Below are 72,089 nucleotides of genomic sequence, written 5' to 3'. Positions count from 1 at the left end.
CAAAGCGGCAGAGATTTGATCAGGGCTGTAGAAAATTACTTATTTCAATAAGTGCCGCTGTAAAAAAGACCATCCTAAAAGACTGAATACAATTAAAACCTATCAATTTCCAATTACATAAGGAGAAACTCAACTTTTTTTTCCCATATGGATTGGATTGAGACTATGGCCCTTATTCTGATTCACCAGCAAAGGCAAATTCCTTCTCAAATGGACAAAACCATGCGTACTGGAGGGGGGTAGATGTAACATGTGCAGATAGAATTAGATTTGGGTGGGGTTTTACTTCAAAGTGAGATCTATATTACAGTGTAAAAATAAAAGCGGCATAAATAAAAAATAAAAGTGTCATAATTATTATTGTACAGGGGGAGCAGCCTGTGGTGTCATGGCATTATGCCATGACACCACAGGCTGCTCCCTCTGTATAATAATAATGCCATGACACCACAGGCTGCTCCCTCTGTATAATAATAATGCCATGACACCACAGGCTGCTCCCTCTGTATAATAATAATGCCATGACACCACAGGCTGCTCCCTCTGTATAATAATAAAGCAATGACACCACAGGCTGCTCCCCCTGTATAATAATAATGCAATGACACAACAGGCTGCTCCCCCTGTATAATAATAATGCCATGACACCACAGGCTGCTCCCTCTGTATAATAATTTGTGTCATGGCATTACTATTATTATATTATACAGGGGAGCAGCCTGTGGTGTCATGGCATTATTATTATTATACAGAGGGAGCAGCCTGTGGTGTTATGGCATTACTTTTATATTATACAGGGGGAGCAGTCTGTGGTGTTATGGTCAGTGGCGTAATTTGGGCTCCGCAGCCCCGGCGGTGGCGGGGGGGAGCAGGCACCACCGGGGCGCAGGTTCAGGGTTCTAATGAAGCCCAAGAGCAGAGGGCATGGTGGAAGGGGGAGCGCTCTCTGGCTGTCTGTGCGTGGACGCAGTGACAGGGTCACGGAGCGTCCTCACACAGACAGCCAGAGAGCGCTGCCCTTCCGGCTTGCACACTGCTGTGTGATTCCGGGCTCCCTATAGCCAGGCGGAGAATGGGGGATGGCAGTTAACGGGACAGCTGAGACAGTTTTTCTGCCTGCCTCGCCGCTCCTGGCCACAGTGATCAGATAGGCTGTCTGATCACTGTGGCCAGGACCAGTGCGGCTGGTGGAAAACGGCGGCAGGAGCTGTCAGGATGCGGAAAGCAGGGGAGGGGGGGGAGAGTGGAGGAGAGAGACTGCCAAGCCGCAGCGCTCACCTCCGCCAGCTATTATCCCCCGCCAGCTACCGTGTGTGTGTGTCACACGTGTCAGCATCCAGCCTACCCCACTCGATCCCCAGTGCCTGCTGTCATTTAGGAGGGGAGGGGGCGCCAATTTTTTTTTGGGCAGAGGGGAGCAAAATTGCTAGTTACGCCACTGGTCATGGCATTATTATTATACAGGGGGAGCAGCCTGTGGTGTCATGGCATAATGCCATGACACCACAGGCTGCTACCTCTGTATAATAATAATAATAATAATAATAATAATAATAATAATGCCATGACACCACAGGCTGCTACCTCTGTATAATAATAATAATAATGCCATGACACCACAGGCTGCTCCCCCTGTATAAAAATAATGTAATGACACCACAGGCTGCTCCCTCTGTATAATAATAATGCCATGATGCCACAGGCTGCTCACCCTGTATAATAATTTGTGTCATGGCATTATTATTATATTATACAGGGGGAGCAGCCTGTGGTGTCAGGGCATTACTTTTATATTATACAGGGGGAGCAGCCTATGGTGTCATGGCATTATTATTATTATACAGGGGGAGCAGCCTGTGGTGTCATGGCAGAATGCCATGACACCACAGGCTGCTCCCCCTGTATAATAATAATAATGCCATGACACCACAGGCTGCTCCCCCTGTATAAATAATTAGTGTCATGGCATTATTATATAATACAGAGGGAGCAGCCTGTGGTGTCATTGCATTACTTTTATATTATACAGGGGAGCAGCCTGTGGTGTCATGGCATTATTATTATACAGGGGGAGCCATGACACCATGACATGACAGGCTGCTCTAGGGTTACCACCTTTTTGTTGAGAGATTCCCGGACAGTGGCCCGCCCCTTGACACACCCCCAGCCCACCCACTGCCCCGCCCCTGTCCCACCCCCAGCTCCGCCCTTTGACCCGCCTTATGTTGATTTTTTTTTAACCTTTGCTTCAATTTCATTCTTGATTTTGCATACCATAATGCTAGTTACGTTACATCATACACAGTAATGCCCATTAAATGTTATGGCACACACCGTGATGCCCATTACATGTTACGCCATACACCGCAATGCACATGACACGATATGCCAGGACTGAAAAAGTTACACGTCACACACCCATTACATAGTATACAAAATGCCATAGTATACCACATGCCATAATGCCCATTACATGTTATGCCACACACCATGATGCCCATTACACATTATGCTTATTACTTGTTATGCCAGGACTCAATTTTCTAAGATAGGGACAACAAGGACACCGTAATGCCAATTACACATCACACACCCATTACCACATGCCATAATGCCCATTACATGTTATGCCACACACCATGATGCCCATTAAACATATGCCACACACCGTTATGCCCATTAAACATATGCCACACACCGTGATGCCCATTAAACATATACCTCATACAGAGTTGCTCATAATACAAATGCCACACGCAGATGCACATTAGATATGCCACAAACCATTATACATATGCCACAGATGACCATGAGACCATTACAGACATGCCACAACCCATGATGCCCATTATACATATGCCACACATTGCGATTTTATATTGCAAAAACAAAATGGAAAGTGTGCAGGATTATCAGCAGAGCCAGTACCTTGAACTTCAAGCAGCACCTCTTCCCCAGCTCGGCCTCTGTTTATCACACTTTCAACTTCATCTAGCAGCACTGCACTGAATGTACCTGTGACTCGGAGTGCAGAGGTCAGACAGTGCCAGTGTAATTATTCTGACAGGTCAGTCACAGCAGGCAGCCAGATTTAGAACCAGGCACTCACCACGGTGTGCCGGCTGAGACTCACGCAGTGCTGAGCGCGTGCAACCCACCGGAGGAGGAGCCTGGAGGAGCTCGGGAGGAGGTGGAGTCAATGACACACACACTGTCTGTGTGTGTCCGTCCCGCCTCCCTCCTCCAAGCGAGCGCCGCGGCGGAGTGACTGACAGTGTCACTCATGACACTGCGCTGCCCCCCCGCTGCCTCCTTTGTCACGATCATGGCCGCCCGGCGCCGCTGCACACCATCATAACAAGTGGAGGGACGAAAAGTGGTGCGTGCGTGACAGGCCGGCTGGACAGGGGGATCATTCCTGGACTATGTATAGTCCGGGGAAGCCACCCGTCCGGACTCTGGTCTAAATTACCGGATTGTCCGGAGTAATCCCGGACGGGTAGTAACCCTAGGCTGCTCCCCCTGTATAATATAAAAGTAATGCCATGAGACCACAGGCTGCTCCCCCTGTATTATATAATAATAGTAATGCCATGACAAAAATTATTATACAGGGGGAGCAGCCTTTGGTGTCATTGCATTATCATTATACAGGAAACAGGAAACAGCAGAAATATTGTTTTTTATTTGTGAGTTTCATTTACTTACTGTATTTTTCTCCCTCCTGTCCTGCTGCGGCTCCCAGAATTTCACTTTCACTTTCTGCGGCCTGTCCTGCTGCAGCTGCGGCCCCCCGACTCGTCCAGACTCCAGCCTGCCTTCCCCAGTCCTCTGCAGACGCGTGGGTGGGAGGCGTCATCGTCATGATGTCCACACCCAGCGTCTGCCACTGCCGCCCGGGGATTAGAGGTAACAGGCGGCCAGGCCCTCCTCCACGTAGCCGTGGAGGCCGGCGGCCATGTTCCTGTGGCCGCAAACAGTCTACAGGAACATGGCCGCCGGCAGTGCAAAAAACCCCCCCGGTAAGGCGACCCGCAGCACACTTGCCAGAGCTGCCTGGGGGGCAGATGGCACCCTGCCCCCCGGCCCAGCCCGCCCCTGTGTGCACATGGTTTTGTCCAGCCTTTGCGTGTGAACCAGAATAAGAGCCTATGTTCGTTAAGGAAAATATACTTTCTTCCTTTTTTGATATGTGGAAAAGCTTTTTTACAACATAATGGCTGCAGTAGAAGCGCTGCTTCCACGCATAATGCCCCCAGTAGTGCCACACACTTAATGCTCCCCCCCATAGTGCCACACACATAATGCTCCCTGTAGTGCCACACACATAACACCCTCTGTAGTGCCAAATCCATAATGCCCTACGGTAGTGCCATATCCAAAAGGTTCCACTGCTACAGCCTAAAACTTATAGGGTGACATTCTATGGACTGCGATTTGCCTTTTTTTGCGTTAATTAGACAGCAAAATGGCGATATCGCATTTTTCCTTAAAATCGCAAATTTAATGGGATGCGCTAAGGGACTGAAATCGCATATTATGTGCGTTAAGGTATGCGGACTAAAAGTGCGAGATTAATTCGCATTTTTAGCGCATCCAGATGTTTTCGTACAGAAAAGTATACAAATCGCTTATTTAATGCAATGCGCATTTGCACATCGCACTTTTTAGGTGTCTAATTATCGCACTTATTTCAGACCAGGTTCTGTTTGGCGAATTAGCCAGAACCCTGCACAGATCGCAATGTTCTGTGCAGGGTTCTGGTGTCAAAAATAAAACAAAGGGTTAAAATAAAAATAAAAACGAGCGCGGGGTCCCCCGCCCGAGCATAACCAGCCCCGGGCTCACTGAGCCGGTGCTGGTGACATAAAATCAGGGTCCCCGACAAATAGGGGTCCCCTTGATTTCATGAAACCAGCACCAGGCTCAAGGTCCGGCGCTGGTTCCCAAAATACGGGGGACAAAATGATTAGGGGTCCCCCGTATTTTAAGAACCAGCACCGGACACAACCAGCCAGCAGGGTAATGCCACAGCCGGGGGAAACTTATTATATAAGCTCCCGCGGCCAAAGCATTAACCCCCTGGCTGGTCAGCATGGGCAGGGGTCCTGGGGAAGTGGGGGCCCCCCCCCCAAATGAAGGGGTCCCCCCCCTCCAGGACTTACCAGCCCATGCTGATAGTCCGGGGCTGTCCCCGATGCCCCTGGGCGGTGGGCATCGGGCTGATGGCTTGTGTAAAAAAAAGAATAAAAACTATTGTTTTGTACTGGCGAACTATGAGTCCCAGCAAGCCTACCCCGCATGCTGGGACTTGGAGAACCACAAGTCCCAGCATGCGGGGCATTAAAGGGCCCGCTGGCACTTGTAGTTCTGCAGTACAAAAAATAGTTAACAAAAACACACTGACACACTGTAAAATAAAAGTTTAATACACACAAAACACACACACACACTGATACTTACCTACCTTGAGCCCATAGGTCGGTCCCTGGATCCTGGGTCCGGGGCTCCAGGGCAGAAGAGTCCGGTTCCGGGGCCTTGGTCCTGGTTCCGGGGCTGGTCCTGGGGTTCCGGGGCTCCTGGGCTGCAGAATCCGGGGTCCGGGATCCGAGGTCGTCCCCAGGGGTACCTAAGGAAGGAAATCCAACTCACCTGGTCCCCGGCGACGACCTCGCCATCCTCTCCGGTGACAGCGCTGCTCCCATCTGGTACCCGGCTCGCAGGACTTTGACAGGCGCAGAGATGTTTCCTCCTCGGCGTCTCGACACAGAATGATTTCTGGCCAATCAGGAGCCGAGAAAGTCGGCTCCTGATTGGCCAGAAATCATTCTGAATACAGACGCCGAGGAAGTAACATCTCTGCTCTAGATGCGCAGAGATGTTTCTTCCTCGGCGTCTGTATTCAGAATGATTTCTGGCCAATCAGGAGCCGACTTTCTCGGCTCCTGATTGGCCAGAAATCATTCTGTGTCGAGACGCCGAGGAGGAAACATCTCTGCGCCTGTCAAAGTCCTGCGAGCCGGGTACCAGATGGGAGCAGCGCTGTCACCGGAGAGGATGGCGAGGTCGTCGCCGGGGACCAGGTGAGTTGGATTTCCTTCCTTAGGTACCCCTGGGGACTACCTCGGATCCCGGACCCCGGATTCTGCAGCCCAGGAGCCCCGGAACCCCAGGACCAGCCCCGGAACCAGGACCAAGGCCCCGGAACCGGACTCTTCTGCCCTGGAGCCCGGATCCAGGGACCGACCTACGGGCTCAAGGTAGGTAAGTATCAGTGTGTGTGTGTTTTGTGTGTATTAAACTTTTATTTTACAGTGTGTCAGTGTGTTTTTGTTAACTATTTTTTGTACTGCAGAACTACAAGTGCCAGCGGGCCCTTTAATGCCCCGCATGCTGGGACTTGTGGTTCTACAAGTCCCAGCATGCAGGGTAGGCTTGCTGGGACTCATAGTTCGCCAGTACAAAAAGATAGTTTTTCTTTTTTTTACACAAGCCATCAGCCCGATGCCCACCGCCCAGGGGCATCGGAGACAGCCCCGGACTATCAGCATGGGCTGGTAAGTTCTGGAGGGGGGGACCCCTTCATTTGGGGGGGGGGTCCCCACTTCCCCAGGACCCCTGCCCATGCTGACCAGCCAGGGGGTTAATGCTTTGGCCGCGGGAGCTTATATAATAAGTTTCCCCCGGCTGTGGCATTACCCTGCTGGCTGGTTGTGTCCGGTGCTGGTTCTTAAAATACGGGGGACCCCTAGTCATTTTGTCCCCCGTATTTTGGGAACCAGCGCCGGACCTTGAGCCTGGTGCTGGTTTCATGAAATCAAGGGGACCCCTATTTGTCGGGGACCCTGATTTTATGTCACTAGCACCGGCTCAGTGAGCTCGGGGCTGGTTATGCTCAGGCGGGGGACCCCGCGCTAGTTTTTTTTTTTTTTAGTTTGCGCTGTCCTGCAAACGTGCGATTTTCAGACATGAAAATCGCATTTTCAGGACTAAAGACAGCGCACCACTTCGCCGCAAATCGCCCCTCTTCGCACTTTTCAGCCTCCAATGCGCATCACATTAAATATGCAAATTTTTACTGAAAAGTGCGATTTGAAAAAGGGCGATTTGCGGCGATGTGGTGCGCGAAAAAAACATGCGCATTTAGCGCATCCCATAGAATGTCACCCATAGTTTCAAGTCACAAACCAAATGATTTAATTCTTCTAGTTTACAGACTGCTGTAAATTCTGCATCTGCCGACTTCACTGGCACAGACAGCCTTTGTCAGTAACAAACAATTCAGATGATTCATTATTGATAGGTCTACTGCTCTCTGCCTCCTAAGAGGAGGGTTCTGTTCCTGGACCAGCACATGAAGGAGAAAAGGATGACGGGGATTCTGATGACAGAGCAGACGAGGAGCGGTCTGGGCTTGATTGGTTCGCTGGAATGCAGGCTGAAAGGGTTAAAACATCCCCCCTCCCCACCCCCTAAAAAACAACAACAAAAAAAATACAACCTGGGCTATAACAATTTTTGGATTGTATATTTAAATTCTATACATAAAATGACACAGAATTTGATTATCATGTCTGCTGCAAATGGTCTGTTGAGTAGCGTAATCAGGATTATTTCTCAGAATCTGCCTTTTGGTTAGGTTTTGTTATACTGTGGTATTTGTCACACACAACGGGGGAATATACTAAGGAGAAATCACTAGGAATACGCCTGTTCATAGCCATTTTCTGGACATATACGGACATAAATTTGTATTTTCAGGATTTACTATGGCCATTCATATTAATTTGACAGACGTATTTGTATTGTAATTTGTATGTCATATGCAGTCATTGGAAACTGGCATTTCTGTGTAGCTATTTAGTGCAGGACCATTGGAACATGACAAATTAACTAATCATTGGGCGGTATTCAATGAGCCTGATTCGCCATGTTTTTATGGTGAATTTGTGCTGTTTGGCGAATTTCTGACTAAAACGGTGAATCACCCTATTCAATGACAACATGGCGAATACATTTCAAGGTTTTTTTCACCATGATTCACCGAGTAGCAATCGCTATCTTTTTATGGTGAAGTGGAATGTGAACTTTTAAAATAAAGTGTTTTGTTTTTTACATTTGGCGTCAAAAAATCAGGAATTTTATTCTGAGGAGGGGCATGCTATTTTTATTCATGTGCTGTAAGCACATAAATATATATTTAATTTAAAAAAATATATATATATTTTTTTTTACACAGCAGCCAGCAGGGGGCGCCGGAGCCGAGCCGCTCATTACATATTCATATATTCACTGCACCCGATCGTTACGATCGGGTATAGTGAATATACGGTCCCCTGCTGGCACCCCCGGGGGGCAGCCTGTGCTGCCTGGCACCCGGGGAGCCCACCTACCCCCCACAAAGTTCTGGGGCAGGCAGAGAGACTTCCATCTCTCTGCCTGCCACCGTCCTCAGGCTCCCTGCAGCAATCGCCGCAGGAGCTCATATTCGCCAGTCAGGGGCAGCGAGCCCCTGACACGTTGAATACCGGAGCCCGCCGGCTCCGGAACGTGGCGAATGTGCAGCGAATCCTAAAAAGGATTCGCTGCACCTCGCAGGTATTCTCATTGAATACCGCCCATTGTGTAAATAAGACAAAGGGGCAGATTTATTAAGCTTGGAGAAGAGATAAACTGGAGATAAAGCGGAGAAAAGGTAAAAGGAGATAAAGCACCAGCCAATCAACTCCCAACTGTCTTTTTTAAACACAGCTGATTGGCTGGTGCTTTATCTCCTTTTACCTTTTCTCCGCTTTATCTCCAGTTTATCTCTTCTCCAAGCTTAATAAATCTGCCCCTCAGATCTGATTAACACCATCAGTATTTCACTATTTATATCGTCAGAACCTTTTCATCTTCTAATATTATAGATGGCTGTAAAGGGGCGTACAAACATTGAGACCTTGGCTGTAGAAGACTTTCACTATGCTTTCTATCTATGACGCCATTTTTTACTATGTGCAATTTTGCCTATGGCCAAATACTTGTCTGGCATCATCATCTGAAGCAAGTCATCTAAAGCAAGCAATGAGTTAGAACTGGAATGAAGTTTTCAAACCATCTCTCATCTCCTCTGTACAGGTACATGAATGCCATTTTCCAAAACCTGATGCTTTTCATTTAAAAGAACAGTCTGCAATGGAAATGTGTTTTGCTACTGGGAGCCTACAACATCCCCCCACCTTTAATCAGATAAGCTGAATGTGTGCAAACACCAACCCCTCCCCCTGTACCAGCTGACCTAACTTTCCTTTAAAATGGGAAATTTGGAGAAGCCTTGCCAAGGCTTGTCTGGCATCATCATCTAAAGCAAGTCATCTAAAGCAAGCAATGAGTTATGCGGGGTACACACCAGGACGACCCGCTCACGATGCACATCAAGAGCGGGTCGTCAGTGTCTCGTCCGACCCGCTCACGGTGACGCGGGGGGGCACGACCCGCTCACGATGTGCACCGTGAGCGGGTCCGATCCGATGGCGACCCGCACCCGGCTGTATGGTCGTCATTGAGATCCTACCTGCAGCAGGTAGGATCTCAATAACGACCGACCGACCCGCGGGACCGCGCATCGGATCGGTATCGGTCCACACCAGGTCAGAAAAGGGCCCAATCAGCACACAATCTACATCCAATTGATCGGAATTGAATCTAGATTGTAGGGGTCGTCCTGGTGTGTACCCAGCATTAGAACTGGAGTTTGGACTGGATTTGGACATAAACCGAAACACTGCCACATTTTATTTTGCTTTTCCCAAATTACTATCTGTCTCCGCCTCTGAGCTGAGGAAAGCTATGTATTACTCTTTGTTTTACTGTTTCTTTACCATGATCTTCATCACATACCTCTGCCCCCACTGTATGCAAAGCCTGTATGCTGTACATTCGCTGGTTACACACCCTGCCAGCAACAAGCTGGCAGGGTGTGTCAGCTTTGGAAGAAAAGTGGTTCATAAATACAAATATTATTATTACTGCTGCCTTCGAGCAGCATGATCAAGATGGCGCAGCTGATGGCTGCCTAGGAGCTGTGCAGCTCAGCCAAATATGTTCCCTGTGTGATAACTGTACTGTCTCTGCTTGTATTGTTACCTACCTGGCTGTTCAGCGACCAGTGGCGCCGCTGATGGCTGCCTAGGCACTGTTCAGCTTGGTGGGTATGTGTTCCCTGTGTGATAACTGTACTGTCTCTGCTTATATTGTTACCTACCTGGCTGTTTCAGCGACCAGTGGCGCCGCTGATGGTTGCCTAGGCACTGTTCAGCTTGGTGGGTATGTGTTCCCTGTGTGATAACTGTACTGTCTCTGCTTATATTGTTACCTACCTGGCTGTTTCAGCGACCAGTGGCGCCGCTGATGGTTGCCTAGGCACTGTTCAGCTCGGTGGGTATGTGTTCCCTGTGTGATAACTGTACTGTCTCTGCTTAATGTTACCTACCTGGCTGTAGCAGTGACCAGTGGCGCCGCTGATGGCTGCCTAGGCGCTGTGCAACTCGGTGGGCATGTGTTCCCCACATGTAATGTCTTAATGAAATGTATGTAATGCCCCCCCCCCCCTTCATCCCTGCTTGATGCTGCACTGTAAATCCACAAAAAATTCCTAGTGTGCGCAAGCATACATGGCCAATAAAGTTGATTCGATTCTATTCTATTCGCTGTATGGGACATAGACTGTGCACGAAAGGCAATTTTGACTATTTATACTTAAGGTACCAACCTCACAGAGACACACATTGGTATCGCAAGCAGGGAAACACAATTTTGGATATCACACGGAATATGCAGCACAAGATTTGCCCCAGACCGGAATAGGGTTTCCCCTCTGCCGGAGGGAGGTCACCTCGATGCATACAGCATTTGGGAATATATTCAGAGGAAGGGCACAAGACACATCATAGACATAAATAAGCATGGATGTAATGCGTATATAAATATACAGGTCTCATTAGATGTATAGCAATCCACCTAATTGTAATGTTACTAATACTAGATCCTAATATACTTACATAGATTTACAAATAACATGAAATAACACAAACTGGTGAATTTCTGCTATTGCTGGATTATACCGCCATCTACTGGGTGCAACTTGTTATTCCTTCACTATTATTATCAAGCTGCATATGAGAAAACCAGTTACACCTTACAAATCAGACTAAACATACATATTGTAGGTGTAACCATTTCCCCTACCAAACTGGTATAATAGCATTAGTAACAAGCCTCCTTCCCTACACAGTGATTATTCCTCCTCCAATATGAGACTGTAAGCCTGCGAGCAGGGCCCTCTTACCTCCATGTTGGTTTGTTTCTACCCAGTTTGTTTATTCAACGTGGTTTCCAATTGTAAAGCGCAACGGAAAATGCTGCGCTATATAAGAAACTGGAGATAAATAAATATGAAGCCCTATACTTTGGGGGAATTAGGGACAGAGCTTTAAAAAAGTATAAACCCCTTCACTGGTTTAATTTTATTTTTTAGGGAGCACTCCCCACAGAGCAGGTTTTTTTTGGACAGTGCTCCCCTGGGGACTGGGCAGCACTGATGTGCACTAAATTAGCCGCTGCCCGGTCCTGCCCCCGGCTGTGTGATGTTAGCAAGTTCACACTGCACACAGCCAGGAGGAAGGAGCCGGGAAGTGGCTGAAGCTGAGCTAATCACTAGCTCAGCGGCGCTGCTCGGCGCCAAGGAGGGAGAGACATTGGCCATCCCGGAAATTTTTGGTTACTATCCCTTTTTCTCCCTGGTATCTCCATCATTGATTTTGGTTAAGATCTCCGCTTCTGAGAAATTGTTACTTTCCAATTGCACATTATATTGTTGGTTGGGCCTGCATCGCTACTTGTGTAGGGGCCATTGTGATATCAATGCGCGGCCCCACACGTTATCGCATATAGCGTTTGGCGTGTTATGAATTATTCCAAAACTGTTTTGGCCAAATAACCGGCGATACTGTGACACTTCCGGCGGAAGTGCCCGGATGCCGCATTAGTAGATCATTAAGGCAGGTACAAATACCCCTACAGGTTAGAACCTCTCTCCAACCTTGACAAAGATAGGAGTACCTATCGAAACGCGTCGGCGGAGAGGGGTGCCAACCGCTGTGGACTGTGATTTTTTTGGGTGGTGAAGTTTCTGGGCAAGTGGCCACTGCGCGTCTCCAGGCACCGCCTTACTGTTTCCAACTTCCAGTCACCACGGTTTTATGTACCATGAATAAATGTTTTTAAATTGAGAGATCCTCTCTTTTTTTTTTAAACACGTCGGAGTTCATGCTTATGAAGAAACAGCACGATGCATAGGAGCCATTTCAGTGCTCAAAAGATACCTTTATAGGAGTCATTCAAGTGTATTTTATGTGAGTGCGGTACGTTCATCTAAAACCATCCGGTGGAGGGAACTACTGCTGATATCACAGTGACTCTAGGTTAAAGATACCTTTATAGGAGTCATTCAAGTGTATTTTTATGTGAGTGCGGTACGTTCATCTAAAACCATCTGGTGGAGGGAACTACTGCTGATATCACAGTGATCCAGGTTAAAGATACCTTTATGCACAGGTCCTCACTTCTCTCTATGTGAGTGAGGGAACGCATTTTCTGTGCCCACTTTATGCCTACCAAAGTATGATCTAAAATATAGACGTACTAGATATTGTATTTTTTTCTCGCTTCCACATATACGTTTGATTGCGAGAGATAAAGAAAAATTGGTGTAGGAACAAGCATCATCGCTGTGCGCCTGATTTCTTGGGAAGCCAGTCCTTATGAGTGTTCGCACTTGATTAATGGTGTAGATATACCTATGTCTATATTTTATTTGCACACAAACATATGCGGTATGTGCCGCATCTCACTGTACAATTGTGGTACGTCTGCTGCTTATTTGATCATTGCAGCAATCAACCACAAATGAATGTGTATATTGGCTGCACAATAGTGGTCCGTTAAATATACAGTGGATTAAAGTGGATATCAATGTATGTAATTTTTTATTTTATATTTGAGATACACTCAAAGACTTTCTCAGCATGTGCCGCCTCTTACTATACAGTTAAGATTTCTGTTAGTCTTCCCTGGGTGACTGCGGCTACCAACCAACAATTAGATAAAATGTATTTTATTTGCACAATAATTGTTTTAAAAATGTGCACTAGCCAGCACCGCCTGAACTGGGCGGGTGCCTATATTACTGACAGCTGCGGCCACTGATTGACAGTTCGCTAGAATAGTGTATTCTCAGCACATTAATGATTTTCAACTGTGCAGTAGCCGCCTGCTAGATCCGGCGGGTATATTTATCACGTTCCCATGAGCATTGCATCGCACCTCCTACCGGAGAAATCTATCACCGGTAACTCTGGAGCACATTGCAGTGTGGTCATTACCCTGTGATACATTGCAGGGCTGGCTACCTCTTCCTCCTCCCACCTGACAGTAGGGGATGGAGGAACTGAAGCCTCCTCCATCCTCACCACACCAGCAGCAACAGAGGGAGGAGATTCAGCAGAAGCCTCCTCCGTCCTCACCTGGGAACACCCATAGCTCCGCCCCCATATAAGCCTCACCCCTGTCCTTCTGCCTGCAGTAAAATCCACACATGCTGCTAGAGGGACCACTGGAGTCCAGGAAGATGCAGTAAAGTTAGGTTTGTCTATAGACTTTCAGAAGACGCAGGAGTAAGTAGCTGGGGATTATGCAATTTGGGCCCACTCTTGCGAATTGGGCCGTAAAATCAGCCCAAATCGCAAGTGTATGACATCGGAAAGGATCCGATGTGCATCGGATGGAGTTGAAGGTCAGATGGGCTACATACATTAGGTCTGCATACATTAGGTATGGTGGCCTTAAATGCTGCTTTTTATTATGTAGTATTCATGTGTGCCCAATTTTAGTGTGTACAATAATATTTATTATTATTTATTAAGTATCTTATATAGCGCACACATATTCCGCAACGCTATACAGAGGACATTATCAGTTATTTATATAGCGTACACATATTCCGCATCGCTGTACAGAGACTATTATTATCAGTTATTTATATAGCGTACACATATTCCGCATCGCTGTACAGAGATTATTATTATCAGTTATTTATATAGCGTACACATATTCCGCATCGCTGTACAGAGATTATTATCATGTTATTATATAGCGCACACATATTCCGTAGCACTGTACAGATACTATTACCAGTTATTTATATAGCGCACACATATTCCGCAGCACTGTACAGAGATTACCAGTTATTATATAGCGCACACATATTCCACAGCGCTGTACAGAGATTATTATCACCAGCTATTATATAGTGCACACATATTCCGCAGCGCTGTACAGAGATTATTATTACCAGTTATTTATATAGCGCACACATATTCTGCAGCACTGTACAGAGATTACCAGTTATTATATAGCGCACACATATTCCACAGCGCTGTACAGAGATTATTATCACCAGCTATTATATAGTGCACACATATTCCGCAGCGCTGTACAGAGATTATTACCAGTTATTTATATAGCGCACACATATTCCGCAGCGCTGTACAGACTATTACCAGTTATTTATATAGCGCACACATATTCCGTAGCGCTGTACAGAGACTATTATTACCAGTTATTATATAGAGCACACATATTCCACAGCACTGTACAGAGATTACCAGTTATTTATATAGCGCACACATAATCCGCAGCGCTGTACAGAGACTATTACCAGTTATTTATATAGCGCACACATATTCCGCAGCCCTGTACAGAGATTATTACCAGTTATTATATAGCGCACACATATTCCACAGCGCTGTAGAGATTATTATCACCAGTTATTATATAGCACACACATATTCCGCAGCGCTGTACAGAGACTATTACCAGTTATTTATATAGCGCACACATATTCCGCAGCCCTGTACAGAGATTATTACCAGTTATTATATAGCGCACACATATTCCACAGCGCTGTAGAGATTATTATCACCAGTTATTATATAGCACACACATATTCCGCAGCGCTGTACAGAGACTATTACCAGTTATTTATATAGCGCACACATATTCCGCAGCACTGTACAGAGAATATTACCACCAGTTATTTATATAGCGCACACATATTCCGCAGCGCTGTAGAGATTATTATTACCAGTTATTTATATAGCGCACACATATTCCGCAGCGCTGTACAGAGACTATTACCAGTTATTTATATAGCGTACACATATTCCACAGCACTGTACAGAAATTACCAGTTATTATATAGCGCACACATATTCCACAGCGCTGTACAGATTATTATCACCAGTTATTATATAGTGCACACATATTCCGCAGCGCTGTACAGAGATTATTATTACCAGTTATTATATAGCGCACACATATTCCGCAGCGCTGTACAGAGACTATTATTACCAGTTATTATATAGTGCACACATATTCCGCAGCGCGGTACAGAGATTATTATTACCAGTTATTATATAGTAGCGCAAACATATTCCGCAGTGCTGTACAGAGCATATTACCAGTTATTTATATAGCGCACACACATTCTGCAGCACTGTACAGAGAATACGATCACGTTATTTATATAGCACACACATATGCCACAGCGCTGTACAGAGAATATTATTACCAGTTATTATATAGCGCACACATATTCCACAGCGCTGTACAGAGAATATTTGAACATTCACATCAGTCCCTGCCCCAGTGGAGCTTACAATCTACAAGGTGTGTCTATTAAATTCCAGGACTTGGGCTAATACAACGGAATGAATAATAAAAAACAAACATACGTTCAATAGTCCTCAAAATAATCACCTCCAGCACTCACACACTTTTGTGCACGGCGGAACAAATTCTGGAAACACACTTCGTAGTCCTCTGAAGATATGCTTCGAAGTTGAGCGGTTACGTTTTTCTTTATGTCCTCTAGGTCCTGAAATTGATGCCCTTTCAGAGCAGTCTTAAGTTTTGGGAACAAGTAAAAGTCAGGAGGTGACAAATCAGGAGAATACAGAGGATGATTAACCTCTACAACGTCATGTTTTGCCAAAATGATGAAAGTCACACTGCGCTGAAAAGGTCCTCCTTATAGTCACCAGAAATCAGAATCCCAATTGGAATGAATGAAGTTGACTGGATCCTCCAAACATGTAAAAGAGAAGTACACAGATAGTGCATAACGTTTTAAAAAACACACTATTTATTTCAGATGTACACTCACAATTTGGATGAAGGTAAAAACATATGAACAATCAACCGGGGGCAATAGCAGGTTAGTGCAGGTCCAATGGCAGAAGCAGTCCAGCTCCGGAACTGGGGATGCCGTCCAAGGGGGTGCAAAAATCCCTGTAGTCCAAACGAAGGTGGCAAGACACGTCACGTGAATGTTTGATAATTCACGTACTCTCATTTGCCTTTTGGAGGTGGTGTTAGAATAACACCTCTTGATCGTAACCTGCTGCTTTAAAGTATTTATTTGCACACTTTTTGCACCCAGTCACTTTATTGCTCACATGTTTTACCAAAAAGCGCTTCACATTGAGAGCACAGTGGGGCCTCGCGCTGTCGTGCAGTAGGAGCCAGCTGCCTTTATCCATATTTGGTCGCAAACAACAATTTTCAGTAACTCGTAGGTTTCACTCAGCGTTTTCACAATTTTGAAACAAAACTTGATATTCCTGCGTTTACCTTCTCCAAACCGGAAATGCTGACGCAATCAATGCGTATTTGTTCCACCTTTGCGCCTCATTGGTTACGCTATCATATCCGCATGATGACGCGTTCCTACACATTTTCATTCATTAACTACACCTACAGTCCTGGAATTTAATAGACACACCTTGTATATTCTCTACCACATGTACACAGACATTCTAGGGTTAATTTTGTTGGGATACAATTAACCTACCAGTATATATTTCGAGTGTGGGAGGAAACCCATGCAAGCATGGGGAGAATATACAAACTCTGCACAGTTAGAGCCATGGTGGGAATAGAACCCATGACCTCAGCACTGTGGGGCAGTAATGCTAACCATTACACCATCCATACTGTCCTGTATATATAACACATGGTGGGGATAGAACCCATGACCTCAGTGCTGTGAGGCAGTAATGTAACCATTACACCGTCCGTACTGCCCCGTATATATAACACAAGGTGGGGATAGAACCCATGACCTCAGTGCTGTGAGGCAGTAATAATAACCATTACACCATCTGTACTGCCCCGTATATATAACACATGGTGGGGATAGAACCCATGACTTCAGCGCTGTGAGGCAGTAATGCTAACCATTACACCGTCCGTACTGCCCCGTATATATAACACAAGGTGGGGATAGAACCCATGACCTCAGTGCTGTGAGGCAGTAATGTAACCATTACACCATCTGTACTGCCCCGTATATATAACACATGGTGGGGATAGAACCCATGACCTCAGCGCTGTGAGGTAGTAATGCTAACCATTACACCATCCGTACTGCCCCGTATATATAACACATGGTGGGGATAGAACCCATGGCCTCAGTGCTGTGAGGTAGTAATGCTAACCATTACACCATCCGTACTGCCCCGTATATATAACACATGGTGGGGATAGAACCCATGACCTCAGTGCTGTGAGGCGGTAATACTAACCATTACACCATCCGTACTTCCCCGTGTATATAACACATGGTGGGGATAGAACCCATGAGCTTAGTGCTGTGAGGCAGTAATGCTAACCATTACTCCGTCCATACTGCCCCGTATATATATATAACACATGGTGGGAATAGAACCCATGACCTCAGTGCTGTGAGGCGGTAATACTAACCATTACACCATCCGTACTTCCCCGTGTATATAACACATGGTGGGAATAGAACCCATGACCTCAGTGCTGTGAGGCAGTAATGCTATAACTACTACACCATCCGTACTGCCCCTTATATATAACACATGGTGGGAATAGAACCCATGACCTCAGTGCTGTGAGGCAGTAATGCTATAACTACTACACCATCCGTACTGCCCCATATATATAACACACTAGGTGATTCATCGCGCCCCTACGGGCGCTCTTCACACCGTCGTAAGGGGCTGCGCCCCCTTAATTTGTGAACATTTGTATATGAGAAAGATGGTTAGAATTGTATGACAGATGCCTGTATTGCAACTTGAGTTATAGGTGAAATGTGTTAAATAGAGGGCATATGATGTGGAAGGGGGTGTGTATTGTTTTGTTTAATTAAAAAGCGGTTACAGAGTAAGATGTACATTGATAGTGTGGATGGTACAGTGACATTTGTGGGTGTGGGGGGGGGGCTGTGTGTGCATGTTGTTTAGGTGTGTGTGTGTGTGTGTGTGTGTGTGTGCAATAGTATAGTAGGCTGTTTTTGAGTCAGCGGCTCCCCACTGGCGGAGGTCACAACACAGGAAAACAGGAGGCTGGGTAGTGATAGGGGTGTGTGGGCATAAGGGGGACTAAAGAGGAGGGTGGGAGATACTGTGCAGCTTCTGCCAGTGGGTGAGGGTCCAGTGTGGCAGTACAGGATGGTGGCCCTGAGTCAGTGTCTCCTCCTACTGGGTGGGAGTTAGTGTCCATGAGAGCAGGAGGCTGGGCTATGAGGCATGATAGGGGCATGTGGGCAAAACAGCGTCAGCGACTCCCCAGTGATGGAAGTTACGGTTCAGGAGAGCAGGAAGCTGGGTAGTGATAGGGGTGTGTGAGTATACGGGGGACTAAAGAGGGGCTTAGGGGTGCCGTGAATTGTGGGAGGGGCGCGGGGGGTGCCTTGAATCAAGGGAGGGAGGGGGCGCAGGTGTCCACGAATCGCGGGAGAGGGCAGGGGTCTGCAAAGCGTGGGAGGGGGCGTGAATTGTGGGAGGGGGGGGGTTGCGAATTGCGGGAAGGGGTGTGTGCGGGGGGTGACGTGAATCGTGGGAGGGGGTGTGAATCGTTGGAGCGGGTGCGCGGGGGGTCCGTGAATTGCGGGAGAGGGGGGCACGGAGCGCGATGAATCACCTAGTTGGTTATATATTCTTGTAGAAGGATGGTAGGATGTTGCTGTCATTCAGAATGCATTTACATAAACAGTAATAGTAGCAGTAAAAGATCTGACTTAAAACACCTACAGTAAAACAGAACAGGTGTTATATATTATACAAAGAATTGGTTGATGATGTGTAGGTTGTCGTGCACATAGTTGTCACTGGAAAAAAATTGCTACAAGAAAAAGTCAACACATAAAGGTCAACACATGTAAATGTTGACATAAGTGTGGCACTTCATTGGTGTCCATGTCAACACATGAGAATGAATATGAAAACATTAAAAAAAGAAAAATAAATGATCAAAAACTCATGTCAACCTTTTTCATTGTCGACCATAGCCATGTCAGTGTTTTGCATGTGCCATTTAATCCTGGGGTTGCCGTGAATCGCGAGCGGGGGTGGGGGGAGGTGGTGAGGGGTGTCCGCAAATCCCGGGAGGAGGGGTCGTGGGTGGATGCCGTGAATTGCGGGAGGGGGGGTCGCGGGGGGGGGGGGGGGGGGGTGCCGCGAATCGTGGGAGGGGGGGACGCGGGGGGTTGCAGTGAATCGTGGGAGGGTGAGTCGCGGGGGGTTTGCCGCAATGACAGGAGGGGGGGGTCGTGGGGGGTACCGCGAACCGCGGGAGGGGGGGCCCGGGGGGTTGGCGCAAATCGTGGGAGGGGGGGTCGCGGGGTGTCACCGCAAATCGCGGGAGTCGCCGCGAATTGCGGGGGGTGTGCTGCGAATCGCAGGAGGGGGGTCGCCGGGGGGTGCTGCGAATCGCCACAAGAAAAAATCAACATAGAAAGGTAAAACATGTAAATGTTGACATAAGTGTGGCACTTCATTGGTGTCCATGTCGACACATGAGAATGAATATGAAAACATTGAAAAGGTGAATAAATCTTCGTGGGGTTGGGGGGGGGGGGGGTGCATACCTCCCAACATGACCCTCTCCAGGAGGGATACATTGCTCTGTTTCTGGACTTTCTTCTTAATTTATGGATTACCATCACCTGTGCTTAAACACCTTTCTTATCAATTACCCTGTTTAAAACAGGTGATGACAATCATATATTAAGATGGAAGTCCACAAACAGAGCATTCTGTCCCTCCTGGAGAGGGTCATGTTGGGAGGTATGGGGCGCTCACCTGGTGTGTAGCGGTGTCTTTGCTGTGTAACATGGAGAGGCAGAGAGTGTCTGGAACTGTGGGCTCACTGGGCTGGTTCTCTGTCATGAGTCAGTCATGTGAGTCAGAGGCTCCACCCAGCGTTACAGCTTCAGACACACTCTGAGTGACAGATGTAGCCAAATATATAAGAGATGGTGGGAATAGAACCCATGACCTCAGTGCTGTGAGGCAGTAATGCTAACCATTACACCATCCGTGCTGTCCCAGTCATAGTGAGTGTGCATCAGTGTAACCCCCCTCCAGCGTGTCCCCAGTGAGTGGACATTAGTGTGACCGCCCCCTCCAGTGTGTGTAACACAGAGTTTCCTCTGCGCATGTGTGGCGTGTACCCCTACCCAACAGCTGAATGCTGTGTGCAGCGCTAGTAGTCAGTGAGGCGGATGGAGTCATTTCATTTCTCCATCCACGGTCTCCGCCCACAAATGACCATAGGCTGTCAGTCATCTCTGGATTTGTATGCACGGATGGCTCACGCATGCCCAGTGTACAACGCACGGATGGCTCACGCAGGCGCAGTGCACAACGCACGGATGGCTCACGCATGCCCAGTGTACAACGCACGGATGGCTCACGCAGGCGCAGTGCACAACGCACGGATGGCTCACGCAGGCGCAGTGCACAACGCACGGATGGCTCACACAGGTGCAGTGCACAACGCACGGATGGCTCACACAGGCGCAGTGCACAACGTAAGGATGGCTCACGCAGGCGCAGTGCACAACGCACGGATGGCTCACGCAGGCGCAGTGTACAACGCACGGATGGCTCACGCAGGCGCAGTCTACAACGCACGGATGGCTCACGCAGGCGCAGTCTACAACGCACGGATGGCTCACGCAGGCGCAGTCTACAACGCACGGATGGCTCACGCAGGCGCAGTGTACAACACACGGATGGCTCACGCAGGCGCAGTGCACAACGCACGGATGTTCAGTAATCAGTCGGGCTGCGAATTCAGCTCATAGGTAGGGTAGCTATTAGCTTTTATATCCCTATTTAGGCCAGCCCCCCTAGTACCCTGTAGTACAGCCATAAGATAAATTGCATGCGATTTTTCATGGGTAGATAAATTGCATGCAATATAGCTAATGTGAAATAAGCCCTCAAGTACAAAATCTGACGTGCAGGCCTCCCGGAAGCTGCCGGGGAGTTTAAAGGGAAATCTGATGCAATTTCAAGCCTCAGATAATTGCCCTAGTTGTGTATGGGCAACTTAAAACCAGTCAATTTTGCTCTGGGACCCTGGTGAAAACCCCCCTCCCCGGGACGATTTAAGCAACTGGAAGCTTAAATTGTAGCGTTTAAAGCTGGCCTCTGGGAGAACTAAATCTCTGAGCAACCCTTGGACTTCCCAGCAGCCCCCTCCTGAGTGGCAAGAGGAAGGAAAGACCACTAGAGACCCAAGGACAGGTCAGTATTGTTTACTCATGTTGTTGGATTTTCAGCTCTGAAAACCATCAACCATTTAAAGAAAAAAATAATAATAATAATAATTAAATGTAATGGGTATAAGGAGTGTAGATAACCACATATTCTTTTTACCTTGTGCTCAATTAAATTCACCCCATTATGTCCACATTTCAATAGTCACTAAATAGTTTGTTTACAGCTAAGCAATGTATTTGGTGTGAGACATAAGATGTGACAGATTGGCAAATGCAAAAACGCATTGCCAAGCAACGCACTGAAATCAAACAGTTTATTTTCAAATTATATTTCCATATATACACTTATTACAAAGAACTAGAAAAACAAAAAACGTGGCTTCCTATAATACAAATATATACACACATATTACAAAGCTGGAAGTGGAATACTTGAGTACTTTTTGTACGATTTAGTAGATCGGTGTTTTTGCTTTATGGCTATAATGGCACTGCATTCTGGGAAATTTCAGCGTTCGCAACCAAAGTAAAATAATGCATTTTGAGAGATGAGTCTGTATGACCACAGTCTAGAAAACTGGTAATGCAGATTTTAGTTGCAATCTTAAAGACACAACATATTTAAATACACTGTAAAACGAAGGTTTCTATAGCTATAAAAGTCCCGATTACAAAGCACAAGTTTCCCTTCATTACTCTTCGTCCATTTCCTTGGCAATTTTCAAAAGAAACTGGACACGCCTGCTGTCTGTGCAAGTGTCAATCCTTGGCATCTCCTACTCCATCAGCATTTATTGCAAACATGGCCTCAGCCTCAGGCAGGCAAGGCGAGTCATAGATTTTGCAGATGCGGGTTTCTCCTCTACCCTTTCTTAGATACAACCTGCAGGAAAGATTTAAATGAGAGAAAATCTTATAAAAAAAAAAAGTTTGATTCATTTTAAATCTCCATGTAGTAGTAGTTTGTTTATTTATAAGGCGCCACAAAGTGTCTGCAGCGCCGTACATAGCAAACAAAAAAACAAATTGTAACCCCTTGACCTGGCAAAACCACACCTCCCTCCCGTCTTTGAAAATTGGTAAACTGTACTAGCAGACAAAGGGTCAACTGCACCATTTACTAAATAAACGTAACTTTGCGCTTTGAAGGAAAAAGAAGCCAAGTTGGATGCATGCAGTACTGTAAGTGTATCTGCTGACACGTCAGACCTTCCATCAAAGAAACACAAATACTGTATGTATAAAGTAGACTCTCCTCCCGAATACTGCAAGCTACAAGCAGTGCAGCTCCAAGGGACAATGGGCCTAATTCAGACTTGATTGTAAAGCACATTTTTTCTATAAAATGACAAAACCATGTTGCACTGCAGGTGGGGCAGATGGCATTCAAGAACAGGTACAGAGACTTCTGGAAAGTTCCCCTGCATACCAGCAAATAAGCAATCCTATGGATATGTTGTGGTTCACTAAGTACCCTATACCTGGGTTGGGGCCAATGATTGAATGAACTGTTTGTTGTAAGTGAATGCTCACCTTGAATACTCAGTTATGTAGATATGCGAGGACACGTATAATTTTAAGGGGAAAAATTTATACCACCACATACGTTTTTTTAGAAAGTGGAACTCCAGGGGGTTAGCGTATCACCCTCTCTGCCCTTATAGCTGCACTGCATAGTATACGTGTTTAGCTTTTGTTGACCCTGCCAGCTGTCTTCGTAAACATCATGTCACCCTGTCAGGGTGAAAAACCTGTCCAGCAACAGCTGGAAGCCGGAAAATTAGCCGATTGGATACCCTAGGTTCTAGGGTAGAATCCCCTGGGATGTCTGGTTGCTGAGCCATAATACGCAATGGGGGTTTAGCTGCTCCAGAGCAGAGGAGGAGAGTAAGTGACCCTGGAGAGGATAAAAAGATTGTCTGTTGAGACTGGAAGAGAGAGTTCACTGGAGGTATCTAAAAGACCGCTGACACAGAGAAGAGGATCGTGGGCTGGGTGAGCTGCAGGACCTGCAGCTCCCCAGAGGAGCTGCCCAAGAAGTGCCTGGAGTGCAGGGGGAGAGACTGACTGGGGGAAGAAGAGTATGTCTGTAGAAGTGGAATAGCCTTGCTGGTGTCTGGTACGGTCACTCCTCGACGCACAGTGCCCCACAGAAGAGCTGCCAGCACAGCGCCTACCTCCTGGAAGGAGACTTAGGCAGATGGAGCAGACCTCTTCTCGGGGAGTGGTGGACTGCAGGGGATGGATGAGCAGCACTTGAGTCTGCCTCTGGCAGAGTACCTCGTGTAGGACCCTGAAGGCGCTGGAAGGAGAGACGCGATCCGTTGATGTCGCCCAGATGATCCGAGAGCGCCCAGCGAGACCGGAGCATGCGACCAAGAAGGATTGCGATGCAAGGAGGCCAAGAGCGGCATATGCCCAATGCGGTGCTCTGCATACCGGGTGACGCCGGGGACCCTTGGGGTTCGAAGGTGGCACAAGTGCCGCAACACGGGAGACAGCTGCAAAGCCCTTCCACTGCCAAAACTCTATTGTTATTCCCTTTGTACAGTACCCTGCTCCGTTAACCCCTTCATTGCACGCTGCATTCCATATCCTTTTCCTTTATTATTATTGGGAATAGTTCCCAATGGAGTTGTGGTCTGGGTTGAAGTTAAAATAGGGGGAGGACTCCCCATTACTCAAAGTCCGTGTCTTAGTTAAAATAGGAGAAAGTACCCCACTTGTTGGTGCGCCCCTTCATAGAAATGTATGCTCTATTCAGGTTGCTTTGGTCACTCCCGAATGGCGCCTTTGGGTGGCTGAGGCAGCGCTTAGTAAAGCAGCCGGTATTCACCCTGCACAGAAACAAACCAATTCCCCCAAATGTGACTGTACACATGTTGCGTTTGCCTCACCAGTGGGGAACATGGTTTTGTCCATTTAAGAACAAATGTGCTGTGCGATCAGCTCTGAATTAGACCCAATAGCCACTGATGGAAACATGTTTTACCTTGTAGTAGATGCATGAGCGATGATATTTCCTCCAATGGGTTTTTTAGGATCAGCTGCAAACATAGCCGCTCCATCCACTTGTGCAACCACCTGGTTGGTGATGACAACCGCCACTCCAAACTGAGAAGGAAATAAAGTCGTGGCTACTGTCATTCACGGTCAACACTAAATAGCAGCAAAACATTGACGTAGTGAATGGCAGCATAATACAACTCCACAGAATTTGAAAAAGCACGCGCACACACACACATATATTTATTTCTGGTTGTTATCTAGGACACTGGAAATAAAGCGTTTTCTAGGAAATGATATTTCCAGCATTTTGTAGTGGCGCTAGAGTCGCTTACCTAGAAGGGCTGCAAACACATAGTAAGGCTGGATGTACATGGAGACCTCTGTAATGGTTAGCGGTGGTGACAACGTGCGCAGATACAAGTTCAGCACATAAGGCTGGATGTACATGGAGACCTTGTCGGTGGTGGTGACAACGTGCGCAGATACAAGTTCAGCACATAAAGCGGGATGCAGTTACAATCCCGGCGGTCGGGATCCCGGCGTTCAGAATCCCGACGCTGGAATCCCGACCGCCGAAATGCCGACACTTTCTCCCTCCTGGGGTGTCCACGACACCCCTGGAGGGAGAATAAATTAGTGTGCCGAGCGTAGCGAGGCACCGGGCCCGCTGAGTGGCGAGCGCAGCAAACCCGCAAGGGGGGAGGGCGATCCACGTCCCCCCCCTTGTCGGCATTTCGGCTGTCGGCATTTCGGCTGTCGGGATTCTGAACGCCGGGATTCAATACTGAATCCCATAAAGCAGCATCAGATAATAACGTTCTTCCGTGGGGCCAGGAGTCATCCTCAGCGTCCCCATACAATGCATTTCGGATGCTCAAGGCCGTTGTCAAGTGCGGATGCTAATAATTTGCCTTTCCGCTCTATCTATACCCCTCCAGGATGGATGCTCATTCTCAGAAGAGGGAATGTTAGCCGCAGCTTTCCCACTACAGACCAGAAATGCATTATATGGATTCCAGAACGCCCATTTGTTCCATGGCTTTCCAGAAGACAGTCTGTCATGTGTTCAACTTACTAACATTGCTCAATAGCAATTAGATTGTTTCCAGATACATCGTTAATGCCGTCACCTCATTATTAAAGCTTGTCCCGTACTTTGTATTCCAAATCCCATGTGGAGTGTAGGGTAGACGGTTGCAGGAATACGAAGTACGAGACGACACAAAAGAAAGGAGGGGAGGCATTAACGCTGTATCCAGTAACTATCAATGGCTATTGGGCCAATAATTCAGTATACACCGAGTCCTATGGACACTAATCTACAAGTTCTGGAAGGACAGACAATAATTACAAGTACAGCACAAAGGACCTCAGCATCCAATACAGATACTAAGTCAGTCTAAGGAGAGAAGGCGTGGCTAAAGGACTATTATCAGATGTTGCTGATCCAATCATATGACCAGGACTTGTGCACCTCACTCACAGGGCGGTATTCAATGTGAATACCCTGCGAGGTGCAGCGAATCCTTTTTAGGATTCGCTGCACATTCGCCACGTTCCGGAGCCAGCGGGCTCCGGTATTCAACGTGTCAGGGGCTCGCTGCCCCTGACAGGCGAATATGAGCTCCTGCGGCGATTGCCGCAGGGAGCCTCAGGACGGTGCCAGGCAGAGAGATGGTAGTCTCTCTGCCTAGCCCAGACCTTTGTGGGGGGTTAGGTGTGCTCCCCGGGTGCCAGGCAGCACAGGCTGCCCCCCCGGGGGTGCCAGCAGGCAAGCATATATTTACTACACAGGATCGTAATGATCGTGCAGTGAATATATGAATATGTAATGAGCGGCTCCGCTCTGGCGCCACCTGCTGGCTGCTGTGTAAAAAAAAATAAAAAAAAAAATATTATTTTTAAAATTAAATATATATTCATGTGCTTACAGCACATGAATAAAAATAGCATGCCCCTCCTCAGAATAAAATTCCTGATTTTTTGACACCAAATGTAAAAAACAGAACACTTTATTTTAAAAGTTCACATTCCACTTCACCATAAAAAGATAGCGATTGCTACTCGGTGAATCATGATGAAAAAAACCTTCAAATGTATTCGCCAACTGGTCATTGAATAGGGTGATTCACCGTTTTAGTCAGAAATTCGCCAAACAGCACAAATTCACCATAAAAACCTGGCGAATCAGGCTCATTGAATACCGCCCACAATCTCAGTGTGTATCTTGTACAATTTTCCCATTGAATTCCAGGTACTAGGTTACCTTGTGGATTGCAATGTGACGTAGCAATATACCACAACATTTTATGTCTCACATATATGAACACAGCGGTACACAACCTTCTTCTGAAAGAAGCAGCCAATATCTTCTTCATCCAGTGATGCCAAATAAAGTAGTACTTTAAAAGGCCCCCATACACTATGCGATTTTGGGACGATTTCATCCGATTTCAGCACTTTGGGCCGATAACCGGGTGAAATCAGCCCAAAAATCGCAGGTGTGTGATATCTGATCCGATCCGATGCGCGGTCCCGTGCGCATCGGACCGGATCAGGGAGGTTGGACGGTCAGCATGTACGATCACGTCCGACCTCCCTGTATGCATATGCCTGCCTGCCTGGCATATGCATGCAGACTGACCGGGGGAGCAGTGGGGCGGGCAGCGGGTCCCTGAGCGCTTGGCTGGTGGCGCTGGCGAGTGCTGACCTGGCCGGCGGTGTGATGATCAGTGTCTCTCATTCAGCAGCGCTGCGGGACGGGACGCACAGTGGCGGGTATTAGATTTTTAAAATACCTGTCAAATGACTGTCCGTTCTGATTGGCTGCACCTCACCGCCCGCCCCCTACTCCCCGACATGTGATAAATCGCAAGCGATTTATCACATGTCAAATTTGGCTCATCAAGTGCCAAATTGTATGTGAGCCTCCCGGGGAGCTCCCGTGCGGCTCACAGGAGAATTGGGTCCGACTTGTCCTAAGGACAAGTCGGCCTAATGTATGGGGGCCTTAAGGAGTAATCCTGTGACATCTCCCACAACACAGTATGTACTTCTCCAGATGGATGATGCACATTTAATGATTTGGACAGAACTGATAGGACAGTACAAAGCCTCATTATAGAGCCGTACTTCTCTCCTCCTGTACTAGTCTTATGTAATTACAGTGCAGACAATTCACCTTTCTCAGGTGCCCACTGCAGCCAACCGGGTATCTGCACTCCCATACAAGCACAAAGTAATCCGTAATGACATCATCCTTATTAGCCAAGGTGGACATTTGTCATTGTAAACCATATACCCACAACCCCCGTAGCCCACATTGTATCCCAGATGTAATACGCAGTGTCCCTCAGATGGGGAAATGTGGACTCATACTTCATCTGCAAGTCTCAGCAACATCCTCAGGAAACGAGCCAAGTGCATCTGTCGCGCAGAAAGTTCTCCTCTACCAGAATAATCTGTTCTGTACAGTGCCGTGGCACTGTCCACAATCAGCAGAGCATACCTGCAGGAAGGGTTTCATTATTAATGGCGCACATTGACAATATAGGCTGGAAAAGTTTTCATATAAAGGTCACATTAAAACCGATTCTACAAACTGATGGGATGTTTCTGTACAACCTAGACTTTATTATAATTTTTTTTAAATTAAGTAATTTTTATCGATTTTCTGCACATAACAAAGAAAAACCTCAAACTACGTTACATACACTGTACATAGAAGACATGCTGCAGTACAACCGGCATGGGACATAGATTATAGGCAGGAGCTGTGTAATCTCCTTGACACGGATATATAAACCAAACCCAAATACCCGAAGGCGCCATTCGGGCGCAGTTAGTTACATATAAGTAGGAGTATGTAAATCAAAGACCGTTTGTATATCAAATGATACAAAATATAGCTTGCAGCAAATAGAGATATAACAGCAACAGATCAAGAAGAGACATCAATAGTATTAAAGGATCGATATCTAACTTTCTATATTTCTAAGAATCTAGAGCACGGCGTCTGCTAAAATGAAAAAAAAAAAAAAAAAAAAAAAATCAACATTCATCTCCATTAGGGGAACTTTGCTACCATGTAGACATTCCCAATCAGGCCAAATGGCAGAACAAACCCTTTTTCCCAGAAACATTAGCGCAGACACCTGGTAGTCACCAAAAAAATATATATATATTTATGAGCTCTGCTGACATTTATCTGGGGAAAGCTCACCCCATACTGGTTCACACAGGGCTATAATGTAGGATATGATGCGGAATGTTAAACACCAGTGAATAATTGCAATCACCTGGATTCTGCCATCATGGCTGACGCCTGGTATAAAAGCTGGGTCTGATGATCGGTGTTGAAGGCCCGAGCATAAGCCACATTGTCAAGAACGTCACTGCCGGATAGGCCATACCTGAGACATCAAAAAATAAAATAGTTATTCGTCTAAACAATATTAGCCAAACTAATCAAAGGGAATAACATTTATACGACAGACAATACCACCCCACCTCAATATCAAAGTCAGGGCTAAATAATAAAGAATAGTTACAAGCCTGATTGTTAAACATTAAAAAAAAAAAAAAAAAAAAGTATTTCTTTCTATGTTCACTTCTGTGACAATGGGACATAAATTCAAAATGAAGCACATTAAAGAAAGAAGTGACACAATTTCCAAATCTCTGCACCCGACTGGTCAAACCTTATGGAAGTCACGCTCACTGATCCACTGTCAAGGCCTTGTGGGTACGACAGCTGAAACAAACTTCAGAAAAAAGGAGGATGTGCTGTTCATATGCTTTAACCCTTTGAGCGCCAAAATCTGAGAGATGTGCAAAATATCCATTTATAATGCCAGCGTCGCTCACATTTGTTATAAAAATGTAAATGTGTTAAAATAAAAATAAAAAAAAATTGTATGTAAAAAGGTCAGGATGATGAATAAAAAGTTTTGCTTGCCAATTTTCCCACATTTTGTCAAATTCACTTGGCACGCTAAGCGTTAAATCTACAATTTGATCATCATCTTCTCTTAATGACACTATACTAATTAGATTTTAATAGGCCGAGCAGGGACGTAATCCAGTGCAGATTCATTAGACAAATACCTGGGCGCTTTCTATTACAATAGGGGTGTGTTTAACCCCGAATAAATATAGGTAAACATAGAATAGAGCGCAGCGCTGGGGCTCTGCCGAGATGTGAAGTAGATACGGCTAGAGTACAAAAATCTTTAATCAATTTACTGGGTAACAAAGTGCATGAATAACCGTTCTAAAATAAAATAAATATTCATTAGGCAATAGTTTTACGCAATTCCCTAGACCTATAGACATTTTGGATATATATTCATAGATTTCCAAGCAGACAGATCAGAAATGGCCCTGCATGTGATCACATGTAATATGCTCTGACCGAATCGCTCATATTTAGGTTCAATAAGTTAGTTAACAAGGCATCTCATTGCGTGAACGAAATCACCTTGTCCACCATAGTATGGCTTTGGTACAGATTTCTCCACAAAGGCATACTTGTCCTGCATTTGTTCCAACAGAAAACCAAGGCATCTATCTCGGGCTCAGTAGAAATTGATGTCAAGTCCGTGAAGCTAATTGCTCATGCACAATCCGAGATGTTCACTTTGTCAGCAATATTACTAACTGGAATGTGTCTATCCTCCGGAACCAGACCTTCAATACTGCACTTTGCTAAAGCTGCTGTTTGAGCAGGTGAAACGCGTCAGATGTTTGCCATTGACCTGAGGAGTATATTTGGGGACCAGCCTATGAACCAATATACACAAGGAGGACAATACTATTTTACAAGGTGGACTTTGTCTGCTAGAGCAGTGGTTCCCAACCCTGGTCCTCAAGTACCCCCAACAGTGCATGTTTTGCAGGTCTCCACACAGAATCACAGGTGACATAATTAGCTCAACCTGTGGATCTTTAAATGTGCCTGAATAATGAGTGCACCTGCCAGGTGACCTGGAAAACGTGCACTCTTGGGGGGTACTTGAGGACCAGGGTTGGGAACCACTGTGCTAGAGGAACTGCAATATACCAAACAGTCTGTTTGCTTAATCTTTCACAAGGAGCACATTGGACTGCACTTATTCAAGGATAATTCTCTATCCAACTTGTGGCGACCAGCGTGGTAACTATAACAACCTCTAGAGATACCCCTTATTCCCTCCATTCCTAAATTGGCAAATATGGCTACAACATATGTCCCCAGACCCATCACATATTGATTCGGCAACTCAATACGTCAGGCCGATCTAATCAATGGATTTGTGCTTTTTAATTTGCGTTTGATTATTTTATTTCATTGTATTTTATTAAGGTGTAATAAAATTGTTTAATTTTAAAACGGTCTAGAGCTGCTTTTATGCTCATGTGGTATTCCCCATCACATATTCTACACCTGTTTTGGTTTTTGTGAGGACTGACTATCCTCTAATACAGGGACGGGGAACCTTTTTTGTGCCAAGGGCCATTTGTATGGGGAAAAAAATTCTTCGGGGGCCATATGTAAAAAGTTCTCTTACAAATTGTCCTGCTGCAGCCGTCTCACGCTCCGGCGGCTGCCGCTGAATAGGACTGACAGTCTCCGGCGGCTGCCGCTGAATAGGACTGACAGTCTCCGGCGGCTGCCGCTGAATAGGACTGACAGTCTCCGGCGGCTGCCGCTGAATAGGACTGACAGTCTCCGGCGGCTGCCGCTGAATAGGACTGACAGTCTCCGGCTGCTGTTGATTAAGAAGAATCTCACGAGAACTACCGACCCCTCGCGAGAACTCCCCTGTACTCGACTCCCGGCAAAGCCGCCGAGCGGGTGGGAGGGCCACTCAGACCGGCTACGGGGGCCGCATACAGCCCCCGGGCCTGAGGTTCCCCACCCCTGCTCTAATATCAAGCAGATGCTATATAGAGAACACAAGCATATCAAGCGCTCAGAATCATAACCTTGGTTATTATACTGCACAAATTGTCACCTGTGGTTGATGTGCTTGGCTGCCCTGATCACCGTTCATCCTGAGCAGCTTTCCTGCTGTTACCAAAGGAAGAGCACTAAACCCAAACAAAATATATTTGGGTGCAGTATGACTGGCCGACAATCTGGATCCTGACCGTCAGTATACAGACATTGGAATCCTGACTGCAGGCTCTCCGTGCTGAGCGATCGGTCCCTTTGCTCACCACAGGTTCTATTCAATCTCTGCGGGGGTCAAGGACCCCTATAAGGGAGAAAAGCATCTGTCAGCTGGGATCTCCCGTCAGAGCACCGGCAGTCGGGATTCCGATGTCGGTATAACTGACTGTCAGGATCCCAAACCCATATATTTAATGGCCGTGAGTAAGCATTGGTTTACCTTCTTTGTCCAGGTGCCATATTACACGACACATTATGGGGGTAAAATTTACTAAAGCAATAACAAGATGTATAAAATATAAATATTAAACACCATAGCAACTACAATCTGATATTTCTCTATTGCATTTTAGAAAATGATAGCAGTGGTTGCTATGAGCAACATCTCTTAATTCTTAGAAGCTTTAGTAAATTTACCCCTAGAAGTCTTGTTACCTTACTTTTAGAACCACCTCCGTAGTTTTCATTTCTAGCTAAATACATTGAACATTTTGCAAGATTTTAGTGCAAGTCGATTTTTCTCCCCAACATTCTATAATAATATAATAAATATTTTTCTTTCAAAATATTCCAGAATACTGGATGGGTGGAGAGATACCTTTCCGCAACAGCAAGCAGCCGTTCTGGTCGAAATGTGCCCTCGGTATCTATGTACATGGCCTTCCCTTCACCACCACCTCTATCAATGGGCAGCTGAAAAAAAAGAAGAACAAGTTAAATACAGTAAAAGAAGAAGAAGGAGTTTTATGTGAATTTCAATCTTACAGTTTCAGACTCTCAGAACACAAGGTTCTCATGTGATGTGTAGTTGAGCACAGAACGGGTTACTGCGATAGCAAAGTCTTCTTTGGTTTAGTCTCACTACTAGGGGGGTGACGTCCTTCTGCCTGGGTATTCGGGTTCCGGAGTCGGAGAACCACATTTTTCAACAGACTTTTTTACTAGACTCCTTCATAAATGGCAAATGTTTATAAAATGAGTACGGTAATACATTGACAGCCTTTTTCCGGTTTTGAACAAACTCAATACCGCTTTGCTGGTCTGTTTTGTCTTTTGTAACCTGCAAAATATTATTACATAAGGTTCTGTCAGAACCTACTTGCTAGAACATGCACTCTCAACCACGGTTCTCAAGGCACCATAACGGCACAGCTTTTAGGGATATCAAAGCTTCATCACAGATGGTTAAACCAAAATAACTCCGGTACCAATTCACCTGAGCTCAAGCCTTTATATCCCTAATACCTGCACCGTAAAGGTGGGTACACACATACAGATTTATCTGCCCAATCTGTAGGGTGGGAACAAAAATCTGGTAATGTATGTACACAATCAACCATTCACTCCCAAATGATGCAAATTAGATAAAAAGTGATTGTTAGTATAAATTTGTTACATCAAACGGATTTAACCAATTTGTCTGTATGACCATTGTCGGTTTTCCAGAGTTTAAGAGCCAAATTTTTGATGGTCATTTGCTCATTTCCAGATTTTTGTTCTCAGCAGATAGATTGGACAGATAAATCTTTAGGTGTGTACCCAGCATTGGTGTGCCTTGAGGTCCGAGGTTAGGAATGACTGGGCTAGGTCAAGCAGATAACAGTACAAAGAATATTCTCTTCGCTGCCATAATTGCAATAGAAACTTCTATGAAAGGGCAGGCAAAAATATTCCTAGAAAGTTCACCAATCACTGGTTAAATGTAAGCACCTTTCCCACCACCCAAGCAGCACCAACACAACTAAGGCACTTGGCTCTTATCATTTTTAATATAAAACATTATCGAATGTCAGGCAACTGAATGGCTATATAAACCATGAGTGACATAGGTGGAATAGTTGTGGATAGTATTTTACCTCACAGTAACAAGTTTGTCCAATGAATTATAACATTTTTAGTGCATCTAGGTCACAATCGCTATAGTAACGGAATGTGAGCATTAAGGAAAAGATTTAAAGTAAATGTTTTGATAATCAAAAAACCCCAAACATTTATGGAATGTTAATTTTCATAATTACGGACAAGTGATGCTTAAAAACAAAAAATATTTACTAAAAATAAGGGTGGGAAAAAAAGTAAATAACAAAGGCAAATTATAATCACAAGATAAAAAATGAATCAGTAACCTCCTTGCCCTCACTGACCCCTTGATTCCAAACCTATTTCAAGAGCTCTCCCTCTATGGGCAACATCCAGTTAGAAGATAAATCAGAAGCCTTCAGGTCAGAAGCCTAAAGCTGCCCATACACGCTGCTAAGCGTGCTGAGCCGATGTGTGCTTTGAGGTGCGCGCTCCCGCGCACCTCATCGCGCAGTACAAAAAGTATGTGCTTGCACATACGTTTTGTACCTAGTTCTCATCAAATCGCATCGCATTGCATGCACAACGTGTGCACATGCAATGCAATGCGATTTGATCCGTGCTAGTACAGCACGGAAAGGACGCCCACAAAGCAGCGTGTATGGGCTGCTTTACCCTTCATTTCCCAAAGCCATCCTTACAGACGAAGCCACCTTTGTTCGTTCTGCTGGTGCTCTGTAGCTTTCATCGCATCGCGCCGTTTGCCGAGAAGGAGACACGCGTGTGTCAGATGCTTGCTTGTTCCAGTCTCAGCGAATGGCACACAGACTGAAAGCTATGGCGCGCCCACGGAATGAACAAAAGGTGGCTCCGTCTGCAAACCTCTTTTGGTTTTAAATTCACATTCACGTGAGGATCTGAAATCCTCAATTTCACCCGTTTAAGGGGAATTAGATGCCCCCTATTTAATCTCATTGCCGATTTTTTTGCCTCGACGAAAAAAACAGCACTTGCTAACACCGCAAGGATCAACGAATTTGCATCGAAGCCACACGTTTTTGATGAATTTGCATCAGTTTTGCCCATTACGATTTGACCCCAAAAAAGTGTGAAACATCATGGGCGAAAATGGCTGCAAAAATGCCTGTGATTGAATACTGATCGGCGAATTACTGCAGTTTCTTTTTGCCTGGCAAAAAAAAAAAAAGATTGAATACCCCCCTGTATGTCTCTAAACAGAATATTGTATTCACAGGAGCCCGCTTAGGTATATAAACCAAAAAACCTGAAAACTCCTGGATTTGGTGCTAATTTGATAGCCACAAGGAATTAATGGCTAATTAAATAACATACATCAGTCATATCTAAGTAGGCCTTTCAGGTTTTAGCCGTAAGCCAATATTAAGCCAAATTTAAAGCAATATTTACTTAACTTTCTCCAGCAATAATACAATCATTAGACAATAGTGTTCCCGCTAGGCTGTTTTAGCGGGGTGCTGCGCCCTGCCCGATTTTTAAAGGGCAGAATGCGCCCTGCCCCTCTAGTAGCACCCCGCTAAAACATCCTGCTGCCTGCCCGCCGGAGTGCATCGGTGAAGCCCAGCGCCGCCATAGATTGTGGTGCACGGCGCTTTCCCGGCAGCTCGGGGACGTAGTTACGGCCAGGCACACCCCCTTCAGTGACGCGGCGGCCCGGACACGCCCCTTCAGTGATGTTGGTGGGCCCGGTCCGCCCCCTTCAGTGCCCTGCCCCATTTGGTTCCTAGAAGGAACACTAGACAAGGCAAATAGTTACCTGACAAGTCACGGCCAGAGTGTGGCACAGCTGAGTCTTTCCAGTGCGAAACTCCCCAAACATCTCTGTGATTGACCCAGTTTCAATACCACCTGCAGAAAAGTTTAAGAAATATTAAATGGAATATAAATAGGAGTGACTGTGGAAATCCTGAATATCTTTGTAAAAAGGATATGAAATCGTATTATTTGAAGTGGGCGCACCTTGCAGTAACTTGTCCAGTTCTTTTGAGCCTGTGGAAATCTGAATGATTTCGGAGCGCCTCTGGTGGAATTCCGTTGCTGTAGTAAATCCCATGGGAACAAGCTTAGCCGCTTCTGCCTTAAAGAGGACAGAAAACAGATATATTCTTATTAACTGTATTGTTGTGCATTTCAATATATGCACAATCATTCGTAGGCTTCAGAATTACAGACGTAGCTCTCACACTGCTAATAAAAATTATCCACCTCTGCAGCTGTTGTGTCAAGGTAACCTGCACTTGGAATATTTCAACATCAAACTAAGCAGTCACAAAAGGAATTATCTGCACAGTTACTCTGCTCTTTGGTGCAGAACTTGACAAATCCTGTGTGTTACAAAGCCCTCTTATTAGTACTTCCTACCAAACAAGTAGCCTGTATGTCTGATTACATATAGAAATAGATTAGGATATTATTTTTTTTTATATTTTTCAGCTACACCGATTAAAAATGCAAATTATACTTACGATAAATTATTTTCTTCTGAACCACTCCATGGCAGCCATTACCCCTTCTCCTCCAGTGATAGACAGGTAGATTTGAAACTCCGCCCACCCCCGGGTGTATAGCACCTCCTCCCCTTTGCTCTACAGTCTTTTGAGTGTCTCCAGAACACCATCTTATAGAACCTTGGGAGGGAATGCAGGCTGCCATGGAGTGGTTCACAAGAACATAAATTTGCATTTTTCTTCCTCACACTCAATGGCAGCCATTACTCTGGGATATAACAAAGCATAATAAGGGCGAGTAAATAAATACACAGTCAAGTCATGAAAAATATATTAAGTCACAGCATAGACACATTGATGTTATAGTACGTAGAAAACATATATACAGGAGGACCATGTTGCTGCTGTACATATATCCTTTGCAGAGGGTGTGGTATAGGGGTCCGACAGTCAGGATCCCGACAGTCATTAGCTCGACTCAGACAGCATGGCAAGAGCAACAAAGCCCCTTGCGGGTTTGCTGCACTGCGGGCACGGTGGCTCGCTACCTATTCTAGTCTCCCTCTATGGCAGTGGTTCCCAACCCTGGTCCTCAAGTACCCCCAACAGTGCATGTTTTCTCCACACAGATCACAAGTGCTATAATTAGCTCCACCTGAGGATCTTTTCAAATGTGCCTGAATAATGAGTGCACCTGCCGGGTGACCTGGAAAACGTGTACTGTTGTGGGTACTTGAGGACCAGGGTTGGGAACCACTGCTCTACGGGGTCGTGGACCCCCACGAGGGAGAATAGCCAGTGGCCGTCGGGCACCCGGCTGTTGGTGTTTTGACAGTCGGGATCCTGACTGTCGGGACCGCGTCCGGCACCCCTTTGCGGAAACTTGCGCCCTTCTCGACCGAGAGGTAGACATGGCCCTGGTAGAGTGTGCCTTTAGCCGATCAGGAACCTCGAGACCCTTTTCTTTGTACGCAAACAACATTGTCTCTTTGATCCAACGTGCGATAGTAACCTTAGAGGCAGCTTCGCCTTTCCTCGGACCTGAATGGAGTGTAAACAATTGCTTAGATATTCGTATTCCTTCCACTCTTCCACTGGAGAGAACAGGAAATAGCTCTGCTCACATCTAGCATGTGTAATTTCTCCTCATCCTTAGGATTAGGGTAAAATGCTGGAAGAACGACCTCTTGATTCAGGTGGAAATCTGAAATTACTTTAAGCAGGAACATAGGGTTAGTTCTCAGTACAACTTGATGGGGAAATATATTATCAGCTTGATAAAGGAGACAGAAGGTCTTCCGAAACGCGTTGCTGCTACTGATGCCTCTGCACTACTGAACCTAGAGCACCTTGGCACTTCATCACTTTACTGGATGCACTTGGCACTTTATCCTTTGGGGGACACTTCATCACAAAGCTCACTGCGGTGGTGCCGCAGTCTTTTCTCCCTAAAAAGCATAGCCCACCGCGGTGGACTCAGATGGTGAGATAAAACGTATCTTGTTTTTCACTTGCTGAACCCCAGTCAAAGTGTACCAAGGATTGCATAGGATTCATGTAAATTCATTTGTTTAAATGTCATTTGTTTTATTGTTGTGAAACTAAAATTCTTTTAAAGTAAGAATTGTTTGCCCATAGACATCCTTTAACCCCTTCCCGACATTTGACGTACATTTACGTCATGGCCGGGATGTACTTCCCGACACATGGCATAAATGTACGTCATGGCATTTAACTGTCACCGCGTCTATAGACGCGGTGACAGTTTAAACATGTCTGCTGTCCCCCCGTCGGCGATCGCTGCGATTGGCTGTTCAGTGTGAACAGCCAATTACAGCGTTTTCTGTGTCACCGGCGAATAACGTTCGCCGGTGACACAGGGATCGGTGGTGATTGGTGCTGTAAAGTACAGCACCAATCACCACGGGGTGTAAGGGTGACACTGGTGTCACCCCACCTCACCCAACCCGCCCCCAAAGGCCGTGATTGGTTCGTCGGACCGACGGACCAATCACAGCCATGGAGGGGGATTTAAACTAACGGTGACTGCACTGCAGACGCCATTCCGGTCTGGAATTGCGTGCAGTGCGGTCACCGTGCCAATCTGCCGTTTTACTGACCTGATCCTTGCAAAATACTTACCTGATCACAGCTTGTAGCGTTCCTGGAGCTTGTGACTTCCTGTGTTGTGCTGTGTTGTGCTGCTGCAGTGTGTTCCAGTTATAGATAGAGAGAGATAGAGAGAGAGAGAGAGATAGAGAGGGCTAGTGACAGAGAGTGCTACATTTTGTGCTGCTGCAGTGTGATAGAGTTATAGATAGAGAGATAGAGAGAGATAGAGAGATAGTGACAGATTGTGCTATATATTTTTTATATATATACACAGCTGTACTGCGTGTGCAACTGACTGCTGCCCCCCCCTTTTGTGCTGATCAGTATAAATTAACTGATCAGCAACTTTTTGGGGGCACAGGGTTTTTTTTTATATATATATACCAGTGCTGCTGCAGTGTCATAGAGTGGTAGATAGTGAGAGATAGAGAGAGATAGTGATAGAAAGTGCTATATTTTGTGTCTGCTGCCCCCTTTTTGTGCACCCCCAGCAACTTTTTGGGGGTGCAGGGGTTATTTTTTATATATATAACTGTCAGTGCTGCTGCTGCAGTGTCATAGAGTGATAGTGATAGATAGTGAGAGATAGAGAGAGATAGAGAGAGATAGAGAGAGATAGAGAGAGATAGAGATAGAGAGAGATAGAGAGATAGTGACAGAGTGATAGAGAGTGCTATATTTTGTGTCTGCTGCCCCCCCCCCCTTTGTGCTGATCACTATATCTGAGGTGATCAGCAACTTTTTGGGGGTGCAGAGGTTTTTTTTTTATATATACCTGCCAGTTGCACTGTCAGTTGCACCAAAGGTTGTGCACCTGCTGCCCCTCACTGGTAATCAGTGTCGCATCACTGATCACCTTTTTTTTTTTTTTTTGAGGGTGCTGTGGGGTCTTTTTTTGATCAAATTTTTTTGATCAAATTCCTGTTGCCTTTGAGCGCTGTTCAGTGACGGACGTTACTGACCAACATCTGTGCTCAATTTTTGGCGCATGACCTTTTTTTTTTTTTTTTCTGCACTACATACACACTACACACTACATACTACATTGAAATAAAGTTTGTACCCCCCCTACACTATACACGTGTTAAAACATTTCACTACCAGAAACACAAAAATAAAAATGGCATCCCAAATGTCATCCCAGTCATCCAGAAGAATGTATTCAGCGGAGGAGGCATATGCCATGCTTGCCAGTGAGGCAAGCGGGGAATTTGAAGGATTCATCTTAAGCTCCTCTTCCTCCTTTAGTGATGAGGGACCCCCTCAAAGACGCCCCCGTAGAGCAGCTGAGACCCCCCCCCAATAATTGATCTCGTATGGACCCCACCACCAGACAATTTTGAGCCCCAGGTTCCTGAGTTTTTGGCCATCCCAGGAATCCAATTTGATTCCACAGGTCTCAGAGAAATTGACTTTTTCAAATTATTTTTCTCTGATGATTTTATAAATTTAATGGTGGACCAAACTAATTTATATGCCCAGCAGTTTATTGCTCAAAACCCCACGTCATCATTTGCTAGGTGGACCCCTGTAGATGCAGTAGAGATGATGACGTTTTGGGGTCTGGTGTTTCATATGGGCATAGTAAAAAAGCCAGAAATTAGGCAATATTGGAGTACAGATGTTCTGTACAGCACCCCACTTTACCGTATGGCCATGACCCGGAATCGTTTTGAGTTAATCCTTAAATTTTTGCATTACAACGATAATGCACAGTGCCCACCCAGAGATGATCCCACCTTTGACCGGCTATTCAAAGTCAGGCCGGTCATTGATCACTTCAGTGCCAAATTTGAAGAGATGTACATCCCAGATAAATTCATTTGCATAGACGAGTCCCTTATACATTTTAAAGGAAGGGTTAAATTCCGCCAGTACCTTCCCAGTAAGAGGGCAAGGTATGGCATAAAAATGTATAAGCTGTGTGAAAGCACCTCAGGGTACACCCACAGGTTTAGGGTATATGAAGGGAAGGATTCAAGAATTGAACCGCCAGAATGCCCCCCCTCCCTCGTAGGTGTTAGTGGAAAAATTGTCTGGGATTTAGTGCACCCCTTCCTGGATAAAGGTTATCACCTCTATGTGGATAACTTTTACACCAGCATCCCCCTGTTTAAGGCCCTTGGTTCAAGAGGTACAGCAGCTTGCGGTACTGTGCGCAAGAACCAAAGAGGCCTCCCAAAAACGCACATTGCCCAAGTAATGAGAAGGGGTGAAAGCAGGGGAATATGCACCGAAAATATGTTGTTGGTCAAATATAAGGACAAGAGGGATGTCCTTATACTGACAACAATTCACGGAGACAGTACCACCTCCGTCCCTGTACGAGGTACCAGTACCCACACCTCAAAACCTAATTGTATCCTGGATTACAATAGGTACATGGGCGGAGTGGATCTTTCAGATCAGGTACTGAAGCCGTACAGTGCCCTGCGGAAAACAAAAATCTGGTACAAGAAGCTGGCCGTGTATATCATCCAGATGGCACTGTATAACGCTTACGTGCTATTCCGTTCTACCAGCCAGAGGGGGACATTTATGCACTTTCAAGAGGAAGTCATAAAGGGCCTAATATTTGGGAACCAGCAGGCAGAGGGCCCCAGTACTTCTAGTACTGGCCCCCGTATTGTACCAGGGCAGCATTTTCCTGATGAAATCCCCTCCACTGGAAAAAAGGGCAGGACACAAAAAAGGTGCAAAGTTTGCTATAAAAAGGGAATAAGAAAGCAAACTATTTTCCAGTGTGACACTTGCCCCGACAAACCCGGCCTATGTATAAAGGAGTGTTTTAAAATATACCACACATCTATGGATTATTAGGTTCATCATTTTACCGTGCTTCGGGGGTCTTGCTAATGCCACATAGCACCCACCATTCATTCCACCAGAATCTGAGCCGCAAAATCCAAAAATCACTCCTTCCCTTCTGAGTCCTGCCATGCACCCAACTGGTATTTTTTGGTCACATGTGAGGCATTGCCGTACTCGGGAGAAATTGGGGCACAGATTTTGGGGTGCTTTTTCTCCTTCATACCTTATGAAAATGAAAAATTTTGAGCCAGAACTGCATTTTTGTGTAAAAAAATGTAACTTTTCATTTTCACTGCCCAGTTGTATCAAAATTGGTGAAACCCCTGGGGGTTTGAAATGTACACTATACCCCTAGATGAATTCCCTGAGGGTTGTAGTTTGCAAAATGGGGTCACTTGTGGGGGGGTTCCACTGTATTGGTGCTTCGGGGGTCTTGCTAATGCGACATAGCACCCACCAAAATTCCACCAGAATCTGAGCTGCAAAATCCAAATATCACTCCTTCCCTTCTGAGTCCTGCCATTTTTTGGTCACACATGAAGCATTGCCGTACTCGGGAGAAATTGGGGCACAGATTTTGGGGTGCTTTTTCTCCTTCATACCTTATGAAAAATGAAAAATTGAGCCAGAACTGCATTTTTGTGTAAAAAAAAATGTAACTTTTCATTTTCACTGCCCAGTTGTATCAAAATTGGTGAAACCCCTGGGGGTTTGAAATGTACACTATACCCCTAGATGAATTCCCTGAGGGGTGTAGTTTGCAAAATGGGGTCACTTGTGGGGGGGTTCCTAACTTTTAGCATCTTATGGTGCCTAGAAACCTACATGGTGCCTAAAAAATTATCTCATAAAAAGGAGGCTCCAAAATCAAGTAGGTGCTCCTTCTATTATGAAGCCTGTGGTTTGGTCAACGTGCACACTAGGGCCACATATAGGATATTTATGAAAACAAAAGAATTGGGGGAATCAATTTTTAGTCACATTTCTCTAGTAAAATGTACTGTGTTCCTTAGAAAAATGTATTAAAATTGCAAATCTGCAAAAAAAATGAAATTTTGAAATTTCACCTACACTTTGTTTTAATTCCTGTGAAACACCTAAAGGGTTAACAAACTTCCAAAATGCTGTTTTGAATACTGTGAGGGGTGCAGTTTTTGAAATGGCATCATTTATGGGGGTGTCTCACATACAAGTCCCTCAAAGTCACATCAGAACTGAACTGGTCCCTAAAAAAATCAGTGTTTGAAATTTTCTTGAAAATTTGCTATTCATATTGTAAGCCTCCTAGTGTCCAAAAAAATTAAAAGGAAGTTGAAATAATGATGGAAACATAAAGTAGACATATGGTCTATGTTAGTTATTAACTATTTTGAGTGGTATGATTATTTGTCTCACAAGCAGAAAATTTAACATTTTACAAATTGCTAAATTTTCCATTTTTTTCCAACATTTTGGTATTTTTCACAAAAAAACACAGACTGTATCGACGAAAATTTACCACTAACTTGAAGTACAATGTGTCACGAAAAAACAATCTCAAAATCACTGGGATAAGTAAAAGCAAAAAAAAGTTATCCCCACTTAAGTGATACATGTCAGATTTGAAAAAAAGGGCTCTGTCAGGAAGGCAAAAACATGCTGTGTCAGGAAGGGGTTAAGAGGGTTGCGCCACACCATACCATCATTTCTCTTTTGCCATATTTAAGAAGACTGCCTACTGTTCCCAGATTAAATGACCTGTCCTTTTCTGGGATTTCCCCAGCTTCCAACTCAGACCCTCAGAATCTTCACCATATAACAAGGGGATTCAGAATCATATCCAAAGTCCACACTAGTCTTAGACCTAGTTCTTTTAACCCCTTGCATGCCTTTTATTTCCTCTTTAGTCACAAATGACTTCATCTAGCCCATGAGCTGCTGGAGGTTGACTGGTTGCACCTCAGCATACATTGCAAACATTTTCCTTTCCGGCAGAAAAGATCTTATCACATGAAAGACCGTTCTTTGATATATTCCTAGTCTTGGAAGTACTCTTCTTCCCAGCAGCTTTAGACACACTAGGTAAAAGAGATAAAGACCTATCACTACACTACTCAGATAGAATAATAATAGGTGCCTCTGAGGACTAACCTCTCCACAGCACCTAATGGCTTAGGGGTAGAAGGGTTGGAATTCAGGATCCACGTTGAGCGCTTTCTATGTTAACCAACAACCAGAATACACACAGGATAAAGTTTTGACTCCATTACTGCCTTATATACATGGAAGGCTGGCTCAAACTGCGGTGCCAGATGCTACAGCGTAATTTCCGCCCATACTTATGCGTCACTTCCACCCCTCCTAAGGCTCCCGTCTTCCGGCATCTGTGGATCAGAAGAGGCGGCGGGCGCATATCGCGGTCAGCATCAAGCGTCACTTCCACCCCTTCGCCGCAATTTCCTCCAAACAGACTGGAAGACTGAGCAGAATGGCGGTATGGGGAAGCGGACCCCTCTCAAGGCAACGGCCTGACAACAGGGTGTAGAACTTATAGAGCAGGATGCCGCCTGGTATAAGCCTGGATCCGGACATTCTTCCCGGGATGCCATTCCCCCTTCCAGCAGCACCTACGCAGAGGGCTATGGCCAGGTACAATGAGGTAAGTCCTTACACAAAAATAACAAACCTACACTGAACTAATCTCACTGGAGACAGGAAAAAGACTGTAGCGCAAAGGGGAGGAGGTGCTATATACCCGAGGTGGGTGGAGTTTGAAATATACCTGTCTATCACTGGAGGAGAGGGGGATAAACCCAGAGTAATGGCTGCCATGGAGATGAGGAAGAAAAAAACGTTCTTAAAACAATTCTATAATCACGCGAGAGGTTAAAATAAAAATGCATGTTTACCTTATTATGATAATGTCACTATTACCCCACAACATAAAATGTCTATTACTTATTTAATAGCAGTGTTAAAAAAAAAAAAAAAAAAAAAAAGAAATACAGCAAGAAGCTACACATCAAAAGATCAATTACAGTATTGACAGTCATTCTATAGGCACCATGTCCGCAGTCAAAATGTCAACACAATTGTAGGCCTATAGTGTTCACTCTAGAAATTGTGCCGGGCAGGGCGCTGGGGGGCGGTCCGGGGCCGCCGGCGCCACGTAAGTGGGCGGTCCCGGGCGCCACGAGAGTGGGCGGTCCCGGGCGCCACGAGAGTGGGCGGTCCCGGGCGCCACGAGAGTGGGCGGTCCCGGGCGCCACGAGAGTGGGCGGTCCCGGGCGCCACGAGAGTGGGCGGTCCCGGGCGCCACGAGAGTGGGCGGTCCCGGGCGCCACGAGAGTGGGCGGTCCCGGGCGTCACGAAAGTGGGCGGTCCCGGGCCGCCGGCGTCACGAAAGTGGACGGTCCCGGGCCGCCGGCGTCACGAAAGTGGACGGTCCCGGGCCGCCGGCGTCACGAAAGTGGACGGTCCCGGGCCGCCGGCGTCACGAAAGTGGACGGTCCCGGGCCGCCGGCGTCACGAAAGTGGACGGTCCCGGGCCGCCGGCGTCACGAAAGTGGACGGTCCCGGGCCGCCGGCGTCACGAAAGTGGACGGTCCCGGGCCGCCGGCGTCACGAAAGTGGACGGTCCCGGGCCGCCGGCGTCACGAAAGTGGACGGTCCCGGGCCGCCGGCGTCACGAAAGTGGACGGTCCCGGGCCGCCGGCGTCACGAAAGTGGGCGGGCCCGGCCGCGCCGAAGATGCTGTCACCACAGGGGGAAGGTGCCTTGATGCCGAGGAAGCTTGACAGTTAACATGACGACTGCATCAAATAAAAAAGGAGAGGACCTTGTCAGAACAAAGGACTCTCATATGGAAACCACCATCACTTGTGATGGTTATATATACACACACATACACACAAACCACCAGCATGGTAAAGATCACATACAGTATTAATAAGAAATGCCATTGTGTGCTATACTATTGCTTTGCACTGTAATGGTAGTGGTTACTGGACTTGGACAAGCTGTGGCCATCAGAACAAAGCACCAAAAACACATTTTCAGTGACAAAAAAAAAAAAGCATCACACTAACAAATAATTAAATATAGCTAAGCATGGCACAGGGTAGACCCTATTCTATGCGTATTTGTATACACGACAGAACAGGGTAATAAAGGTCGGAGTGGCGGAGCTCTCTTTCCTTCATTACACACGCTGCATTCGCTAGGGTTATTGCCTGGATGGCTGGGCAGTAACACTAAATGGGCGACCTTGGTAGAGACTCTGGGCATCATTAAATTAGGCACACACTAAGCAATATACCCGATATCATCTCAGTGTGTACCCATCTTAAAACACATATATCAACACTTCTAGAATAAAAGCAACTTTTTGATTTACCAGGATTTTGTCGGCTTTGGCTTCACTAATCCCTTTTATATTAAGGAGTTCCTTCTTCGGGGCATAAGCAACTGCCTCTACTGTATGGAACCCAGCCTCCTCCAGCTTCTTTACATCATTTGCATTAATCCCACATTGCTAAACATGGGAAACGAAAAACAATGTTACAATACTTTCCAGGTTGTCATAAGTAATATTTTGATCAAAGTATAGGTTTGAGCAATGTGTGAGGTTTTATTACTTTGTTCACAAATGTAACATGCACGTTGCTTTCTCAGGATAAATAGGGATCTCTATATTTTGCAAAAGGGGAGGTTCGGGGGATATGCATTTAAAAAGACCAGTGTAGTGGAGAATATAGACATGTGCGATTCTGACAGCAGGGATCGAGGGGCAGATTTATTAAGCTTGGTGAAGTGATAAACTGTCTGTTTTTTTATCATCAGCCAATCAGCTCTTACCTGTCATTTTTCAAACCAAGCCTGTAGCTTCACAGGTAGGAGCTGATTGGCTGGTGATAAAAAACAGACAGTTTATCACTTCTCCGAGCTTAATAAATCTACCCCTGAGTTCCCTGAAACATTAATTCCACTTCTTAATTTCTAACTCCGCAGTGCCGCTGTTGTGCTACTTAGGGAACACTCCTGGAACTATATTGATTGCAGCTGTTTCTTTGGTTGGAGTGCAGGACCTATTGCATCTATCTCTTTATCAGTACTGCTTGCCCTCAGTGAGAAAGACATTTGGGAGAAAATGCTTGCATAGTGTTTGTTTCAATTAGCTGCAAATGATCATGGATGCAAGAAAGCTGGGTTACATGCCACACTCAATGTACCTATGGACTGGGCTGCTCAGGGTACAGGGAAGGTGTAAAGATTTGGATGTGTATTTTTAGTTTTCCACCTTTTATTTCTATTTTGTCTTCCGTTTTCATTACCATTATGATTGCCTCATTTTATGTAGTTTTTAGTTCTTTTTTAATTGCAAGCGCATGTGTCACTTTGCCATAACTAACCCATGGTAACAAATGAGTGTCTTTCTGGATGAACAGGATCTGGAACTGTAGAATGAGAACTATCTGTGCACTACGGAGTAGTAATCACGGTGACCTTACAGTGGTTACCAATGTCCGCTGTGTCAGTGGCATTTCTTTTATCCAATGGCTCTCATTAATGAAGGAGGTAGATTTTACTGTATCGGTAGCCAGGATGACGCGTAATAAGTAATATACTTACAGTATCGTGTGATAACCAAATACAGAGGTCAGGATTCTTATACCGAGCACTGCTGCTCTATGTAGGCAGTTCATTTGTTCTCTTGTACAATGTCATTTTAAGGGCATCCAGGTGTACAGATAGTCAATTAGCCGACATGGAAAACCTTGTTTCAACCTTTTGCCATGTTTTGGGACTTTTTCGTGATTTACCATCTGCAAGCGCAGACAGGTGCCTGCCCCGAAGCATTGACACAAAGTAAAAACCCCATGAAACGCATGTCGAATTATTAACCCTTAGAGTGTCAACAATGCGGTCAGATGAGCAAAATATCTGCTAAAAAATACCAGCGCCATAGTTGAGGAATATAAAAAAAACCCTCTAGTTATTGCCGGCCAATTATCTGAAATCAATTAATAAATAGTGTAATATCAGACAGATGCTTCTTTCTAGGGGTACAGGCATAGGGAAAGCTATATAGAAGATCCTATTATCACGTTATGTATGCACCAAAAAATAAACCAATATGTAACAATAGGTCATAGATAAATGATCTTTTGATTGATGAATACTATACCTCAAGCCGGGATATTGCTTGGGGCCCAAAAGATTCTTCTTCTGTGGATGCTTCGTATTGTGCTTGCATAGCCATTGCACATCGAGCAGCCTAAAATAATAAGTGTTAGATTGTGTCACATGACTGTAGCAGAGAAATCTATGCAGCACAAACTGATAAGAGCAACTAGACCGTAGCCCTAACTAAACGCCATAATTAGCGCATCATAAAAAACACTCATCAATTATAAGTTATAAGAGAATGGTTCCATTTTTAGCAAACGTCACTGCAATCACTAAGCGTGGCATACAAACGTGTGCTCCTTCTGCCTTGGCACATCATGCGATTTATCTCAAGTAAAAACTCCTGTGGATGGGAAATCGGTTCAAGGGAAATCGAATGCAATACATTGCGGTTGCTAAACTGCTCCTGCAATGTGCCGCTGACGGTACAAATCATAGATAGAACCCCCCCCCCCAAAAAAAAATATTAAGATATATCTGTCAAAATGTGCACTATATACGGATCTTGTCCAGGACTGATGAGTAGTTTAAGGGAAATCTTAAGATCACAGATGTTTCTAATGTGTGGGCACCACCGATCGGGCAGCTTGTTCCCCATAAATGCTGCCTGACCAGTCAGGACTGACATCACAAACAAGCAGGTACATTTGCATGCACCCACTGAGCAGTCAGTCACTGGCAGCCTTCGGCGTGGCTGTACGGCAGTCAGCAGATCGCCCATACACAGCAAGATGTGCCGATATATCTTTAGATGGCTGTGCATCACAGCCAATGCAATATATCAGAACTACACCTTTCAGATATATTGTTCTTACAAAGTGGCGGTTGGTGCATTGATATATCGGCTGTTCAGTCGAAAGCCCGATATATCGGCCACTGTGTACTCACCTTTTGAACACTCACATGCTATATAACAGCTGTGGCACCTCAGACTACTCCTCAGCACAGACCCATTAGAAAAAAAATATTTTGTAAATGCAGTTGTCAAGTCTGCAAAATGCGAGTAGCAACTGATCAATTTAACGATTTTAGGAAACTATCCATTTAATCATTCGTACACACAACGTGGACAACATCTGTGCAATAGATTACATCCTCTATTTGACATGGAGGATGTGCTTTTATATTTAAAATACAAAATGATTGTGAGTACACACTTACAGATGGTCTGGGAGATATATCTAGTGCAGGCATGGGTAACCTGCAACTCTCCAGCTGTTGTGAAACTACATATCCCAGCATTCCCTAAAATCAAAACTGTGGCAACGCATGCTGGACTTGTAGCTTCACAACAGCTGGAGAGCTCGTGTTCCCGCTAGGCTGTTTTTGCAGGCGCTACACCCTGCCCAATTTGAAAGGGCAAATCATGCCGCCCTGCCCTTTTAACAGTGTCCTGCTAAAACAGCCGCCCGGGCCTGTATGTTCCCTCTGCAGCGGCTGGGGAGAATTGACCTGTGGGAGCAAGGGTAGCAGCGGCTGTTCCGGGCCACAATCAGTTGCTGCCCTGTGCGCATGGTCGCACCCCCCGTGCAAATGTCCACGCCCCCTCACTGTCGGAGGATGACAACAATTCCCCCAAACAGGGAGGCTCGCGGCTAATGCAGGGAACCCACTGCAGTTAGCCGCAAGTCTCGCTGTTTTGGCGCCCGCATAACGTCGATTCCCCCTCGCTCCCTTTTTTAAATGATAAAAAGTACAAGACTGGTGTAAGAACAGGAGGGAGGTTTAGGGGGGAGTCGGGGGGAAGGGATCAGAACAGTCGCACAGGTTCAGGTATAACAATATTTTTAGAGATTACCCTCATGTATCATTTTATTATGATGTACTTCAAACAATGGAGGGTGTGCTACCACTGGACACAAGTTAATTATAGCAACAAGGAAAGGAAAGAATGTCACTATGTGGTGCACAAGAAGGTTGACTTAATCTAAAATCTAACTTTTATTAGGATTTTCTAAAATAGTAGCGAAGTATAATACACAAACATCACAGAACATGAAACATAGAGTGATTTTAAAAAGGATAATATATCCTAATAGGTGTGACTGGAATACTTTTCTCCCCTTATTAGACTGGTTTATTAGATGTCAGTCTCCACGTCTGTATAAATTCAATCGGTGCCTGGAGACTGTTAAAGCCGAGTCTGCCCACTCTCTCCAAGCTAGGGTCCTGATGAAGCTCCCATAAGCGAAGCGTATGCTGACCCGTCAGCAACTTGTTGTGACTCCCTACTCCCTTCCCCCCATACCAATGTATATATCATTGTGATTTATTAACAGCTGTATCTCTGCCTCACCAGCGTGTGCCAGTCGCCACTGGACACGCCCGGGCAGGAACGCAGTGCTTGACGTCAGCACTATCCTGGAACCGGTCAAACGGGCTCTAACCCCCGGTGTACTACTCCTAGACGCCGCGGCTTAACCTGTATCACAGCGGGAGGCAATCCGCGGCTCCGTGCGGTTGCGGCAAAACGGTGGTCTGAATGTGATAGTGGCAGCTCACATCGGACACCGCCCGCATACCAGCACTGGAGAACGGATGCCCAACCCGGGACCCGCCACTGATTGACAAGCGGGCGCACACTCCATACAGCTAAATAAAGCTTGGAGAGAGTGGGCAGACTCGGCTTTAACAGTCTCCAGGCACCGATTGAATTTATACAGACGTGGAGACTGACATCTAATAAACCAGTCTAATAAGGGGAGAAAAGTATTGCAGTCACACCTATTAGGATAAATTATCCTTTTTAAAATTACTCTATGTTTCATGTTCTGTGATGTTTGTGTCTTATACTTCGCTACTATTTTAAAAAATCCTAATAAAAGTTAGATTTTAGATTAAGTCAACCTTCTTGTGCACCACATAGTGACATTCTTTCCTTTCCTTGTTGCTATAAGAACCGGAGGGGTTGGAGAAAACACACTTAGGGCAAGATGTACTAAGCCTTGAAAAGTGATAAAATGGAGAGAGATAAACCTCCAACCAGCTCCTATATGTCATTTGTCAAACAGCCTGTGATATGGCAGTTAGGCTCTGTTTGGCTTTCTGTTTATTATTCTCCATTTTATCACTTTTCTAGCTTAGTACATTGGGCCCTTAATGTTTATATAGTCTTTTAGTGCTTTATTAGCAGGACTGGAACCTGTTGTTGGCCAATGCAAAGCTGATTTTGCCTCCTTGGCAGCAGTGTGAACTAACGTACCCTAGGTTGGCTAAGTGGATTCTATTGTGCCGTGGATGTATAGCTCGTCCTTCTGGTAGTAAGACGCTGGGGTTGGCACTTTCCTCTTCCCCAATCTTATGCTTTCCTCCAATGCGTTTCAAATCACACTGGATCCTTTATTTTGTGTAAGTGTTTTGTCATTACACATCTCACGCAGTGCTCGGTTCGCAGCATCATTGCGGCACACACTAGGTTTTTGCCCCAAGCAGATCCATACCACAGAGCAGCATAACTGTACCCTTCTTACCAATCGGAATGGATTACCTTTTGCAGAAACATCAGACATATTATCAGATTTTGGAGCGGTCAGAGCAGTACAGGACAGGAGCCATTGGTGAGTGGTGGTGCTGCCCACAGCATTCTGCTGAGTGGCACCATACGCACACTGCCAGTTACAGGACCGTAGTCACCGTAAGTACCTGGGGAGGAGGAGCAAGATCAGAACAAGGGGCCCAAATGGACCCTCATGGGCTCGCTTCGGGCTTATTCCTTCACTGTCCACGCCACCACTGGTTGCCTTTAGTAACCAGGTGGCGATCGAAGCACGAGGGTCTGTTTGGGTCCCTTGTTCCGACCTTGCTCCTCCTCTCACTGCCCCCCAGGTCCTTACAGTGGAGAGGAACTAGTCAGTGGTGTAACTATAGCACCGCAGCCCCCACGACCGCGGGGGGGGCGCTGTGCATGTGCAGGCGCCGGGGGCTGCAGTGCTATAGTTACACCACTGACTAGTTCCTCTCCGCTGTAAGGACCTATAGCACCGCAGCCCCCGCGGGGGGGCGCTGTGCATGTGCAGGCGCCGGGGGCTGCAGTGCTATAGTTACACCCCGCCGCAATCCCCCGCAGTCTTTACCTGTCTTCAGTAGTACGCGCTGGTCCTGGCTCCCTTCTTCTGCTATGAGGACCACCACAAAATGTCCACCCCCATTTAGCAGACAGTTCTCTGAAACTGTCTGCTGTATGGGGGCGGACATTTTGTGGTGGTCCTCATAGCAGAAGAAGGGAGCCGGGACCAGCGCGTACTGAACTTAAGTAAGACTGCGGGGGATCGGGGGGGTTTGCATGGGCGGCGGGGTGGGTGTGCGGGCGCCCTCCCTTTAACGGCGCGGGGGGGGGGGGGGGGGCGCGCTCAAAACCTAGCTACGCCACTGGAACTAGTCCCAACCATTAAAGTACTGCCGGTAGGTAACCCCATCAATAACTGATAGACTACAGAGGTGAGGCCATTGTTCCCTACTGGATACAATCCCAGTAGCAGTGCGCGGTGACAATACAGGAGATGTGTTCTCCACAGGTATAATACACACGGTGTGTGACAAGGGGCCAGATCTCAGGTCACGTGTTATATAACCCGGTGAGGTCCCTGGATACACTCCCAGTATCAGTGCGCGGTGACAATACAGGAGACGTGTTCTCCACAGTGACTGGTATAATACACACGGCGACATGGGGTCAGATCTCAGGTCACGTGTTATATAACCCGGAGCGAGGCGGATGAGGGAGCGCACCGGGAGACACTACACAGCTCCCCACTCCCAGCCCGTAGTTACCACCGCTGGTGTCTGTCTCTTCCCGTCACCTCCCGTACTCCTCCGGTGAGAACAACGAGCTACGGCTGTAACCCGGATGTTATGGCACGGACTAGCTCGGCAGCGTCACCCCTGATGTGTATACGAATATCCCGCCAAGGCCAAGCCATACGTCTGACGTCACACGTCCCCTACGTTCTGGTGCCCACCGCCGAGTGCGCGGGGTCCTAGTGCTATACTGCTAAGGGCGGCTGTGCTGTACTGGATTACTGTGTATAGTACAGTATACATAGTGCAGTATCCATAGCATTAGATTTGTCTATATTAATACTAAATCCAAAAATAGATCCTAACTCTGTTATTTTATCTAGAAAATAGTCAGATAGCCGAAAACTTTATCTCTTGGCCACTTATCCTTATACCCAGGGCTATTTTTCAGCAGGCTCCAGCAGGAACTGAGGTCCTTATTCTAGTTCACTCTTTCTTACAAAATATTTCTTAAGGTGCATACACACGGGGGCGATTTTGTCCAAAATCGCGGGAAATATGGTCGCTGAGTGACCATATTGCCCGCAATGGGAGTGTGCACCGGCGATATATCGCCGGGTGCGCGCTCCCGTTTTTGCCCCTGTGGTGATCGCTGGTCGCAGGAACATGCTCCTGCGACCAGCTGATTACCACTGCCGGGCTCCCCCCGGCAGTTTCTTTTTCATCAGCGACCATCTCTGGTCGCTGATGAACAGGAGAAACTGAGCAATATATTGCTCAGCCATATATTGCTCAGCAATATATGGCTGAGCAATATATCTCCCCCGTGTGTACACAGCATTAGATGGACAAAACCATGTGCACTGCAGGTGAGGCAGGTGTTACTTGTGCAGAGATAATTAGATTTGGGTGGGGTTTTACACCTGCCTCACCTGCAGTGCACATGGTTTTGTCCATCTAAGAAATATTTTGTCAGAAAGAGTGAACTAGAATAAGGGCCACAGTTCCTGCTGGAGCCTGCTGAAAAATAGCACTGCTTATACCCTGAAAAGCCATTCAGTTTTGAAGCGTGTGTAGGAGTGGGTCAAGGGCAATATTAAACAGGAGTGGTGATAAAGGGCATTTCTGATGGGTACCCTTCTTCTTCTTCAAAAAAGGGGGCATCTAGAACCATCAATTAACAATGAAGCTGACTGATTACAATACACAGAGGTGATCATTTTAATAAAAGCAGAGTCAAATCCACTTCTTTACAAAACAGTGGAGAAACGGGGCCAGAGCACCATGTTGAATGCCTTATTAGCATATAAACTTAATAGCATATTTCGACTAGTTGGAGAAATGTGAGACAATAGCAATGCCGCCAATGGTGTCACTCTCTAACAAACCCCAGCTGAGTATCCCTGAGAATATCAGGGAGTATGGATTGGAGCCGCAATGCCATAATTTATGTGCCTATATGATGATAGTAAACCAGGATCTATTGCCCTTATTCAGATCTGATCGCAGTAAAAATTTGTTCTCAAAATGGGCAAAACCATGTGCACTGCAGGTGGAGTAGATGTAACATGTGCAGAGAGAGTTACATTTGGGTGTGGTGTGTGTTCTAAATTGCAGTGTAAAAATAATGCAGCCAGTATTTACCATGCACATAAGCAAAATAACTCACACAAATCTAACTCACTCTATACATGTTACATCTGCCCCACCAGCAGTGCACATGGTTTTGCCCATTTTGAGAACACATTTGTACTGCGATCAGATCTGAATAAGGGCCTATATCAGGTGGGTTGTCACTGCACTAATTGTTACATCTATAATTAAAAGGAAGGGGAGGTAGTGACTCATTTCCTATTTTAAGCCTTCTTGGACAGCCGAATCACAAATACCACCCGCTACTCCTTCCCAGAGAGGTGCTTCTGATGTAGACTCTGATTCTGTAGATGCAGCAGCCCCCACTTCCGATGTTGCAGCTATCCTTGACGAGATAAAAGGCTTTCGCCAGGCCATACATGATGAAGTGCACAACGCTCTTTCTGGTATCCAGTCCGAGCTTTCTGCTCTTGCAACCCGAGAAGACGCTTTGGAGAGAGAGCAAGAGGAAATAATACATTTCCAACAAATGTCTGAACAGGACAACACCCAACTGAATTGTGATTTTGTATTACTGGCTGATAAGCATGTGGATCTTGACAACAGAGGACGCAGGAATAATCTTAGGATCCGTAATATCCCAGAATCTGTTAAGGCGGCCACCTACAGGATTACATCCTTCACTTGTTTCTCTTACTTGTCCCTTCTATCCCTGATGATATGTTTTTACTGGATAGGGCTCATAGAGCTCTTAAACCCTGCTTGCAGCCTAGCAGTGCTCCAAGAGATGTGATCCTCCGCTTCCACTACTTTAAGACAAAAGATCAGGTCTACTCTCAAGCTCACCGCTCCTCGGATATCCCCTTTGATGGGTCACGACTACTCATTTTTCAAGACTCTATCTCCCCTTACCCTGGCCAAATGACGCGAATTGAAGGACATTACTAAAACACTCCGAGACCATAAGATCTATTTCGGATGGGGGTTTCCCCTTCAGCTTACCTGTGTGGGAAAATGAAAAAATTCTTTCAGCCCGATTCTCCAGATCAGGATCTCCATCTGCTCACTCAACTAAATCTGCCGACTCCTCAACCTCGTGCACAGTTAGATCTACCGACTACTCAAATTGCCCCCCTTCACCAAGAGCCCTGAGGAAAGAATGGAAAAACAGCCAGTTCCTGCCCCACTTTACATACAGTGACCTGATGTCTCTCTGGGCTCCCTAATTCATCATCTATTCATTTAAAGTGGATAAGGATTGTCTCCCAGCAGAGTAAACCGGAGTAATATTACACTATATCATGCCTATTGTTATAGTATATTTTAATACCCTGAGGGTATATAGTACAGGGTGCCAGGGACCAGAGGTCTATTTAAGAGCTTCTGGGATGTATGTTACACTACTACCTGACACACTTGGTAGCCCGTCTTATTATACCCTGTGTATTGCTAATAAGTAAGGCTATTTATACATGTTTGTAGTGTTATATGCTTTTATTTCACAATCTGTATATGCTGTACTATTAAGGTCTGTTATATTGTTTATGGTCAGAGGTGACCCTTGATATTTGGGGTCGATGCATACTACTAAGACCTGTGATATGGTTTATGGACAGGCGTTGCCCCTGGTTTTATGGAGCGAAGTGCGCTATTCTCACAGAAGTTTCATAGTATTGCTGTGTTGTTAGCTCTTTTGAATATATTGACCTTTAGAATTGCTTCTTAACCACTATATTTGTCACTATTAGACACTTAAATACATTTTCTATAAATTCCATATACTATTTTGTAATACTTGCTCACAGATATGCTTTCAATTGTTGCGCCTTGGTCACTTTTCATGGTCATTCCCATGAAAATGCTGGGAGCTTCCATAGAAATCGCCTGGTGACGTGGGCGCCAGGGGCAGGTAGCTGACATCACCGGATGTCAGCTGTCCGCCCTCTTCCTTCTGAATGTGCTCTAAGCAACCTTAGATGTGCATGTGCCTTTTACACATCATACGATGGTCTAGCGACCATCGAATGATGTGGGTGTTCCCCCGCAGGCTGCTAATGGATGTTTGTATCAAATTTGCAGCCAGTGCGTGCGAACACATGCTGCGAATAGGTGGCGGCCAGGCCACCATTTGCAAGGCGGGGTTTGGTGGACTCACAAGGCTGCAAATTCACAGCCTTGGGAATCAACCAGAATATCCCCCAAAGTGTACGGGACATTTCACAGCTCAGACCTTTTCCTACAATACTGTCCCTTTTTTCTTTTCCCATGAGGCCGAGGTAGGTTTCTTTCTAGCACTCACGCTAACTCTATATGGCTACCAAACGTTTGACTTTTAATATTAAAGGTCGGAATTCCCCTCACCACGATCAACCCTTTTTCACACCGTGCGCTCTCTTGAAGCTGACATTATTTTTCTACAGGAGACACACTTTGCAGGACACCCCGAGCTTGAATCAAAGTATCTCTGGTTAACATACTGTACCATGCTTGCTACCTGTCCCATAAAAAGAAAGGTGTCGCAATACTGTTTGCTTGTCATTTTACTTTTGTTCCCTCTACTATCATTCAAGATCCGGAAGGGTGTTATCTTATTTGGTAGGTGAACTAGATGGCACTCTATTTACATTTGTTAATGTCTATGCCCCAAATACAGGTCAGCCCCAGTTCTTTCGCACTCTCAGCATACTCCTCTCATCGACGAGGCAGGACAGTAGTTCTGGGGGATTTTAATACCACTCTTGAATTACATTTATATAGGCCCAAGCCAGTTCCGGCTACCTTAACCAATATAGCTCGAGCCAACTCTGATTCTTTGCAGTCTTTATCATCCCAACACCTTCTGTTTGATGGTTGGCAGGTGAAAGAACCTACAGCTAAAGATTTTACCTTTTACTCTCCAGTTCAGGACACATACACTAGATTAGCAGGGGCAAACGCAGGATTTTCAGAAGGGGGTTTCCAGAGGGGGGTGGAGCAAAGCACGGAGATGGACACTTATGCTGTGTACACACAGGTCTATATGATTGCTGGGGATATATTGCTAGCAATATATCCCCAGCAATCATATTGCTAGTGTCTCCTTTTCATCAGCGATGAAAAGGAGACACTGCTACGGGGCGGAGGCGGAGCGCAGCAGCAGGAGGGAGGAGGGAGGGAGCAGCGCCGCAGGGCATGGGAGAACAGCGCTGATTTCTCCGGCGCTGACCTCCTGCCCGGCGATCGCTGGGGGAAGCCGCTGGTCGCAGGAGCATGCTTCTGCGCCCAGCGACCATGAAGGGCTGGCCGCGGGAGCGCGCTCCCAGCCATCTATCGCCGGCTGCACATGAAATCACTGGCAATATGGTCGCTGAGCGACCATTTTGCCAGCGATTTCATACATAATTGCACCCCTGTGTACGCACCTTTAGGTGACCCACTATATGCCGGGTCAGTTAAAGTGTTATAGATAGACCAAATGTATATAAATATATATATATACACACACACATATATGTAATGTAGAATATTGTGTATGTGACATAGGTGTGTGTACTGTATGTGTAATGGTGTCCTTTTTTATTTCATGACCTGCAGCCTCTGGATCGCCGCCAATTGGTCTGTTACTCTGTGGTGCAGTAGCACTTTGGGATGGATAATCTGCAAAAGAAATGATGGACATCAGTTATACACCTTTGCATGGGCAGCAATTATTACCAGCATGCTGATTTTTGATACAAATAACTACAAATAATCACATGGGTGATAGGCATCCCTATTTTTTCCCCTTTGATTCCAACCAATTTTTTACAATATAACTGACTGATATAATAAATATTTTTTTAGCCGGTAAAATGGCCGCAAATCTGCTGCATGTAGGCGTTTAAGCTATATCAACATGACGCCTATGTTTGGGCCCACAGGCATGTTAACCTGTAACAAACACTGCTAAACTTTTGTCACAAAAGCAGCAGTTGTGGAACTACATGGCCCAGCATCATCACCAAATTCTATCTCTGAGCATTCAATTAATGTAGAATGACCTTGCTGGGATATCTAGTTCCACAGCAGCACTATTGTTATGCTAACATTACAAGAGAGCATTACAGTTATAAAACATTGCAATGTATGTTGTAGATGAAATGTGGGCACACTTACCTGTTCTGGGTGCCGTTGCTGGCCTATCTGTGTCGGCCACATGGAGGCCAGGAAGCACCTCTGGTGGGATGGTCCTCTTTAACTTTCTCTCATAGGAGGTGTATGAGACATGTTTGGAGCTTCCTCCTCCAGTCCGGGTAGGCCTGCTTCAGCTCAGTGGCCATTTTGGTCTTCAGCTGCCTTTTAATATCGTTAAAACGTTTCTTGACATTTCTGATGACACGTTTATGGTTGCTGACTGCGTTTATCGCCTGTTATGGCACTCCACGTGGCCCTCTTGCGCTGTGCAGTGGTTCAGGTACTATGTTTGCCCAGCAGCCGGTCATATACAGGGATAATTGCCCTGACTAGTGTGGCATTTTCTTCATATGAAAAACGCACCTTCCGGCTACTTTGCGGCCACTTTCTACCTCCTCCTCCAGCTTCTCTATGGCCATGTCCCCCTCCTCCTCCAGGCCAGTGTCAGCCTCCTCCTCACCTCCCTCTTCATCCACCTCAGGTCAGAGATGTGGCCCTCCTGCAGCTCCTCCTGGGACTGTGTAGTGAAGAGGTCCTGTGTTAGGGTATGGGATGGGGATGCAAGAGGATCCTCCACCTCCTCCTGCTGGGCCTGCTCCTCCAGGGTCCGGGCTAGGCCTGGCCTTGCTGTGGCCATGCTGCCTGCCACACTGCTGCCTCTCCCTCTGAATGTGCTGGTTGTCAGCTTTCCTCTGCGGCCACTCCCCCTGGCTCCTCTTGCGCTGCTGCTGCCTGTCTGTGGGCCACTGCTCCCTCTGCCACCACCACTTGCTGCCACTCTTCCTCTCCCAAGCATACCTCCTCTCCTCTCCATCTCCTCACTCCCTATCAAAGATTAAAATGGCGCCAGTGCCCCTTTATATAGGGGGTGTGATGCATAATGAAGGGGACTTAGGTGGGCCAATAGGTTAGGGAGTTATTTGTCATGCGGAGACAGTGTTGTAATTCTCACTCTGGTTGGCCCTAAACTCGCACATGACCGGCGGGACAAATCGCACTTTTATGTGTCATAATATCGCACCACATCGCATCTCTTTGCACTTTATTGCACTTTTTAGCTGCATATTCACATCCTATTAAATATGCGAATTACACAGGAAAAATGCGAATTTAAAAAGTACGATGTGCGGCGATGTGGTGCGATTTCAAAAATTGCGATAAAATCGCATTCTATTAAATGTCACCTTATATTTCCGATATAAGGTAACATCACAGGTCATTATGATGAATAATGATGTTTGCTTGGAAATTTTCACACCTATTTTGACAAATTCACTTGGCACTCAAAGGGTTAAATGCAAATGATCACAAAAAAAAACTACATCCAGATATCAAGACACAGTATTGCGCTCCAACCTGGCTGTGAAAATAGAAGATAAAAAGTGTCTCGGTGATTATTTTGCGGTCATCCTCTTTTCTCTAAATGGATTCACAAAATTACAAATGTCAAGTTGCACAGAACTTGGAGATCTTCGTTGGCAAGTGCTTCTTACATTTTAGGACACTGCTGCATACATTTATGACTGAGTGGACTAAAAATGTTAAACACAAGACAGGTCATCTTCACCGTCCAGCCGAGATTCCACCATCATAAATGAAATTCTTCTGCAGGGTTGATTATTAAACTGTTCACCATCTAAAAGGCAAAATATGAACAATGAAGACTAATTGACCTAACAGAACATGTAGATTGATGCCTTAAATGTGCTGAATAATGGTATTATTGGTAATATATGAGAATTAAACATGCGGAGATGAGAATGGAGAAACAAGTTATGAACTACTTCAAAAAAGTTCATATTCCGGGAAGGTGAAAGCACTTACCAACATAATCTCCAAACAAAGACTGTAAATCCAAAGAATCATTCAGAAAAAAAACCGCTGCCTACTCACCGTTTCACGTAATTAGCTCCCATTCTGTGAAACTGAAAAAAAGGACAGATAGAAATAATATACAGTAATTCCCTGAAATAAAGACGCAAGCACAATATACATCAACTCTGTGTAAGTATTACAGTAAATCCGTCCATTAAGCACAATAAATAAAATTATAATTTTGCTTACATACTCAATGTTAGAGTTTTAATACATTCTATGTTTCTCTCACTTATCTCGTGATTGCTTTCTATGTTATGAAGTTTAGCATTTATTTATTCGGTACTTGTGTAGTTTCACGGCGGCACTGCCCGCGATGCTATTTAGCACACCCCTGGCTTCGGCCTGACGTGGATAGTGGACGCGCTACGCGTCCTCCCAACCTGCATCCATGTTGGCTTGGAGTTGATTTTATAAAGTGTGGTGAGCGCAGCAAGCCACCGAGCCCGAAGCGTGGCAAGCCCTGAGAGGGGACGCGGAAAACGAGCCAGAAGGGTGGCGAGCGGACGCGGATTACTTGACGTGTATTCCGCTGTGCTCGCCACGCTTCAGGCTCAGTGCACTCTCCACACTTTATAAAATCAACTCCATGGTGTCGTGGATAGTGGTGGTATGAACAGGTCGGGAGGATGCGTACCGTGGGGCTCACAGCAGTCGCCATGCTTTGGCCTGACGTGGATAGTGGGGGGGTATCATGGATATCTCATGCGAGTACCTTTTATTCTTCCACGTTTACAAAGGGTACAGATTACTGGAACCTATGTAATACTACCTTAGATTTAGGATTCTGGATGCCCAGCCTAGGCAGAGAAAACAAACCAACCATACTGCATCTAATAAGGTTTGTGGAGTATACAGGAGACTTTACATTTCACTACTTAGCTCAGTGTACACTAGTCAGCAGGAAACATGACAACCTGTGATATGACTCTGGTCAGGTCAGGTACAGGTCATCAATGAGTGTTCCTTCTAGCACCCTGCACCTAATCAATGAGGATTAAATGTTTTCCATTTGCAGGGAAACTTAGCTGCGCTTCTGTTTCTGTAATGGAATATCACATAAAAAGTTTACACTTAAAAATTAAAATATGTACTGTCACTGATTAGGTTCTGAGTGCTACTATGACAGTTTCCTAAACTGCCATGACAGTCAAGGTTTTAAAAGATATCCATGTTTGTGCCCACATTAATGGTACCAAATATCCTGTCCACACATGGATTTTTTTCTGTTCCTGAGCTTGTCGCCAAATTATGTCCTTAATGGTCTTTAAAATTGTATTTTTTAATTACTGTACATGGAGTGTGAAGGAGTTTCCTGAAGGACAGAAAAAGGTGAAGTGGACACAGGGTAAGTAAATATGTTCGGGGCAGTAGAAACCAACCTAGACGCTACATTGTGTAGCCCAGATATCACACTGAATTGAATTCTCTTAAAATACATAAATCAATATGATTTTTGCAGCTTTTGTTATTGATAACCAAAATCACTTTTTGCCAATAAATGGGAAATGATAAACTACAATATATCTTTTCAGACAACATTCGACGAGAGAGGTAATACGAACAATCTATAGTAAGCCCAAGGCAGAGAAAAGGGAGAGGCGGGGTAGATAAATAATTCCAAGAGTCCAATAATTGAATAACTCTAATAGATTGCTCAAAGACCTCACAGACCTCCACAAACTGACCTATTAAACTTTCCTTAAATTTCCAGATACAAATCAGTCTCTCCCGCAATGACGGATCATCCCACAGGTCAGATAAATAGACTGCAGAGTGACCAATGTGCAAGAGTGTAAAAACGCCAGTCTTCTGCGTAGTCTGTATAATGGAATATGAAATTGGGGACCAAGTCTATGAGATGCCCTGCACACATGTATTCCATCAGTCATGTTTGGCGTAGCCGGTAGAAAGAACCCTTCCATCGTCTTATACGCCTAGTCGTCTTATACGCCGGCAAATACGGTAGGTTTATGGTTCAGGTAACCGAGTAAAGGAAATCTCCTTTGTGCTCTCTGTAGAAAGGACCTACACTATCCTGCCTACTTAATAATGGAGTCACACACCTGTCCCAGCAGCTGCAATAATTATTTGGGTACCTCATGTATTAATGTTCACCACACTGCTTACGGAAAATCAACATGTTAAAAATCTCCCAACTCATAGATCTCAGTGAATCAGGGAAAAAAATATGTTTGATTTCTCTGAATCCACCGACACCAGCAGAACAGGGAATTGTGCGATGTTTGGCCCCATCAAATTGTAAATCAGCTGGGAGGGACAGTCTGCACCTGCTGTTTTACTTTACTAAACATAATTAATTTGTGTCCTGTCCCTTGCAGTTTATACTGTTGCACTAATAGGTCAGCATTTGATGAACCTAGAATCAAATGGTGGCTGATCAAAAAAACAAATATATATATTATGCTCTGAATCTGTGCTCATCTTGGAAACAAACTCAATACCAGTCAAAATAATAAAAAATACTAGTTTGTACCAGCCAAGACCATGACTAACTGTAGTACTCTTGGGCTATAGGATACACTGCTCTAAAACAGAATCTAAAACCTCCACATACTGTATAACCCATGGTCTTTGGCCTTTTGCACAAATATAAATTTAAATTTGGAGTTTTGTCTAATATTATAAATCCTTATACAGTATGTCGCAAACTGTCCCCTTTGCTCAAGACCATTATGTGGGATTTGCTTTATTGGCTGGAACTAATTTCATGGTTCAGTAGGATAGTGACAATCAAGAATTATTTTACTCCTTTTGCTACACCTTTTCAAGATTCTCCTGGTTGCAGTCCCAAGATCAGGCTTAATACTGTACAATATAGGTAATTTGTTTTAATTGCTTAGAATCTAAAACCCCAAATGTTTTCCTACCCTCAATTGTTTTGCTTATATTTCAGATCAGGTTTTTATGCTAGACTTTTGACAATAATCAAGGGCCTTATTCTGGTTAGGTCGGTGAAATGTACGTACGGTCCGTTTCACCATACGTTTCCCTTACGCGGACAGTGAGCGAAAGTCCGCCCACAGAACAGCCGCATACGGACGGTCCCAAACACCGACAATGGGGAGTGGCATTCACTTGAGCGTACGCCACCCTTTGAGGATGGGTCTTCTCATAGACACCGTTAACTGGCGTACAACAGAGCGTACGCCACCGTATACGGACAGGTCTCGTCCGTTTTCACACCAACATCTTCCGTATATCTGAGCATATGCCACAGTGCACGGTGGCATACCCTTTACATATATGGCACGGCAAATCTTGCCTTTCAACTATAATTAAGACAATTAATTAATTATTCTAACTGTTATTCAATAATTGTTTTCTATTAACTCAATTGTCTACCTTAATAAACACCCTAATAAAACAACATTTTAACCCTCAATACATGTATATTTATTATGTTCTAATGTTGCATTTTAATCACTATCTATGTGTCCCCACATTGGTTTTACTTTTAAATAAAGTTATGTTGGTGTTACAGTGAAAAAGTTGACACATGTCGACTTCTGTGAATTGAGTGTCCTGCTTTTTAAAGTATAAAAAAACACTTTCTGAATGGGTGTAGATGGTTATAAAATAACTACCTTGACATATATAAGCAGGTCTTAGAATGAATATTACCTAAAATTAAACCAACCTTTACATGTAGAGAAGTGTAGAAAGATATGCTTCCAATGTGTTTGAGGGCTGTGTGTGGCTTGCAGGTAGTGAAATAATGGTTTTCACTTAATAGACTGCAGCATTGCTTATTACATTCAGGTGTAGTAATCAGCGTTAATTAGCAGACCCAGGCGTCCGCTCTCATGCGGTATCTCTAGGGGTGGTCTGGAGCAATCTTTGGCATCCGCCTGTTTTTGGCCCAAAATGCACGGTGCGTTCGCTGATCGAGCGGTTGTAGCACCGTACATTGTGTGTGCACACCCCCGTGTACGCCCATGTTTATGCCCAGTTTTCCTCATTATTCCGGCCGCTCCCATAAAAACGCCAACATGCCGCCCACAATGACCGTGCTGTTGCGGACAGGTTTTATCGCACGGAGAGACCCGTCCGTGAGCTGTGTGAGGTCGCCGAACATGCGCATTGTGAAAGCTACGCATGCGCAGGTGAAAAAAAAACCCGATCCGCCCGTATACAGTCCCACCGTACCAAGCAGAATAAACCCCCAAGTGCTTAGGTATCTGTAGTAGTCTCTTGAAGGGATGAATTACTATCCTATACAAATTTTACTTCATGTCAAACTACCAGTCACTTCAAGTCATGAACTCCAGTGATTTGTGATATGTGGCAGGGTTACCAAGGCCTCTATTTCTTCCTTAAAGTAAATTGCATACAAAAATGACAGATGGAATCTGGTGCCCTCCTGTGTGTGTGTGAAGAAAATAAATGCGCTATGAAGAAGAAAACTCGATACCCACTGGGCTAATGTCATGATATCTGCCCGGGTTTGTTTTTGCCTGAAAACGATAAGGGCTGACACCATACCATAATATAGCACTGTACCATAGATAAGCAATTTCCTTTGAACTCCACGGAGCCCAGAACCACCAAATTTCACTATTTTTCTGTGAGATTTTGACTATACTAGATAGTCAAAATTGACAGTTTAATTTTACATTGGCTACCGACCTAGTGGGGCTGCACATTGGTATCGGAAGCTGTATACACACTGTGCGTCTATAATGTACTAACTTTTCTTCAGATTTTGACTATATAGCCAAAACCAAAAGTACAAATTGCACCATGAGTATGCACCATTAGCCTTACACTAGTTACAGAACCTATGGCACATCGCTATCCCAGTGCTTGAGCATAACAATTCCAAACATATCCAATATATATATATAACTCTCCTCAGCAGCATGCGGGGGAACGTCCAGTACAAGGCAAGGATGTCCTACATGACCTGCAATCACTGCACATCACTGGTAGCCCCCTGACTGCGCAGCCCGGAATGCTAGGCACACTGTTGCAATCAGGGCCGGCGCCACCACTAGGCAGGTCTAGGCATTTGCCTAGGGCGCCGGCCACTGGAGGGCGGTAGTGAGCTGGAAAGCTCTACTACCGCAGGAGCAGCGGAGCAGGAAAGCCGGAGGAAGGAGAAAGTGTTCGGTGAGTAAACACTTCCCCCTCCCCTAGCAGTACAGCAGCCATATCATAGCACCCATCCACCCACTCCCCCTTCCCCCCGGCGGCCGGGAAGACACACCGCGCACACACACACACACCCCGCGGCCAAGCAGACACACCGCGCATCCCCCGGCGGCCGGGCAGAGACACCGCAAACCCCCCCGGCGGCCGGCAGAGACAGCGTGCACCCCCCCTGGCGGCCGGGCAGAGACAGCGCGCACCCTCCCGGCGGCCGGGCAGGCACTGCAAAACACCCCCCCCGGCGGCCGGGCAGAGACAGCGCGCACACACACCCCCCCAGCAGTTGAGCGCCGGGGCACCCCTCCCGCCTGGGGCGCTCCGGTGCCTAGCACCGGCCCTGGTTGCAATGTTTCAGATTACAGCAGCTGTGTTTAACTCCACGCAGCCGCTGAACGCAACAACCACCCCCCCAATAAATAAATTTTGTCCCGACAACCCTCAAACGTCCGGGAAAGTGCCACCTTGTAACAGTGCAACTGCAGTTTAAAAAAAGGAAGCGTTCCAGCATTCACAAACATCACTGCATAACAATGTTTGCAAACCATAGTGAATAACCCACATACTGTAGTTACTTTACAATAGCTCTACCAAATTGTGTTATATGGAAAATTATTTCCAACCCTGCTCCACGGACTTCAAATGTTCAATCTCTGTAATAATAAAAGTACATTGTTCAGGATCGTCATTACAATTACACAATGGCAACTTATTTCTCCCAAGTAATCGTTACTTTTCACTTACCGTTATGTACTTCTGTGTTTGCATGGACTTTTATCTGGCTAGTTGGGATTTCTGGTTTCCTCGTCCAGTTTGGCAGTTTCTGAAGTAATCAAACGCATTCCATTGAAATGTGTAAGAGAAATCTACATTGATAATGACAAAGATTTGTGTATGCAAACAACTGATACAATCAGGGCCGGCGCCACCACTAGGCAGCTCTAGGCATTTGCACCTGGACCCCTCACCCCCAGCGAGCTGTGGAAAAAACTTGCTGGAGCGGTCAGGGGTGTCCGTGCGGCAGTGGTACCTGCGGTCAGGGGTGTCTGTGTGTTAGTGGTACCTGCGGTCAGGGGTGTCCGTGCGGCAGTGGTACCTGCGGCGCCGTCATGTGTATAAAGCTGGCTGCGGCCGGCGGGGTCCCTGCAGTGAATAGAAAATAACTAGCGCTTCCTGCGCCGCCGCGCGCATAGCGCTAGTTATTTTCTATTCACTGCAGAGACCCCACTGCCGCACGGACACCCCTGACCGCTCCTGCACTGCAGGGATGCTGCCCGCCCCCCCCCCCCCCCCCGGCACCAGGGCGCCCCGACCCCGACTTGCCTGGGGCGCTCCGGTGCCTTGCACCGGCCCTGGATACAATTACTACAACGGGTATCTGTTATTGCCCAAAATATGAGGAATTTCATAAATATCTGGTACTTTCAGACTTCTTATAAACAAACAGCTGAAACCTGTAGATGATTACACATGTACATTCATAACTTACTAATTCCAGCATGGCCAAACTATGGCCCTCCAGCTGTTGTGAAACTACAAGTGTGGGATTGTGGATCCAGCTGATTATTCATCTGTGACATATAAAAGAAACCTTTATATGCACAGAGCGCCCTGATTAGAGGTCAGTGCACCTGTGGAAGCCTAGATAACGGACAGTCTATTCGTGTTGTGAAGCATTAAAAAAGTGTATTCAGACCAGCGTGTGTACTAAAGAAACCTCTATGTGGCACCTTCACCAGGTCAGTGTGGTGATATTGGATGCTGGATGAATAATAGAATACCTACTGTACACTGAGAAAGAGTTAAAGGAATTTTAGTCAGGACAACGCTTGTGGTGTATTTCAAAATATTTTTTGTATTCTTGCATGGGGTTCGGTAGACCCCATAGCTGCAGTCAAAGGCAAAATCATTTTCTGGTCCAATTTTTTTTAATACGATAGGATTAAATCCGACAGTTCTGGGTCACTTAATCCTATTAAAGGGCTAGATGAGGATGGTTCTATCTGTACTTGCCAGGAAAATAACAATTTAGCAACAAAGTCTGGAAAGTAACACATTAATGACATATAAACGTGTGACATTCTATCAGTAGCCAGGCATTAGAAAGTGTACTGGTAATTATCTGGCTACTTCTGAGTATTGTACTGGTATTGCCATTTAATAGATTCCTAAGCAAGGTCCTGTACTCTCAGATGCGGTATACTAGAAGATGGAGCCCTCCTCATCTAGCCCTTTAATAGGATTAAGTGAGTAATGGGATTACTCTGCTAATCCCCTACTCCTACTGTATTGTTCTTTGTATTGTATTGCAGCTGAGAACAATAGGCCTTGGCTCAGCATTCAGTGTGCTGGGGGAACCAATGTCTTGCTTTACTTACTCATCATGCCTATTCAGAGATGGCTAGATGAGGCTGGCTTCATCTGTACGGTGCTAAATTGTCATATATAACATTTATGACATACAGTGCCATATTTATGCCATATAAACTGACTTTGCATCACCAGCCAGGCAATAAAACAAGTGTATCAGAGCAGCACAGAAACCTATTGCTGCTTCCGGTGGTCTTGGAAAGTCTTGGCTGCCTTGACTATATAGTCAGAATTGTATGATGGTATGCATGCTGTGCAATGCCATCGCATCGGGGATCGCATCGCACGGCACATCTCAGGTGTGCACACACCATAATATTCACACTTTTGGCATCAGTTGTTTTATATATTTAATTAAAACACGGATGGGTACTAAGATGGAAGTTCTTATTGAGGTGGGATATTTTTATTCACAACCAAACAGATACTATCTATTATCTTCCAGAAGGTGCTAATGTACATAAATAAAAAGTAGATTCTGCTTGTTTGCCCATAGCAACATACCATGTGAAATAGAAATCCCATCTCAGTATATTTCCCCCTGACAATAAGCCACTAAGACTGAGACCAAAGATTAACCCCAGTGGGTCAGTATAGTATTGGAGTCTACGCATTAGTGATATATTCCTATGTAGACCACAATGCTGGTAATTCCCCAGCATTCATATCACTAAGAGATCGGTGCCGCCCTTATCCGTCAGCTGGGATAAGTGTTCTTACCACACTTCCCATTACAGTGGGTCAACAATGTCTAGGTCGACATGGGCATGGTTGATACTCATGGTGTAATGCTGCACACTATTATATTCTCACTCCATGCAAGCTTGTGTCGATCTTCGGTCACCATCTACCATTAGTGGTCTATCTAGATCTACCTAGTGTTGACATAGACATTGTCGACCCAGGGACCGCATACCATCCTTCTGATCTTTGAAGCTAAGCAGTGTTGGGCCAGGTCAGTACTTGGATGGGAGACCACCAGAAAATACCCCGGCGCCATCAGTAATTACAGCCTTCTACTTTGCCATATAGTATATCAACATCTGTGCAGGAATTGAGGCTCAAGAACTAGATTGCACCATGGTAACCGTGGACCTATGATTTTGCTGTCAGCGATATACTTGTACTTAGCTATAGAAATCTTGCAGAATGAATGACCGGCTCCTTTTTTAGGCTCCCCTTACACCTAGGATCTAGCACGCGGCCACAATATCGTAGCTAGGGCTATTGTTTATCTTGACTTACTCATGATCATATTTTCGCAAATACATTTTAAGTGAACTTAAGGACTCTCATCATTTGTCATTTTAGATGATACTTCTTAAATTGTCTTTTAGACAGCTATCTGCAGCAATATTTTTCAGGCAAGTGTGCTCCCAAACAAGAGTAATCTCTTTTCTCTATGTCCATTCGAATCTGTCATTTTCATACTCTTGGGAGCAGCACTGGCCGTCACCATACATGCACCATTATTATTCGGTTGCTAGGCAACATTGTTTGAATGCTATTTGCAGAATACTATCTTTGAGTCAGTGCACACCAGGGATAATTACACACGTTTTTCTAGCAATAACCCCAATACCTGTGCGGATTTTCTATCCACCTATCTATAGCAATTATCATGTTTGTGTAAGCCCCATATTCTGCTGTAGAGTGGCGAGTTGTCATGGTTTGGTGGAGAAAAACTACTTTTTAGATCATCACTCTCCAGTGCTTGTAGAGACAAAATGGAATAACAGCTGGAAGAGCTATTCTAGCAATTATAGTAAGAGTTTTCTTAACACCGAAGATAAAAGGAAAGGCAAATATGCAACTACAGTATGCAGCAACAGCTAAAAGTTCCTTGGGAAGAGCAACGGTCACACTTGGATGCTGCTTTGAACACAGGTGCTGCTGTACATGAAGGGGCCCCTTTCAGGCTTGAAGCCCGGAGGCTTGTACCTCCATTGCCTCTGCGAGTTGCATGTATATCACATTCACCTCATGACCTCATGTCACTTTCTTGTACTAAACTTACTTTTTGAGAGATGGTTTAATTTCTAGAATATGCAATGCTTCAATAAAAATATTGTCCTGTAACGGTCTCACTAGGACTTATATTTAAGAAAATTCTCTCTTGAGCTTTTTGGCAAATTCCCTGTGCCACTTCTATAAACTAGCAGTCAGGGAAGATCCGTAGTGGTAATATGCCAAGAGAGAAGAGAATATTGGTGGTTCGAGGAGCAAAAGAAGTGCTAGCTCTGGTGGGAATGCAGGGTTGTTCCAAGGGATGAAAGGTAATACAAATTAGGACAGAACTCCCATCTTTATATAGCAAAGCGGAGAGTCCGCAGCAAAGGTTGTTAGGGCTGCACAAGAGGAGGACAGATAAAGTATAAGCATCAACAGTTGTACACACTTTGGGCGCAACAGTTTGTATACATAATTCAAGATGCACCAAGAAAGATCAGGCACCGTGACCCGAAACGTGGAGGTTCTGGAGCAGGTGCATTCAATCTCTTTTTTTACCTGCCCATATAAAGTCGATAAGATAGTTTTGAGTTTCAAAGTCTTCATAGAGATAAGTATTGGAAGCGTTGCCAAAGATAAACCAGGACAGTCATTTTGACTGCTACCATTCAGATGAACCAGGATACAAATTTTTGTTATAAGTGGAGAGATCTGATCTAATAGACTAACAGTCAAGGGAGTTTTACCATATAATTCTACACCCCAGGTACTAAAGCTGGTTAGGCTGCCATCAGAACAAAAATGAACACTGGAGAACTACTAGAGGGATATTAAAAGCCAATATTTCAAACGTATTGGCTTTGACCTTTTAGTTAAGTGGCCATAGCAATCTAGAATATGGATAATCAAGTTTAGTACACTTCTCCAGATGGTCTTTATAAAAGTCAATATCTGCCTAAGAATCCAGAAAAAACTCCTGCTCTATGACTTTTTGATACTGGCATACTTCTTCCATCTTCTGTTTGGGATATCAGTCCAGCATATTCTGACCTACATTCTGCAAGATTAGATATCATTTCAGATTTCCGTTTTACTGTAAGTGGGGTCAGTGGATAGAGTGCAATCAGTGTATGGAAGTGAGGGATATGGTTTTCTCTCAGTCACAGAGGATGTACGGTCTCTGAGTAGCAGTTGTGACAGGATGATCATGAGGTCACAGCTGAGTAAGTTGGCCAAGAATAATTTTCAAGAACAAAGTGATTGGGACATGCTTATCACCTGATTACCTTTGTGTATGGAGTTGGGCCAGTCTGATCCTGGTTTTGCAATTTGCGGAGATCAGCAGCCAGATAATAGTCAGCACCTTTAAGCCAAGATCTTTAACATGGGCTTAAAGATCTCCTGGGAAAGTTCAAGGCTCCTGATGCTCAATAAGTCAGCCAGGTGATATACTGGGTAGGAGAGTGTTTAGAATTAGCGTGCTTGGACCAGAGGGGTCCAATGATCTTGTGTACAGCACCACTGCTGTGATTGCTTTACATATATACCTGCAGTCGTTGGAAGAGTGGATGTTTGCTGTGCCTGCTTGCAGTTAATAAAAACGTACTGCTTTTATCACAGCTGCTGGATGTGGTTCTTACAAGTGTCACATATTTGTGGCCTATACGGGGAACACTTGCCAAGCGCATCCCTGTTGTGGAAGGTGAGTGTTACAGCAGACAGCTTAACGCACACACACATAAAGTGCTATTCTTATGTGTACAAAGGGCCAGACAAAGATATGCCCATACTCTTTCAGCAAGACTGGTCCACTCCAGTCGATCATTACAGCAAATCTGTTAAGCGAGGCACTCTAGTCACAAAATTACTGATAAATGGCCTACAGTAACCTACCAAGCCCGGGACGATTCTTAACTGTGACTTAGGCTTCAACCGATTTTTGACTGTCTCAACTTTTTCTACAGTAACTGAGGTTTCACCTGACCAAGTACTAGTAAAGTACTAAATTTACTATGAAATGGTTATTACGTCAGGTCAGAAGTTGAAATATCAAACATGACAGAGTACCTAGGGCAGAGGAACATGTGTAACAAAATGGGGGAAAACATGGAATGGAACAGTGAAGGGTGTCTGTACCACCGCATTAAGATCTTATACTGTCTCCTTCATAGTAATACAAATATAAATTAGATTGTTTATGAAGGAAGATATTCTTCCATTCCTGATCATACAGAAAGAGGTCCAGGTATTTTTCCTAGGCCCTGGCAAGGGACGCCCTGTTAGCAGTGGTCAGAAAGTGATTCTATAAAATACCATCATTGATTGGAAAATGATAGGATTTCATTGACTCAAGAACTAGCTGATGGGGCTACACAAAAGGCCAAGTTCTGTGAAGTGTGAGCAAACCCAATCCCACGTGGCCGAGCACAAATCTCATAAAAGTCGTTTATATCCTGTCAAATGCTTCTTCAACGCCAGTGGACAGAAGGATAACCTGAGATGCCAGATTAATCAAATTAAGAACCTTGATCATGTTGTCACGAGCTTCTTGACCCACGATAGGCTCTATGGTAATTAAGGACTCCAGTACTCAACAACCCTGGTACTGAATCCTTATCATGTCATGGTTTCAATAATTTACCTGATATATCTGCTCTTCGTTTTTCCTCCCAGCCTGCAATACCTTATAGTTTACAGTGCTAAATGCCTCTACCACCTCAGAGGGCCTTGCCAAACAGCAGGCCTACCTGTTCTCTCCAGTGGGCCTAATCAACACAAAAACCCATAGCCCAAATTGCTCTCCGCTCTGCCCAAATTCAATGAATAATACATATGACATTTAGACATTTACTTACAGTTGGGTCTATAACATAACTGATTATATGTGCAAATATTTCCATTTCTTATTTCTTAAGATTGTAATGACTTTATTAGTTATTTAGGAGTTTTGAAACAAGTGTAAACCAAAAAAAGTTTATGTATCAGAAAAACTTCACAGCGACTGTTCTTTTAGTATAAATAAATACAAATGCGGCCAAGTCAATTCATTGAAGTTTATTTAAAT

General features: G+C 45.3%; 1 protein-coding gene across 1 annotated transcript; it reads right to left on the bottom strand.

Moving 5' to 3' along the window:
- Positions 1-21,940: 21,940 nt before the first annotated feature.
- On the bottom strand, positions 21,941-52,138 carry RAD51 (RAD51 recombinase). The gene is made up of 10 exons (XM_083165888.1): positions 51,950-52,138; positions 47,178-47,267; positions 45,387-45,524; positions 35,601-35,718; positions 35,398-35,489; positions 32,401-32,495; positions 28,948-29,061; positions 28,028-28,157; positions 24,633-24,754; positions 21,941-22,523 (listed from the first exon to the last, which is right to left on the bottom strand). Exons 2-10 carry the CDS (start codon positions 47,250-47,252, stop codon positions 22,400-22,402), a joined length of 1,008 nt encoding a protein of 335 aa, XP_083022014.1. The 5' UTR covers positions 47,253-47,267; positions 51,950-52,138; the 3' UTR covers positions 21,941-22,399.
- Between the last annotated feature and the right edge of the window lie 19,951 nt (positions 52,139-72,089).

Source organism: Crinia signifera, chromosome 12 (assembly GCF_055691185.1).
Source record: "Crinia signifera chromosome 12, ASM5569118v1, whole genome shotgun sequence".
NCBI lineage: Eukaryota > Metazoa > Chordata > Amphibia > Anura > Myobatrachidae > Crinia > Crinia signifera.
Note: the sequence above shows the minus strand (reverse complement) of the source record. Positions and strands in the feature narration are given on the sequence as shown.

Bases quoted from the DNA above. Each gene is read 5' to 3' on its own strand.
- RAD51 (XM_083165888.1), bottom strand. From the start codon at position 47,252: ATGGCTATGCAAGCACAATACGAAGCATCCACAGAAGAAGAATCTTTT. The intron at 35,719-45,386 runs GTAAATCAAAAA...GTCCTCTTTAAG, and splicing joins CCAAAGCCGACAAAATCCTG to GCAGAAGCGGCTAAGCTTGT. The intron at 28,158-28,947 runs GTGATTGCAATT...CCCTTCCTGCAG, and splicing joins GCCATGATGGCAGAATCCAG to GTATGCTCTGCTGATTGTGG.